The 72,089-nt window shown below is 36.4% G+C and overlaps 5 protein-coding genes across 5 annotated transcripts; 3 read left to right on the plus strand and 2 right to left on the minus strand.

The window, feature by feature from the left end:
- The first annotated feature begins 24,506 nt into the window (after positions 1–24,506).
- On the plus strand, positions 24,507–25,980 carry LOC141696723 (vascular-related unknown protein 4-like). The gene is made up of 2 exons (XM_074500846.1): positions 24,507–25,131; positions 25,581–25,980. Exons 1-2 carry the CDS (start codon positions 24,790–24,792, stop codon positions 25,734–25,736), a joined length of 498 nt encoding a protein of 165 aa, XP_074356947.1. The 5' UTR covers positions 24,507–24,789; the 3' UTR covers positions 25,737–25,980.
- A 411-nt stretch (positions 25,981–26,391) lies between these two features.
- On the minus strand, positions 26,392–28,082 carry LOC141698333 (uncharacterized). The gene has a single exon (XM_074503018.1). The coding sequence runs from the start codon at positions 27,459–27,461 to the stop codon at positions 26,550–26,552; it is 912 nt and encodes a 303-aa protein (XP_074359119.1). The 5' UTR covers positions 27,462–28,082; the 3' UTR covers positions 26,392–26,549.
- A 7,566-nt stretch (positions 28,083–35,648) lies between these two features.
- On the plus strand, positions 35,649–47,245 carry LOC141695328 (uncharacterized). Its single transcript, XM_074499585.1, has 2 exons — positions 35,649–35,828; positions 46,892–47,245. Exons 1-2 carry the CDS (start codon positions 35,649–35,651, stop codon positions 47,243–47,245), a joined length of 534 nt encoding a protein of 177 aa, XP_074355686.1.
- Positions 47,246–48,348: 1,103 nt separating this feature from the next.
- LOC141695329 (uncharacterized) lies at positions 48,349–48,735 on the plus strand. The gene has a single exon (XM_074499586.1). The coding sequence runs from the start codon at positions 48,349–48,351 to the stop codon at positions 48,733–48,735; it is 387 nt and encodes a 128-aa protein (XP_074355687.1).
- Positions 48,736–57,612: 8,877 nt separating this feature from the next.
- LOC141698554 (isocitrate lyase-like) lies at positions 57,613–59,877 on the minus strand. The gene is made up of 3 exons (XM_074503254.1): positions 59,741–59,877; positions 57,997–59,599; positions 57,613–57,909 (listed from the first exon to the last, which is right to left on the minus strand). Exons 1-3 carry the CDS (start codon positions 59,750–59,752, stop codon positions 57,815–57,817), a joined length of 1,710 nt encoding a protein of 569 aa, XP_074359355.1. The 5' UTR covers positions 59,753–59,877; the 3' UTR covers positions 57,613–57,814.
- Between the last annotated feature and the right edge of the window lie 12,212 nt (positions 59,878–72,089).

Below are 72,089 nucleotides of genomic sequence, written 5' to 3' on the forward strand. Positions count from 1 at the left end.
AAATAAAACTAAAAACAAACTAATCATCATCTCGATCTGGTTGTGTTAGTCCCAAAGTATCATAAAAGGGGGTTGAATAGGATACCTACAAATTGTTTTCCATTCGTTTCAAGTTCTTCGTTTAAAGTATAGAATCAAAATAGGCACAAAATAATTTGAGAAATATTTTCTTTTATTAATATAAATCTTGAGGTTGCTACACTCTAATCAATAACGATTAGCTACAACAAATTTGACATCATAACAGTATGTTTACAAGCTTAATAAATATGACCTTCAATGGACCTCTCGTAAAATAAAGTTGGTTGCTGAGGAAGATGAATGCAGAATTGAAGCCACTTCTGTTTCTTTTTGTGTAGACTTCAAATTCTGTTGGACACATGGCACACTGTGAGCCAAGAATTCTAAATTTGCTTCTATTTGTTTTACAAATCCATGATACAATTGTCTAGACAAACTTGACCATTACTAATCGACAGAATAAGGTTAGTAATCCTATGTCTTACTTCTAGCAATCAACAGTGTGATTTCTAGAAATCGACAAAGTCTTTTTCTAGAGATCGACAATAATTTCTTAGAAACTTTACTATTAATTCCTAGAAATCGACAAAGTAAATTCGATTAGTAGACATGCAAATTAAAACTTCGAGTGGTTGATTAGTAGATTTTCTATTTAACCTTGTCGATTACTAGTTCTGGACTTAGCAGATTTGGGCCTTGGGCTGAAATATCTTTGGGCTTTAGTAATTACTTCTATAAATAATTGCATTAGAAGAATTTCAACCCATGAACCATTTCTTTTTTCCTGCGGCCCTTTCGAAACAAGTCATGATGTCAACTGAATTCTTTTGACTTCGGATTAAAGATCCCTTTCTTGATATGCTGGCGTTTAGTGCACTAGTATGATTTACAAAAGACTAGCATTGAGATGAATCTTTTTTGTATATGTTTAATATTTAGTTGATGTCGGTCTTCTGTAGCATTTTGATTTTAGTCCACAGAAATCCTGAGATCTTTAACACTTTTAATGAATGCATTTCATTGTCACTCCAAGTCCTTTGATCTTTAATTCTTCATGGAGGCTTGAACATATTAATAAACTTTTTTTCATGACCTGATTACGGACTTAGAGTATTAATTCCATATTTTGATTCTTTGTATTCGTCCAATCTTCATTTTCTGGATTCATGTGCATTATTGTTAATATTATTTACCTGTTTCTTTTTAATATTGAGTTATATTCCCTTGATTACATAGTATGTTATAATATGCTTTACAATCTCCCCCTTTTGATTGTTAGAGTTCGACAAGCAAATCCCTAAATGATAACTCAATTGATAATAAAGAAAAAGTAAATAATGAAAGCAAAAAATATTATTAAATGCATTCTGGATCACATATACAATTCTAGATTTCTTAAAGTACAAGTACAAGAAAAATAAATGTTCCTCTAGACTGAAAAAATAAACTGATAGGTCCCATGTAAGGATTTAATAAGCTAGAAGGGTGGTTGAATAGCTTATGACCTTTTTAAATTTAGAGCTTGACTATTTCATATTTTCTTTTCTCCTATTTATGTTTAACTTTTTATATTCAAGTAAGTTAAATGCGCAAATTAAAGATATGAAAAAAAGATAGTAAATGCAGTCGATTTTATCCTAGTTCGCGGTGGCTAACTTAGCAATCAGAGTCCACTCACCCCTAGTCCAGTCCCCGAGCTCCTCCCCGGACTCGAGGTTTTCTCCAATATAAAGATACTCCTTTATAGCAGGTCGAGAAGCCTTTACAACTAACTGCTATCTATTTATCTTAGAGCATTACACACACGTAATCTTCTCAAAATAAAATAGCTAAACTATATTACTAGAACTATCTCATAGCGAAATAACCTAGTCACCTCCTCAAGTGCTTGTAATGTCATTTGTAGTCTTAGTACTTCTACTTTTTTATTGGTCTTGGGTCTTAGATCTTAAATCTTGGGTCTTTTCTTTTCCTTACGGTGTAAAGGCAACTAACTCTCGTTAGTACGTCTAAGACTTGGGTATTAGAACAAGGATTACATCACATCACTTCACTATCACCTCACAAAAAAAAAATACAAGATACTACCTAAACCTGTTTAAGATTAAAAACAAATGCACGCTATCACGCGTTTAGCTAGTGCGTAAAACATATAAATTACCGGAATGTGCCACACGATAGAAAAATCATGCAAACAATATGCAAGACAAGTGGATCAACTTTTATGCACTAGGATGTGTTTTATTCGGCCTTGTAGTTGAAGGAATGACTAAATGAAACAAGCAACTTAAATTAAAAGATCGAGTCACCTAATATTGCTCCTTTGAGTCCCTTTAACGAATAAGTTCAAAGGTATATAAGGGCTCAAATATACAAGACTATAACTAGCTAAATGAGCTTGGTGAATGGATTTCTTCGAGTTGGAGCAACCAAGTTAAGAAGCGTTTATGTTCGACCAAATTATAAATCCGAGTACGTATAATCTACTTTAGTGGTTAAATACGTTTGAAAAATATATTCAAAATCAATTCAAGGACCGAGTAACACAAGATTACGGTAAGCTAAGTGCACTTGTAAAACTATAGAAACAAGTGAAGGAAAATGATGCACTTAAGCTTATATGATCGGCCTAATGTGTTCAATTTGGTCGAGTGTAGTCTTTCCTCTTCTATTCCTTTTGTAACTTAGGTTGAACCACAAGTTAGGACAATGATATACAAGACTAAAAATTTACAACACGCACCTGGTAAATGGATTAGGCTTCAAGAAAAATCCAATCGAGTTCAATCTCAATTTGGCTGAATAGAAAAGTGGAAAATGCTGAATGATGTTTGCTTGTTTGTACAATATTCAAGTGGCCTAGCTTTGTTAAGTTCTTGTTCAAAATATATTATTTTTAACAAGTAACAAACTAACAAAGTATATCCAAGTATAAATTATAGTTTGATTCTTTAAAATCAAGTTTTAAACCACTTTAAGAAAAAACAAGATTGAAGATACGTTAGTTGATAATCAATGATAGTTTTGATTTTATTAACACTTCAAGCCTTCAAACTTGAATTTAAGGCCCTCAAGAATGATAATCCAAGTCTCTATTCTCAATAAAGTTTCTATAATGGTTCCGAAAATACACTACACAAATAAACTTCAAGAACAAATGTGTTTTTATACCAAAGCGAATGAAACTTGTAAAAAAATCGTATAATATGATAGATATAGTAAATATAAGCTCATATATACAAGGTAAGAGTAAAAAACCAAGTTATGACTCTTGACCTTAAAAAGGCTCAAGTCCCTCAAATAATTGAATGGACTACAAGAGATACGAGTTAGGATCAACGCCGAAAAACACACACAAAATGAACACCGGAAAAGTCAGCGGAATGAGGCTGAAAAAGGGGTTTATAAACTGAATGTTAAAGGATCAAATAGACAAAAAGAGGCAACAAAAGAATGGTCTTGGGGTTGCTTAAAAAAAGATCTGAATGGGTGTGTGTTTGAGTGATAAAAGGTGATGAAAACAAGCCAAAATAATGATCACAAGATGAAGCAAAGTTGGCTTAAACTCAAGAAACGTTTTTTGAAATTTAAGCGAAGTTGAGAGAGTGTTTCTAGAAAGGTTTTCTCAGCATTTAGTTGGCTCACCAAGGGCTTAGGAAATGATTGAGTTTAGACGTGTTTTTATAACCAAAAATTAAGTTAAGTTGGCTTAAAAATTAAGCACAACAATTCAAAAGGCAAGTGCAATTACAAGGGTTGAGTTTATAGAATAAATCAGGTGTGAGGAATTTAAATTTCCTGTTGTGAGGCCCAGGGAACATTTTTATCATTTTTGAAATGAATAAAAACTGAACAGTGCACTAATTGACGACCGAAAATGCGTATTCAACAAAAAATGAAAATCATTGAAAATTATGAAATTTTGGTGAACTTCTATAAATGGTTTCAGAAGAACAAGAAAAAAAATTCACCTTAAAATTTATTTCCCTTCTATGACTTTTAAGCGATCGATAAATCAATTACATATCGATTCCACGGGTCCCGGAAAACAGTGATCCAAAATTTAAGAAATTATTTTACATGGTATAAGGCAAGAGATGAATAATAAATCCCAAGTTTCAAGTTTAAAATATATTTCAAGAATATTTAAGATTTTTCGAATGTTAAAGCGGTCATCAGGAGTGACTAAAATGCACATTTGTCTTTACCGATGAGTCAGACCAAAGTTTTGACTAGACAAATATTCAAACATAATATTTTGTTAGGTAATGAATACAACACAGAGGGGGGAGAATGTGTTTTGGATTATTTTTAAGCTTCTTAAAATGTTTTGAATGGTGAACAAAGTAATCTAACTTGAAGAAATAATATGTTTTAACAGGTATAATAAAACATGCACATGAACACACTATCTTTCAAAACTTACTTAATTTTATATTAAAATCAAGTATGTCTTGATACAAATTTCTGGGTTCTTTGTTGATAAAGAACTTAGTTTCTCTCTTGAGAGTTACAAGATTTTCTAGATCTATTTCTTACAACTAAAACAAACGATCCAGTGTTTACTTTATATGATAGTAAACACAGGTTTTACAGAACATGCAAAAGCATGTACTAAACCCTGCTTTAAGTTAACTAAAACTTTCTTTTTATGGCTTAGTGTATCTTTGCAAATCGTGCATGTCTGTGACTTTACTTTGACAGTTAATCTTGGCCTTTGATCTTGTACATTTCAAGCTACTTTTTGTAGACTTTTCAAATCAGTGATTGATTTGTTTGTTGATTTATAGTCTTGGATATTTAACTGGTCTGCATTCTATACTTGAGTTTTACATCAAGATCTCCAGTTTGTTATATAGAGAACTCGACATCTCGATAAGTATAATGGCTTATCGAGATCTCTTATTACTCTAAAGTTGTTGTAACTTATCAAAGTCTATGCGTTCTCGAATGTGAAATTGACTTGTTGAGATCTCTGAGTTCTCGAGTATGATCTTGACTTATCAAGATCTCTGAGTTCTCGAATGAACTTGGTTTATCGAGGTCTCCATGTCTTTGCATGTAGAATTAACTTGTCGATATCTCTAATCTTCTTTTCTTCAATCTGGCTTATCGATATCTCTGAGTTCTCTAGTGCATAAATGACTTGTCGATATCTTCAATCTTCATATCTTCATTTTGGTTTGTCGATATCTCTGAGACTTCTCTACAAATTGTTTCTTGACTTCTCGATAAGTCATTCTGGAGTTCTCGAATGACTTCTCTATAGGACTTAATCCGTGACTTATAGATTTCTTGACTTAGAATGTTTTTTCCAAAACAGATTTATTCAAATTCAACCTTCTTCACACTTTCTATGAGGCATGATCTTCATGATCTTCTTCCAGAGTTTATTCTTAGGCTTGAGACTGTTTACAGAAAAATACTGCAGTCTAATCTATTTATATTTTTACAGACTTAAGTGATACAATACAAAATGCAAATTTAGATTATCATACAACTTACTTAGGGTTGTCAATTTGACTTAGTCTTCTTATAGCACAGGCATGTCTTGTACAACATATTTTCTATAAAATAATTTTATCCGGATAAATAAGGATATACGGGTATTTCGGAATAAAATTTGTTTTTATCTATGGGCATGACTTTTGGCACTATAAATTGAATATATATTCAATAAATATATTCAAAATATATGAGAGTAAAATATTTAGGTTCGACACGCTTTCTAATAAATGGATCAAGTTTGGCCTGTAAAAGCGATGTTTGAAAATTCTTGAGAATGATGCCTTAGCCGTTAGACTTGGTATAGTACTTGACAAAACCAACCTAGTTTAGAATATATCATTAATTGATATTTCTATCCCAAGTCATGACTAATAACAAATTTCTGAGAAAATATTTTTGAATGATTTATCCAAAATATCTCAGTTCCACTCGATTATGGAAAGTGTCTCCAATTGATGGAATTACAGTACCAAAGAGTCAAGGAGTACTGTGAATTTGTGTGGGAAGATGACTTCTATGTTGTAAATATACACTTTAGCCACTGACGTGTCTAGTGGATAAAAAAGGTACGATAACTAAAAAAAGGCATATCGGTCCTCCTAACATGAAAAAGTGGGTATTCAGGTATTTTTTTTCAACTATGACTCCATTAATTAGTAAATAAAAAATGGTAGGCATAATCGGAGGCTTATTAACAAGTAGTCGAGAAAAAGGGATGAGAATATAACATTATTAACAAACTCGGGTTCCAATTATTATCAAATAATAAATTATCTAATTATGTTATAATAGATCATGTGTATCGCGCCATTTTAATAAAATAAAAGTAGTAATTTAATATTAAATAAAATAATAATTGTAGATAATAACAGAGAACTTATATCTTAGGAGTTTTTAACAAAAATTTACAAGAAAATTTTTAGAAAATAATACTCTTCCGCCTCTTTTAATTGTTACATATGAAGAAAACACAAATATTAAGAAAAAAATAAATTATATAAGTTGTTTGCATGTGGGTGGAAAATGCGGAGCTGTCCGTCCCAAATATACCTACCGAATACGTGTGACAAACATGTGAATTTAATTTTTTTTATTATTTTCGTAAAGAATACGCAACTTGAGTTGTGTATTCAATGTCTATCATGCATATTTGAGTCACTATAAATAGTGTAAATAGGGAATCCGCATGTTAGAGATGCATATTCTTAACAAAATTTTAAAAAATTAAAAGACGTACATCTGCATAAAGTGTTTTGGCCAGTTGGTCATAAAAATTAAGCTATTTTGAACATTATTTCTTTATATGTATGCTCCTAATTTATACATTAGATGATGAGTTATGGGTCTGTATATTCGTAGTAAAGTTAAATATTAAAATTAGCAATACGGGGGCAAGGATCAAAAATATATAGAAACAAGTGTGAGATAATAATCCAGGGATAATATTTTTTTACAAAAGTTACAATTAGAAATGGATGAAGGGAGTTTTATTTAAAAAAGTCAAATTAATTTATTAATTTATTTCATATAATAATATTAGTGGTAAATAATAATAGTGAAATTATATATTAAGAGTGTATTAATTAAAAGCATATCCTCAAACCCTAAAAAAAGCTCTCTCAACCTCTCTTTTTTCTAGCCGTTGTTCGGGGCTTCCGTCGGTTTTCATCGGTGGAAAGCCCCATCTATTTTCCTTACTTTGTTCGTATTTTTCAATAATACTCCTCCCCGGATAAGGATTTTTATAGTTCAAGATTGTATTTTTGTTTGATAAAATCTTTGTTGGGTGAGATTTGTTCCCAATTTATTTGGGTTTTGTTTATTCTCTCATTATGAGAGCTTGGTGTATTTTTTGGTGTGTTTTGGTGTGATTCGATGTCCAGGACGTTAGATCTGCCAAATTTTCAGAGGTTTGATTCAGTGATAAAGATTTATATGGGATTGCAATTACGATCGATAGCTCAAACTGGTTTTGGTGAAGGCGATACATGTGTATATATCAATTTCAACAAATCGCTTAATTGTGTATTCATAAAGACTAGATTAATTAGTGATATAATCTATTTTATGTTTGTTCGACTCGATTTATGCTGTATGGCTTTTCATTATTGAATTAATTCTGATTTTTTTTCAAAAAAAAGAGTGTATTAATTAAAAAATTATTAAATATTAGGATCGAATAATGTGACTAATAATTTAATTAGTTAAATATTTTATGTCGGTCTGTGTCGCACACAGGTTATACAATATAATTTTAATTACTTAGATAGCTATCATTCATTTAGAAGTTCCACAAAGTCATTACTTTAATATATTATGAGTAATGTTAGAGGACTAGAAAAAGGTATAAATTTGTTATTAAACGCCGTGGCAGTGTTGTGTGGTGGTATAAAATAATGAAATAATTTAGTTGGTGTTATTGATGTGAATGCATGTTTACATTTTCATTTAGCAAATAGAAATAAACTAGGTATAGTATTTTCCATATATTATATGTATAGAGTTCAACATACACGTGAACAACTTAAATACTTTTTGTTTCGGATTTGTAATATATATTTTGCTTATAATTTATAAAATATATAGGAAAAATAAATTGATAAGTCTCTAAACTATTTCGGTTTTATTTGATAGGTCTTTAAATAAAAGATTTCGAAAACCAGGACCTTAAACGTCTCAAATTGTTTGAATTGAGTTCTTCCGTTAAGTAGATTCTGACAGATATTAGAATCTGTCAAAATCGAGCTGATGTGGCGGAACCTTTTTGACATGTCATCAGTTGATTTGTACACAAGGAGAGAGGGTTAAAAAATGAAAATAAAAAGAAAATAAAATGTGCGGAACTTTTTTGACATGTCATCAGTTGATTTGTACACAAGGAGAGAGGGTTAAAAAATTAAAATAAAAAGAAAATAAAATGTGTATTGATCGGAAACGAGCCATTAAAATATTTGAAACACATATACACACACAGCTATCTCTATATATTGGATTAGGGTTCATAATATAAATTTGGGGGAAAAAATTTAACAGGACGATTAAGATAAAATCAAGCGGAATTAGTAGTATAATGAACTCGAGAATGGCTCTGAAAGCATCATGCATTTGCAGATGCGGATTTGAATGTCCACTTTAGACCTCTCAAAAACTAAATAGTTGAGGGTAGAGGTTTTTCGGGTGTCCACTTTACAAGGATAAAGACAGGTTGTTATGAATATGTTGTGTACTTGATGATTTCATTAACAAAACACCTTAGTAGATTTTACTTAGTGAAAAATGTAGCACTCGACGGATAAGGTATATAGTCCCGACGGATGACTCAATATAGTCCCGACGGATGATGATCAATTATCCATCGAGTGAGTAGCTTATGTAATAATGAGTCTGTAGCACATTTCTGCATACACCTTGTTTAGTTTCTATAGTAGCACTCAAGTCATGTTGACTTTAATTAGATATGCAGAATAAGTTGATTAATTGTACATAGATGATGTCTTATAATTCTGCATAAATGAACTGAAGTCAAGTGCCTGATAGCTACCCGACGGATAAACAATAATGCCACTCGACGGATGATCAACAAGGCAACCCGACGGATGATCATGTACTCGACGGATAATCAATTCAAACATCAGTTGACAGTGACAACACAGTCACATGCGTCGAGTGTATGCAAAAGGAATGTGGAAGCCTATTCAACTGGGTTTTAGAAAACAAAGAAGCATTGTTATTTTCATGCTATATGAAGATATTCAAAGATGCTGGAATAGAGTAATGAAGCAGCATAGTATTAGACTTGATAGGTTTTATTTTATTATCTTGTCTCATTACTTTGTAATCTTGGTCATATATAAACCAAGAAGTAGCAAATAGAACAACAAGAACACTAAGCAAGAAATTCTGTGAGAAACATTTGTCAGCTGTATTTTTAGCATTTCTCTGCAAACTTAGTTGTTCATATTTGTAAGCAGCTGTGAGCAAAGCTTGTTACACAGAGTTCTCTTGATATAATATATATCTCTGGTGGATACATTCAAATCCACCAAAAAGTTTTTAAAGACTTGTATTTTTAATTACTTGTGTTTTGATTCATTCCAAGTTATTATTCCACACTTTGCAAATCAATTCACACAGATTTATATTTTAAGTTAGAACACTTTTAAACCAAGAAAAAGGTTCAAGAATTCCATTCAACCCCACTTCTGTAATTCTTGCTGCATTGTTAGGGACTAATAATTGGTATCAGAGCAAGCGCTTGCTAAACAAAGAGTTTAAAGATCACAAAAAAATAGCAAGATGAACAAAAAGGATGTTGGAGTCAAGATTCTTTTTCTGTATAACGATAATTACCATCATTGGAAGGTAAAAATGCATCTCCATTTACTTTCTCAAGATGAGGCCTATGTAGATTGCATAGAGAGAGGCCCTCATGTACCAATGAGAGCTGCAACTGGAAATGAGCCATCAGTCCCCAAGCCAAGGCATGAATGGTCTGATCCTGATATTGAACAAGTCAGGAATGATAAGAAGGCCATGAATATCCTATTCAATGGAGTTGATGGTGACATGTTTGACAACATCATCAATTGCAAAACTGCCAAGGAAGTTTTGGATACTATACAGATTATCTGTGATGGCACTGAGCAAGTAAGGGAAAATAAGATGCAGCTACTCATTCAGCAATATGAGCATTTTCATAGTGAAGAAAGTGAGTCTCTCACTGACATCTTTAGTAGGTTTCAAAAACTACTAAATGCTCTGAAGTTGCATGGAAGGGTCTATCAGACAAAAGACTCCAATCTTAAATTCCTTAGATCTCTTCCAAAGGAATAGAAACCTATGACAGTCTCATTGAGAAACTCTCAAGATTACAAGGAGTTTACCTTGGAGAGACTGTATGGCATTCTGAAAACTTATGAGCTTGAAATAGAGCAAGATGAGAGGATGGAGAGAGGAAAGAAGAAAGGAGGATCAATTGCACAAGTTGGTGAGTTAGAGAAAGAGAAGGAGATGAAGATGGAAGCTATTGAATCAACTTCAAAGGTCTGTGAAAACAAGGGCAAAGGGCTGGTAGCATAAAATGAAGATTCTTTGAGCCAAGATGACATGAAAGATATTGATGAACATCTAGCATTTCTTTCCAGAAGATTTTCCAAGCTCAAGTCCAAATAGAAACATGGTGGATAAATCAAAATTCAAATGTTTCAAATGTGGCTTGGCAGGGCACTTTGCCAGTGAGTGTAGAAAGTCAGATTCCAGCAAGAAAAAGTTTGAGCCTGTGGATTATAAATAGAAATATTTGAATTGGTCAAATAAAAGGAAAGGGCTTTCATTACATAAGAAAATGACTGGGTAGCAGATGGTCTGGATGAGGATGAGGATATCAGTTATGTAAATCTAGCCCTAATTTCCAAGTCTGATGAAACAGAGACAAGTTCTTCAAGTAATCAGGTAATCACCACTAACCTTGCACATTTATCTAAAGTTGAGTTTAATGATGCCATAAATGACATGTCTACAGAATTATATCATTTGCGTGTTACACTTAAGTCTCTTACTAAAGAAAATGCTAAAATCAAAGAAAACAATTTGTTTTTAAGTGAGAGGAATAATGTGCTAGAGTCTCAGTTCATTGAATTTGAAAAATTAAGAATTGAGTGTAAAATTGCTAAGGATGAATTAACTGAGTCCTTGAAGAAAGAAGAGATCTTGAAGAAGCAGCTTGAATGAGAACAGGAGGTGATTAAGGCATGGAAAATATCTAGAGATGGTTGAAGGATTGCTAACAGATGTAGACTCGACGGATGATGAGGGTCATCCGTTGGATAACAAAAAGGGTTATCCGTCGAGTGATATAAATCCTCATCCGTCGACTGTGAGCAAGCCTGTGAGTAAAGCCAAACTTGTCAAATTAAATGAGAAATATGGATCAGTTTCCAAGAATTTTGTTCCAGGAGAATCCAGTCAAGTAAAGAAGGAGAAAAAGGCTAATGTTGGTCATATGACTGTCCAGCAATTGAGTGACAGACTTGAAAAGATTGAGGTTAAAATAGAGGCTAAAAGGAAAATAATAGAAATGGTAAAGTAGGAATTAACAAGCATAACAACTACACACCTGATAAATATGCTCCAAGAAAAATCTGTGTCAAGTGTGGTAGTGTAAATTATTTGTCTGTTAATTGCAAAACTGTCATGCCTACTTCTATATCTGTGCCACCTCATTTTTCCAACATGAATGACATGCCTTGTATGCCTATGAATGCTATGTCTACACAGAATATGAATGCTCAGTTTGCTAATATGCCATTTGCACCTAATCCGTATTATGCTGCATTTAGTATGCCACAAATGCTATTTAGCATGCCTTACTGGAATAACATGTTTACTAATAGCATGACATTCTATGTTAATAAAAATATGCATGATAATTTTGTTGTAATGAATGGTTTCAAAGGTTCAACTCAAATGACTAAGGATGAATCTGATATCCCCAAGTCAAATGAGATAAAGCCTAAGAAACAGAATAAGAAAGCTAACAAGGCAGGACCCAAGGAAACTTGGGTACCAAAATCAACTTGATTTGATTTTGATGTGTGCAGGGAAACAGAAAGAATCTATGGTACTTGGGTAGTGGTTGTTCAAGACACATGACTGGTGATTCTACCCTGCTCACAGAGTTCAAGGAGAGAGCTGGCCCAAGTACTACTTTTGGAGATGACAGCAAGGGTTATACTGTGGGATATGGCTTGATTTCAAAAGACAATATCATCATTGAGGAGGTTGCCTTAGTGGATGGTCTCAAGCATAATTTGTTGAGTATCAGCCAGCTTTGTAATAAAGGCAATTCAGTAACCTTCAGCTCAGAAGCCTGTGTTGTGATAAACAAAAGAAGCAACAAAGTGGTTCTCACTGGTGTGAGAAAAGGAAATGTGTACCTAACCGACTTCAACTCATCAAATGCAGAATATGTTACTTGTCTTCTCAGCAAAGCAAGTCAGGATGAAAGTTGGTTATGGCACAAGAAGCTATCACATCTAAACTTCAAGACCATGAATGAACTTGTAAAGAAAGAACTGGTTAGAGGCATTCCTCAAGTGGAGTTTTCTAAGGATGGACTGTGTGATGCTTGCCAGAAGGGAAAGCAAATTAAAGTATCATTCCAAAAGAAGCTTGATTCAACAATTAAAGAACCTTTGCAACTGCTACACATGGATTTGTTTGGACCAGTCAATGTGTTGTCCATCTTAAGGAAAAGATTTTGCCTAGTAATTGTAGATGATTTCTCAAAGTTCTCTTGGACAAATATCCTAAAGTCTAAAGATGAGGCTAGTGAAATCATCATCAATCACATAAGGCAAGTCAATAATCATCCTGATTTCAAAGTTAGAAGAATCAGGAGTGACAATGGAACTGAGTTCAAGAATTCTGTCATGAGAGCATTTTGTGAAGAAAATGGGATTTTGCATGAGTTTTCAGCAGCAAGAACTCCACAACAAAATGGAGTAGTAGAAAGGAAGAATAGATCACTTATTGAAGCTGCAAGGACAATGCTTGAAGAGTCTAAGTTACCAACATATTTTTGGGCTGAAGCTGTAAATACTGCATGCTACACTCAGAATATTTCTCTAGTTAATTAAGCAAAATGCATGACTCCCTATCAATTGTTCAAGAACAAGAAGCCAATTCTAAATTTTATTCATGTCTTTGGCTGTAAATATAATATATTTAGAAATCAAACTGATCAGAATGGGAAGTTTGATGCTAAAGCAGATGAAGGAATTTTTGTTGGATATATTGTTGGTAAAGCATATAGAGTCTACAATCTAAGAACCAACATTGTTGTGGAATCAATACATGTTGTGTTTGATGATAAAAAGATTGAAGGACTGCAAGATGGAGATTACCATGAGAGCCTCAAATTTGACAATGTGGAGATGGTTAGTGATGACAGTGATGATGAAAGTGATCAAGATACGGTATCAAAGGATAATGCAGAAAAATCCACTACCAATGAAGCACAAAATTCAACATCTGTCGAGTTACAAAATGCTTCATCCGTCGGGAGACAATCTGCTTTATCCGTCGGGAGACAACCAGCCTCATCTGTCGGTACTCAAAATTCACCATCTGTCGGGTCATCAAAAGAAGCTGGGAGTCAGAATAGATCACTTATAGAAAGCTCCCCTTTCTCAAATCAAAGATCCATTAACTCAGGGGGAGTTTCCAATAATCAAAACTCAATCACACATCAAGACAACAATGAGGCCTCTTCATCTAGAGCTAATCTACCTCAACAAAGGAAATGGACAAAAGATCACCCCTTTGAGCTCATCATTGGTGATATATCTTCTAGAGTTCAAACTAGAAGAGCAACTCAAGAAGAATGTCTATACAACAGCTTTCTTTCTAAGGAAGAACCAAAGAAGGTAGAAGAAACTTTTTTGGATCCTGATTGGATTTTAGCTATGCAGGAGGAGCTAAACCAATTTGAGAGGAATAAGGTATGGAAGCTGGTGCCCAAGCCTAAAGGAAAGAATCCAATAGACACCAAATGGGTATTCAGAAATAAGATGGATGAAAATGGCATAGTAGTCAGGAACAAAGCTAGATTGGTTGCTAAGGGCTATTGTCAATAAGAAGGAATAGATTTTGATGAAACATTTGCTCCTGTTGTAAGACTTGAAGCCATCAGAATCTTCTTAGCCTGTGCAGCCCATGCCAATTTCAAAGTCTATCAAATGGATGTCAAAAGTGCCTTTCTGAATGAAGATTTGGAGGAGGAAGTCTATGTCAGTCAGCCTCCTAGTTTTGAAGATCCAAATTTTCCAGAATATGTTTACTATCTTTTGAAAGCACTTTATGGACTGAAGCAAACACCTAGAGCCTGGTATGACACTTTGTCAAAGTTTTTTTTAGAGAATCACTTCACCAAAGGTACTGTAGATAAAACTCTTTTCTTTAGAAATGTTAATGGCTCTAGTATAGTTGTTCAAATTTATGTAGATGACATTATTTTTGGCTCTACAGATGAAAAACTTTGCAAAAAATTTGCCAGATTGATGAAAGTAAGTATGAAATGAGTATGATGGGAGAACTAACTTACTTTCTTGGTCTACTAGTTAAGCAAGTTAGTGATGGAATATTCATTAGTCAAACTAAATACATTTATGATCTTTTAAAGAAGTTTGATCTAATGGATTGCACATTTGCAAAAACTCCCATGGCCACTGCAACTAAGCTTGAATTAAATACTACTGAAAAGTCTGTGGATATTTCAAGTTATAGGGGCATGGTTGGCTCACTTCTGTACTTAACAGCTAGTAGGCCATATATAATGTTTGCTACATGTTTGTGTGGTAGATTTCAGGCTAATCCTAGAGAACCTCACTTAGTAGCTATTAAGAGAATTTTCAGATATCTCAAGGGAACACCAAAACTTGGCATTTGGTACCCTAGAGATTCTGGTTTTGATATAACTGGTTATTCAGATGTAGATTATACAGGTTGTAGAATAGATAGAAAAAGTACAACAGGAATCTGTCAATTTCTGGGAAATAAGCTTGTGTCCTGGTTCAGTAAAAAGCAAAATCCAGTTTCTACCTCAGCAACTGAAGCTGAATATATTGTTGCTGGCCGTTGCTGTGCACAGTTTTTGTGGATGAAAAACCAATTGTTGGACTATGGTCTGCAAGTTGAAATAATTCCTATTTTCTGTGATAACACAAGTGCAATTGCCATCATTGAAAATCCAGTGCAACATTCAAGAACAAAGCACATAGACATCAAGTACCACTTCATAAGGGAACATGTAATGAATGGTACTATAGAACTACACTTTGTTCCAAGTGAAAAGCAGCTTGCAGATATATTTACCAAGCCACTGGATGAATCCACCTTTTCATGGTTGGTACGTGAGTTAGGTATGCTAAATTTCTCTTGAATCCTTATAGATTGTTTGCAAGTTGTAATGTAGCCAGAAATTTAATTGATTTTTCATTCAAAGATGAAATTGTGGCTAAGTCAAAATTTACATCTCGACGGATGATCACTATCCATCGAGTTTGATCATCCTTCGGTATACATTTTATTAATAAAATCAATTATTTTTCTGAAATATTTTATGACTCGATGAATAACTGATTTATTCTCATCCGTCGAATTGTCTGAATCTTAGCCGTTAATTCCCTGAACTTTATTCATCGAGTATACTTACAGTTTATAAGTATAACATGACGGATAATTAAAGGAATTTTTACAGTTTATTTTTAAACGGCTATTTTGGGCAATTCTTATTGGTTACTTTATTTTACTTTATTATTTTTGACAGTTATTTTTGAGATAGTATAAAAGCTTAACTCATTTCCATTACTTTCTTTTATCATTCTCAAATCATCTGCTCTAAATTCTCTCTTTCTCAAAAGCAATTATCATCTCTATCTCTGCAATTTCCACTCTCTAATAATGGCACCAGTAGTCAAGATCATGTCACAAACTGGATTCATCTATGAGAAGAACAACTTCACGACTCTAGTGAACAAGGGGATTCAACAGTCTGGTGACTACCACAAAATGCTGGATTTTGTGAAGAACTGTAAAATCAACTATGCCATGCAAGAATCACCCACCATCTTCTGTGAGGTTGTTGAGGAAATGTGGTCAACTGTTGTGTACAACTCAACTGATAAGACCATCACACTCACTATTAAAGGTAAAGAATTATGTATTAACAGTGATGTTATTAAAGCATGTTTCAAAATTCCTGATAATACTGTAACTTTACCACACACGGACACTGACATTGTTAATATGTTTAACTCCATGAACTATGCACTCTCTACTTCTAAGTTAAATGAAATTAGGAGGTTGGGTCTTAGGAAAGAATGGAGTTATCTATGTGATGTAGTTACTAAGGTATTCTCTGGTAAAATCAGTAATTTTGATTCTGTCAATATCTCCATGCTTAACATGTTTTACATGCTAGTTACTGATAAGTACTTTAACTTTAGTGATCTTGTTCTGTTTGAGTTGGGATTTAAGTTAGGAGAGTTAAATAAGAGGGGTAAAAATGTTTACTATGCTAGATTTTTCATGATGTTAGCTAACCACCTCTCTGAGGGAATTGTGCTTGAGAACCCAACCAACAAACTAGATTGTTGGGTTCAAGAGAGAAGAATTATTGCAGATTTGAACACGGAAAACCATCACAAAGAGGTGCCACTCTTCTATTTTCCTGTAATGGAAGCACCTCAGGTAAGTGAGGAAAGTTCATCTGTCTCTACTATTCCAACCTCACAAATTTCTTTGCAATCTAGTGTAGTTATGGAAACTGTGTCAATGACCCAACAGTTGCGTACCCAAGCTACCAAATCCAAAATTTCTAAATCCAAGTCAAAGAAAGCCCCTTCTGGTATCTCTCAAAAGATGCCAGTTGCAAAATCAACCAAATCTAAAGAGGGGAGTGTGAAGGTGGGTAAGGTAGGTGAGGGACAGGGTGAACATCAAAGAAACCCTAAGGATAAGGTTGGAGAGGTGAGTGTTTCCCAGCCTAGCCACACTGCAGTTTTCCAACAGACTGCAGTGCTTAATAAGGAAATTAGCTCATTGTTAGTTGCATCCTCCCAAAAGGATGTGACTATTGAACAAAACTCTCAGCCAAGAGCACAGGCTAAAAGGGTAAGGGACACAAGCTCACCCCAATCCTATAGAAGAAAGAAGAAACCAAAAACCCTTGGGGATGCACAGGGTTCACACACTGTGCAAACTGGTGCTAAAGACACAGTCACTGTACCTTTTCAAAGTCAATTTGATGTGGCTCCAATAAATTTGGAGTCACAGCCAAAATCTTTAGTTATAGAAGCACCCCAAACACCAAATTCTCCCACAAACTCTCTGGATGTGGATATGATCAACACATCAATTCGTGATTCCCCTTCTTTAACTCTGTTGGGGAAGCCAAAATCTAGTGCAAGTGAGCATCATCTTTTGGATGATTTGTTGGCTCACTTGCCAATTCCTTCAGGAACTGTTGAGACATCTATGCCAAAATTTTCATCAATCAGCACAGAGTCCACAATAGTTTCCACTCCTAACTCATTTATTCCTACTCTCTCGATGGATATTGTTCATCCGTCGAATAGTGATTGTATCCTGACGGATAAGCTTAACAGCAGTTATCCATCGGATAGTCAAACTGTTAGCCCGATGGATATCCCTTATCCGTCGAGTATCTCTGCACAGCTTCAAATTTCATCAATTATTTCAAGTGCAGAAAACTTAGTGGTAGTACAATCACTCCTAGGATTGAGGGAAGAGAGTGTTATGAGTGAGAGTCTGGGTTGCTCCCAGGAAAAAGGAGAGGAAAAGAGTGAAAATATGCAATTCAGTTCTTCAGGATTGGCAAAAGAGAGTGTGTGGAGTCCCACCTTAGATGGTGAAGGTGAGGGTGTGAGGGTGGGGAGCCAAGGTGAGACCTTGATGCAACAAAAGAGAGATTATGAGAGAAATGCAGGTACAGGAGCTATAAGGGTGGATGTCATTGCAAGTGAGTTAATGAATGTCCAGGATGCAGACAGGGAGGGACTATCTCAACAACCTCAAGCTGTTATAGATTCTACCTCCCTTGATGCTGAGACATTTACTCACCCTGTTCCAGCATATCAACTTCTAGCTGAACAGCGCAATGACAATGCAGAAAGGATGCTCAACTTGGTGCACACCACACAGTCAATGCTAAGAGCTAAGGATGCCATCACAGCTTTGCCCTCTACAGCTGGTGATGTTGATTATGAGACTGGTGCTTCAGAAGAATTCTTTGGAGGTGAAGGTGGAGATAGTGAAGAAGAGCCATTGGACATAGGGGGAGAAGTAGGCTCCAGTTCAAGATCAGGCATGCCATCTTGGGCATTTATAAAGCACTGTGATGAACACTACTTCAAGACAACCCTGATTCAACTAATAAATCAGACAAATTCTGCTCTTCAAACCACCACAAATGCCAACACCAAAAAGCTCATTCAAGCACATCTTGCTTCTCTGCAACTGCAACAAATCCAAGGTTTTCAACATGCTCGAGATGTCAACACTATTAAAGGTGATATTGATGAGATGAAAAAGACCATTTCTGATAAGATGAACTCTAAACTTCCAGAAGCTACAATGCTTGACATCAAGAGACAGCTCAGGAAAAATTCTGATCTTGCCACAAAGATAGATGCCTTAGATACAAGAATGACAGCAATGGAAGCATCTCTTACAGCAATTCATCTTCACCAAACTCAACAGACAGACTTGCTTCAGAAACTGGTGGCTGCACAGACCTCCTCTACTTAACTTGCTGATAACAAAAAGGGGGGAAAAGAGAATTCTAGGAGTGAGGGGGAGCAAAAAGTGCTCAACATTGAAGTTAGCAAAGTAATTGTGCCTTCAATTACTTTCACCAAGCCACCAGCCAAAGATAACATTAATCTGATAAATGAAGCAGCAGCCAATTTAAGAGCAGCTGAAAAGGAGCAGTTGAAGCCAATCAACTGGGAGAAGATTGATGAGGATATTCAGAAGAAGTTTGGGCTAGAAAAGAAGCCAGAAAAGTCAGCCATTCATCACTCTTAAGTTAGGCAAATCTCTGTGAATGAAATGAGCATGAACTATCTGGAAAGATGACAGCCATCCTGCATCAAATCTCCAAAGGCTGAAGTACTTTCGAAGCTAAGGGTGAATTATCCAAGAACCTCTCTAAAGAACCCTTTAGACTCAGTGTATGAGACACCAAAGCCTGATGAGAAGAAACTGTTGTCAAGATCCACTGCCTTCTACAAGGATCCAACTGATTCAGCTTTAAAAAGGAGAATTGCTCAATTTTTCAGGAATGGTAAAAAGATTTGTGTGGTGGCTGGACATCCTCAATTTGCTGAAGCAAAGAGAGAAGAAAAGGCAAGATTGAAGCAAGAAAAGAAGCAAGCTGCTCTAGATGCTAAAAAGGCTAAACAAAAGAAAGAGCAAGCTGCTATCTTGGCCAAGCTATAAGTTATGAAACCAACACAACAAATTCCTACTCAGCCATTTGGAATCACTGAATCTCAAGATCCAAAGAAGCAAGTTGAACCACAACAGAAGAAATCTCAAAGATACAAGGAATTGGCCAAAAGAACCAAAAGGAAATTGAACTTTGTTGGTAAGGAATTGGAGGATCAGTTTCCTAAGGAATCCATTCCAACTACAACTCAAGCATCAAAACCCTTAGTGGTATTTGAAGAAATTAAGGTGGTGGACCCTTACAGGAACATTCATGGTGAACCTATTGTGCCTAAGAATGAACCAATAGACTGGAAAAGTCTACCAATTCCTGACTTCAATTTGCCAATCCTTAACAAGCCAAAAAGAACAAAGTCAAGAGCAGTCAAGAAAGTGAAGCTGTCATCTCTCAAATCCAAATCTCTAGCCAAAGCTCAATCCAAAATCAACAAGGGAAATTACTTGTACTTATGTGACAACAAGGATTTCTCTGACCTAAACCTCTATCTAGATGAACTGGAAGAAGTTAGAGGGATTGATGCCTACAGGAATCTACCTGAAAGGTTAGTTTTCAAGTACAAGGGAGGAAAGGAGATTCAATGGCCACTTCACAGGATCCTTCAAGAAAGCCAATATGTGCTGATAAAGGTTTATTCATCATTCAAGAAGAACTTTGGATTCAATGTAACTGCAAGAAGACTGGTTCTAAAGAAGATTGAAGAACTGAGGAGTATTAGAGCTAAAGATGCACTCCCAAAGACTCTAACTATTTCTTACACAGGAAGAAGAGTGTATCTAAGGCCCTACAGGCTGATGGAGTTCATGGATGACAAAGGGGGTAGAAGATTTTTCAGATTAGAAGACCAATTGAGCATCTCTAGCAATGAGACTCTTTTGGGGATGCAAGAAAAGCTAAATCTCTCAGAATCTGATGAACTGGAATTCCACAGACAGCTCCAAAATCAGATAAAAGAAAACAACAGAAAGCTTGGAAAGAGATCCAGACCTTCAAGGAACTAGATAAATCTGCTCAGGCTAGAGGAGCATCTTGAAAAAGATTGTGAGCTAATATTTGTACATTTTGTTATTTGAAGCACTTTACAGTTTTATCTACTTACTTTTAAAGTTGTATTTTTAGGGTGTTTTGTTATCATCAAGTTTCTCTTAATTTATGACTACAATTCCAGTAGACATAAATTGGGGGAGATTGTTGTGAATATGTTGTGTACTTGATGATTTTATTAACAAAACACCTTAGTAGATTTTACTTAGTGAAAATGTAGCACTCGATGGATAAGGAATATAGTCCCGACGGATGACTTAATGTAGTCCCGACGGATGATGATCAATTATCCATCGAGTGAGTAGCTTATGTAATAATGAGTCTGTAGCACATTTCTGTATACACCTTGTTTAGTTTCTGTAGTAGCACTCAAGTCATATTGACTTTAATTAGATATGCAGAATAGGTTGATTAATTGTACATAGATGATGTCTTGTAATTATGCATAAATGAAATGAAGTCAAGTGCCAGATAGCTACCCGACGGATAAACAACAATGCCACTCGACGGATGATCAACAAGGCAACCCGACGGATGATCATGTACCCGACGGATAATCAATTCAAACATCAGTTGACAGTGACAACACAGTCACATGCGTCAGGTGTATGCAAAAGGGATGTGGAAGCCTATTCAACTGGGTTTTAGAGAACAAAGAAGCATTACCATTTCCATGCTATTATGAAGATATTCAAAGATGCTGGAATAGAGTAATGAAGCAGAATATTATTAGACTTGATAGGTTTTATTTTATTATCTTGTCTTATTACTTTGTAATCTTGGTCATATATAAACCAAGAAATAGCAAATAGAACAACAAGAACACTAAGCAAGAAAATCTGTGAGAAACATTTGTAAGCTGTATTTTTAGCATTTCTCTGCAAACTTAGTTGTTCATATTTGTAAGTAGTTGTGAGCAAAGCTTGCTACATAGAGTTCTCTTGATATAATATATATCTCTGATGGATACATTCAAATCCACCAGAAAGTTTTTAAAGACTTGTGTTTTTAATTACTTGTGTTTTGATTCATTCCAAGTTATTATTCCGCACTTTGCAAATCAATTCATACAAATGTATATATTTTAAGTTAGAACACTTTTAAACCAAGAAAAAGGTTCAAGAATTCCATTCAACCCCTTTTCTGTAATTCTTGTTGCATTGTTAGGGGCTAACACAGGTATTGTGATTTTTTCTAGCGGTATGATGAAGATAATTTTGTGAAAACCTCCAAATCTGGTGATCATTCAGTTCTAGAAGCACAAAGTGAAACTTTTTAAATATGAAGGTAGCCATGTTGGAAGCTAGAATTGGAGAAATTGAAGTTGTCAAGAAAATGGAGGTAGGAGAAGTGAAAGTCCAGTGAAAATGAAGAACTAACACATTGAAAAGCTTGAGTTTTAGTTGGCATTGATGAAAATTTTCATTTTTTGGATCCTACGTGGATTTGTAATTAGTCTAACCAAAGAAGTTTATAATAAGATGTTTAATTGAAATTTTGAGTTTATACTTATGAATGGAATTTTGTTGCAACCTTCTTATGCCTATATACACCAAATTGAATCAAAACTAAGAATGAAAGAATTGAAATAGAAATGAACATGAAAGTGCCATTTGCATTACTTGTCCAAAACAGATCATTCATATATTCAAAATGTGTTCCTCACGCCTTAAGTGCAGCACTTAGATTACACAAAAATAATTGCAAGCAGTCCAAAAGTTGTGTGCAAACAAGACTAAAAACTTAAATTAGATGTCATTCACTCTGTCAACACCTATTTTAACAGTAGTACCAGGATTTGATGTTATAAGCTCAGCACCATAGTCATATAACCTCATGTATTGCTAAGCAATCTCTCCCTCTACCTCAAACAATGCCTTTTTCTTGGCTTTCCAACATAAGTTTTTGCTAGTTACTAGACCATGCATCTCATGCACATGTTGCTGAATTTCCCTAAGTTTTCGCTTTGAATTTCCTCTAACCTTATTGTCAATTATTCAGACTAACCAGTCCGCTCTCACCAGTTTATGCTTATACACAAGTATGTAGCTATGATTTTTATTGTAAGATTTAACTTGAAATGCACAAGTTTCATCAACTTTACTTGCAAACAAAGATCATGGATAATTTTTTCTGCACTTTGCTTGTAACCTTTGCAAGTCATTCCTTTTAAACCAGATTTCCCTCTTCTATTCAACCATGTAATCAAGTACTGCATTCCTTAAAGTCTTGACATCTGTAAACATCAATTCAAATTCAAAATATATATTCTTCAAATGGGTTTTGGGTTCTGGCATTAAATGAAGGGTACACTTTCTTACAAATCTGGACCTTTTTCTTTTTGACAACTGATTCAGCCTCATTGTCACTAGAGTCACTACTTTCTTCCCCCCAAACTTGTACAAGTCAGACTCATACTGACTCTCTCATCCTTTGCTATCTTCTGTCATTACTTCCTTCTACTTATCTTTTACATTTGCTTGATTTGTAAGAATGCTTAAAGGCATTGTTAGATCATTAACAATACTTTGAGTAGGATTGATTCTATGAGCATACATTTTCTTCTTTCTCTGCATTACCTCATCTCATTCATCTTCACAGTCACTAAGATTCACATTATAATCCTCATCTTCACTATCTTCCTCTGCATCACTCTCTTCACTCCCACCATCACTCCCACTTTCTTCAATCCCCTCATCTTATTTACTCTCCTCTACTTCCTTATTATCACAGACATGTTCAACATAAACATCTACTCTACCAGACTTAAGAACATAAGCTTTCAATTCTTTTATACTAGTATCATTTTATAGCAGTTTGCAGTTAACATCATTAAACAAAGAACCCGTTTTGTGCCAGTAAATACCAAACCCTTTAAAACCAAGATCAATTCGAACATACTTTTGAAACATGAAAATAGATAACTCATCCAACTTTTGATTAAACACATACTCAACATTACCTCCTTTGTACTACTCGAGACCACTCTTCTGAATGAATTCTCCTCCATGATGAATATATAGTGTAACTTCAGTCTCCGTATCGGTGAATGTAAAGATTAATGAATGTTAGTTTGAACGATAGTTGTAAATAGAATATACTCAATATATTTCACTACTTATAAAACCTAATTATCTTTGATAGAACCCCAACCCCCTTTGTAAATTGAAAGTAATTAAAATATCGATCAAGTAGAGGAGATATGTACGTATTAAAAGTCATGTGCAGGGCATGCGATTTATTTTTTAACTTTAATTTCAGTTTAATTTCATGTTTCTTTTAATTTCCGCATAAATGAGCTGGTGACATGTTAGAAGTGAATGGCACATCAGCTCGATAGGTCAGAATCTACTTAACGGAAGGACTCAATTTAAACAATTAGAGACGTTAGAATCTGGTTTGCGAAATTTTTTGTTCAGCGACCTATGGAATAAAATGAAATAGTTCAGGTACTTATTAATTTATTTTTTGCAATATATATCTTCAATTGGCAGTTAGTAGTCCATTAAACATTTAGCTATAATTGTTTACCACAAGTGATTACCAGGTTCTGCACATATTAGAATTCTGGAAAACTCAAAGGGACAAAGAAAAACAAATTGACGCATATATGCACTTTTTAACCCCGGAATCAATTTTTGATTTCGGAGTTTGATTGATTCATACCAACGTGTTATTTGATTGGAACCTGAAAGGTACCTGGCAGCAAATAAAATGGTGCCAAGAGTCTGAAAAATCCATTTCAACAAACAAAGGTCAAACATATCCACAACCAGTACTATTTAATTTCCATTGAATTTATAGTTTATCATTTGTGCACGTTCACTCCTTTATATCGTTTCTATTTTAATTGTTTCTGTTGGAATGCATCTGCCGTTTTTAACTTCTTTAGCACCTCCTGTCCCCCACCATGATTCATTCGAAACTCCTTGACACCAAGCCCTTACTATAGGTTCTATATATTCGTTTCTACAAAAGCTTGTGATCCTTCCAGCTCCACAATCAAAAATACTAAGCCATTTGTTTTCTGAAAGCTTGTGATCCTTCCAGCTTCGCAATCAAAGCCATTTGTTTTCTGAAAGCTTGTGATCCTTTTAGCTCCGCAGTCAAAAATACTAAGCCACTGATTTTCTAAACTTATTTTTACCTAAACCAAAACTTCTTGTCAGATTTGAGTAGTCAGCCTGATGGATACATTTTTTGCTTCCAAAGAAACTATATGCGACGATCAAGATTCTGAAGAGAGTGGATGGACTTCTTATTTTGATGATTTTTTCTCTAACCAAAAACAGGAGCAGTATTCGGGTGATTCGAATGATAATAACATTTTGGTTTCGGATGCAGCTTCTTTTGTGGTTGATCATGTAAAATTTCATCAAACAGGTCAGCAAATCCCATCTACGTCTATCATGCCAAAGTTCTCTAAGAAACTTGACCTGAAGAGACCATCAACAAACGAAAAGTTCTTGCACGATGGTTCTCTGGATGACACGGCTAGTTCTCCTGTCAATAGCCCCAGGATCGTGCAGGTAATTAGGCTAGTACGTTATTTTACAGGAACCATAAGATTAAGACCCGTCTCAGGCTTAAGTCCCCCCAGCTAAAAATCAGCAAATTTTAATTTCAACAGCGAAAAATCTTGAAAAATCAGTGATAATATTATTAAAGTATGTCAGCTCTAGGTATACTGGAGTTCTAATTCTGCCATTAAATGTGTGTCTGTGTTGTATAACATGATCTTGAGCTCTTGCCTCCTCTAGAGGAGGTCAAGGCTTCAACACTTGGGTTTGCGTGAGTTTACTTTAGCAGAAAAAAAAAAGGTTTTCGGAATGTTAAGTATGTCAAACTTATAACAAATTATGTTAAAAAAATCATAACTGTTACACCCATGGAAGTGTTGTGTGCTCCCTATCTCCTGTGGGCCTTTGGCCTGAATTCAAGTCCTATAATATATTCTAATTACACATTTTTTATTTAGGAAGAGGAAGCTATCCCTGATCTTCCTCTAGACCAGGGATCGGATGAAAGAACCTGTGAAATTGTTATGGAAGGAGAGAAAAATGATTGTACAAACATGAGGAAGCGTGGACTGTCCTTGTTCTCCATGCCGAAGATACTTAACGTTTTTTGTTAGTGTGGATAATTCGGTTACATACGTACGTGGTTGATGAAACAGACTGTTTTAGTAGTTGTCTGATTGTGCATACCCTGCTGACTTGTAAATTATGTGTCCTACATATTTTGTATACCAGTTTAGCTACATGTCTGTTGTGATATCATACCACGTTTCTTCATCTCTCCTGGCTTAGATGGTGTATTATTCAGCTTGTATAAATTTCAGTTTTTTTGTGACAACGTCTTTGATTATCAGTAGTACGTAAAAAGGCTGATTATCTTTGTGTAGATGGTTCTCCAAACTGGTTTGTAATAGGCCTAGGGTTGTTTCCTGGAGTAGTTGGGCTGTTCTGCCCACTTGTGGTTACATTACAACATTACACTCTCCATTTGTCTTTATATATTATCAGTTTGGCAAAAAAAAAATTGATTAACCTATTCCTTCTGACTTGCTTGAGATTTGAGATTCATGCATTGCTGACGGATATTGATGATTTGGATGTATCACTCACTTATATGATCGGTTGTATTGATTTGGCGACCCAAGTATTGAGCTGAATGCTCACTTGTATGATCGATTGTATTGATTTGGCGACCCGAATATTGAAAGTTGTACATCAACTATCATAGTATCCATTAAATGTAAATGTGGAACACAATTACATAATGTCGTGAACTCGTGCATAGTGTTCTGATAATTTTTAGAATATGTTGGACTCACAATGTACAATGCTTGAGGTTCCGATTGGCCATGTTCTTTAAACAGATTGGATAACTAATGAAAACATTTTTGCCATTCTAAAGATCAAAATTCGGCTGGAAGCAATGGGTCTCACTCAATTTTCCACGCATAAAGAAGAAGGCAATATTGTGGGGCTCTGGAGTAGCCGAGGGTGGAGTAATACTTGCTGTCGCCACTGCAGTCACTGCCATCATCGTGGAAACCACTGTGAGCACTACTTTTATCATCCCTGTCACATTCCGGATCCAGGCCCCCAGGCTTGAAAATGAACAATCCATAATTAGATCCAGGGTCGGAAAATAACCAGGCGTATACATCCCAGTAGACTTGTACTGGCTGCTGATTAATCAATATCGTCTCGTTCCCCCTGAATTTCCATTGCAAATTCTTAATGTTGATAAGAATAATCCCATCTATGCTAATCCACATTTCAGGGTCTCTAGGTCCAGAAGTTGAACTCTCTACAATAATATCATGCTCCCTGTTCTTATTGTCCAATTTTGCGCGAGTAACAAAGCTTTTCTTCCCATATACATGTTCCTTCTTGTAAACCAGAATTGCATCAATCAAGGCAGGTCTGGCTTTAATTCTCTTGTAAGCTTTTTTACTGTAGTCCCCCAGCAGTAAAATCACCTCTTCTTCAGATACAAGAGCGACATAATAATCTGTACATGGCTCAGGACTTCCTGTAAATTTGGCAGACCGAAGATCCCAATATGCCTCTATATAAATTCCATCGACTTCAAAGCCTTTGTAGCCTCTTTTGGCCCAAAAATGCCAAGGCTTTATGTCAATTTTGCACGTTTGGTGACGATTACTTTCAGCATCATCCACAGAAATAGTCAGCGAATTGCTCATCAGGTTCTTGTTCCATAGAATGGTAACGTTTCTCCAATAGCCCCCGATCGGTGCTTGATACCCACATGTAACGCTACTCTGACCATTTTTGTTTGGTGCAGATTGTCTTTGTGAAGGTTGCCTTCTTGGACTATAATAGGCCATTTGAAAGATTATTTTCTCTTGGCAAAATGCATGAGGAAGATTGAAACCAGAATATTTAAACAAAATTGACGATAAAAATGTTGCAACGAGTTGCGTCTGGTAATTTTCTCAGCATCATACATTGTCACGGAGCATCATCTGGAAACTAATATTTGACATGACATTGAGGAATACATGAACAAGAAGTTACACAACCATTCCCTTAAAGCAAAACCCGAAATTTATATCATACACATATATCAAAAGTCTCCGATAATTACAGATTAACAAAATTATACAGCACGGTGTGGCATGAAATGAAAATTTGGTTAAAGAGCTGTTGTAGGATTATTGGGTCAAGGACCTGGAAGTGGGATACCAGATTTTGTTTTCGGATAATAATTCTAAGGCCTGAGGCTCTAGGTAGGATGATCTCTAAATATGAGGGTCTAAAATTAGAACATATTTAAAAGGTTACTATTTGTAAGAGGAGAGTCTGATATATTGTACTGTTAAAGCCTTTCCTTTGCAAACTCTAACACCAAATTCTGTTGCATATGAAGGATGAAGTTTGGAAGAAATTTATTACTCATTTCCATAACCATAAGCCTTGTATAAACTTGGATATTCGAGATTGTGTGTTTCATATCTAGACAGGATTCAACATGATTGATGATGACCCATATTGGATGATATGATAATATATAGAACCAGTGGCGGAGCCTGAAAGTGAGCAGGGGCCAAATTTATTTTAAAAAAAGTTCTACAATTTTTGAAAAAAAATTAAAAGTTGACTGATGATGACTCATATTTGTGTATGGTATTTGCTGTACAGATAGTTTTTTGGGTTTTTGTATTTTATAGCACATGTGAGATGCGACCATTTTCAAAACTCATATATTAATGAAATGTATAGATGTTATATAATTGAAAAATATTGTATAATGTAAGATGCATTTTTTTAAATTTTGTATTTTCGTAAGAGGTGTATTTGAAAATGTTTAAAATTTTTAAATTTCATAATTGTTACCATATAACATGAAAATTCATTATTTGACAAAATCATATTAATCGATTACAAAAAAATTGATTTCATTTGTGTTAGTCACCTTAATTTCTTATATCTTATATGTATATATGTTTATATGTATGTATGTATGTATTTGAATGTTATTATGTTATTTGTGTGAAAATGAGTTATATGATAATTAATTTGACAAAGGAGTATATGTGTGTTGTGAACCTATAATTCAAGTATTATACGTATCTAAATAAGAATACGATATTTGTTTATTCCGTTCGAAATAGAGTTTCTTGTACTGTAATTGAAATAATTAAAATATTACACACGATATATTAAATGTGACAATAATAAATATATAATAATATTAGAATTTTAGTCTATACTTTTAAAAATACATATGTAATTATAAGTATAAGTTTTTAATATACTATAATGGAGTAGTAATAAATATATAATTATTAGTAATTAATGAGCTAAATGTAATTAATATATATGTTATTAAATTTGATATTTATTAATATATATTCATGAGGGGTACTTAAGTAATTTCAAAATTTTAAATTGTCTCAATGAATGGCGTAGTTGCTATATTATATATATATATATAATAGATCGATAGATTGAGTTCATTTGTATTAGTTACCTTAAATTCCTATATCTTGTATGTTTGTTTGTATGTGTATATGCATGCATGTTTGTTTGTATGTATGTATGTACGTATGCATGCATGTATGTATTTGAATGTTAAATGTGTGAAAATAACTTATACGATAATTAATTTGACAAGAGTACATTTGTATTGTGAACTTATAATACAAGTTTTATACATACCTAAATAAGAATACGATATTTGTTTTTTGTTCGAATTTAAGTTTCTTCTGTTGTAAATGAAATAATTAAAATGTGATATACGACATTAAATGCGATAATATAGATATATAAAAATATAATAATATTAGAATTTTAGCCTATACTAATAAAATACATATGTAATTATAAGTATAAGTATAAGTCTATTATACAATAATTGAGTAGTAATAAATATATATTTGTTAGTAATTAATGAGTTAGATGTAATTAATATATGTTTGTTATGCCCAAAAATTGGTATAAACAATATTCAGATTGAAATTGATAAAATAGGCAAAATCGAAAGAGAAACGCCTAAAATCTAGGAAAAGATAAGATTGACTTTCCATAAAAAAAGGCGCGCCCTAAGAACGCGCCCCATTGATTGAGTAACTAGGGGGCTCATTGAGAAAATTTATGCATTGAAAATTACTTAATTATCTCTCATAAATATGTCCTGATAAATATCAAATTTAATAACATTGTTGACGGAGGAATTTGGGAGCAACAAAACTTGAGGTTCGTAGCCGGAAACAAGATCTGTGATGGTGGTTCTTCGTCGGAAACGTGAACAGTAACCGGTGGATTCGATGAATAGTATTCGTCGGAAAAGATGAACAGTGTTTGGTGGTGATAATTATTGGGGGCTGAGATTGCTTAGGATTAGTGGTGGTTCCTTTGCGCTCTCGCTTCTCACCCCTCACAATGTGCCTACGGGGGGATCAAGCCCACGTAGTTCTTGGGGAACAAGAACTCTCTGAAATATGAATGCAACTTTGACATGCTACTTGGATGAACTCTCTGGAAGATTTAAGGAAGATGGAGAATGTTATTATTAACCTATTTGATGCAGGTACTCTATTGAAGAACTCCTTCCTGTAGCACGTCTACAGGAAAGGCGGTGTCCGTGGTCAGAGACCTCTAGGGGTATGCCTGGACTGAAGGCCTCCTCCTGTAGTCAATGGGTGTCCTCATTGGGGATGTGGGGTGAAATCTGGTGTGTGCTTTGGGAGCTCTGTCTCTGTAGTCAACGGGTGTCCTCGTTGGGAGACTTCAGAGTATCCTGCACTTTGCATCCAAAAGCTTGGGATCACTTGTCCTGCAATCTGGTAGGGGCTCCTTATCGGGGGACAAGGATGCGTCCCACATTTGGGGTGAACCACGGCTATACCTGCGTCCGCGGAGGAGAGAAACAGCTGGTAGCGGAGGGTTATCCTTGGCCAGGGAGATGCCTTATCCGTGAAGTCTCGAAGCCGTGAACGAGCCTTGGGCCTTTGTGGTTGGGCCTCATCGGCGGACATTCCTAAAGCTAGTAGAAGACAGTTTCCAGTGGGTTTCCTACTGGGCCTCAGGATAAGAAATCTAAGCCCGTTAGGTTTCTTGTTCCCCAAGAACTACGTGGGCTTGATCCCCCCGTAGGCATATTATGAGGGGTGAGAAGCGAGAGCGCAAAGGAGCCACCACTAACCCTAAGCAATCTCAGCCCCCAATAATTATCACCACCAAACACTGTTCATCTTTTCCGACGAATACTGTTCATCGAATCCACCGGTTACTGTTCACGTTTCCGACGAAGAACCGCCATCACGGATCTTGTTTCCGGCTACGAACCTCAAGTTTTGTTGCTCCCAAATTCCTCCGTTAACAAATTGGCGCTAGAAGGAGGGGCTAATCAAGATCTGCATCTGGGAGGAAGGATGTCTCAATATCATGATGAAAGTTTTTATGATGGAAGTTCTGAAGAAGATTCTGATCATGGCTATGAATATGAACCCTACGTTCCGCCAATGACTGATCGTCCCATGCCGGACGTTGGGGGACAGCCACCTGTGCTCATCAGCAACGCCGACTTGTTGGAACAACTGTATCGCATGGGCGATGCTTTGAATGGTTTCTATTCAAGGTTGAGCACTGTGGAACGGCGCAAGGCCAGGAGGGGTCTTCGCCGCAACTGAGCGACTCATGCACCTGGAAAAGCACCCATGACTGATAGGGATGCCTCAGCCGGCCATGGCCGCACTGAATGAGAGCGTGTGCCGATAACCCCGCGGCGCCTGGACTATTTTAATGACACGTCCCCAATCATCGAGCTAGTGGAAGAAGATGATGATGGACGGGAAAATCTGCGGACAGACACCCGGGGAGCCACCCATCCGCACCGGTCTGGACGTAGTCTCGAGGAACGCCGACAGGCGGAGTTATGCCGGAGAATCAGCAACGGGGCTTCGCAGCTTTGAAAGATCGCTTAGGGATCCACTTGGGCGATGATAATTTAAGAATGGTGTTACTTAAATGGCAGAAAGAAGCTGATCGTGGAGATGTGACGTCCCATGATACAACGCGTGTGCCCTTGAATTCTCAGGAAAATCAGGAGCGGCACCACGATCCAACGCGTGTGCCCCTGAATTCCCAGGAAAATCGGGAGCGGCACCGCGATCCAGCGCGTGTGCCCTTGAATTCCCAGGAAAATCGGGAGCGGCACCGCGATCATGAGAGAGCTCCTCCCCGCAGATCGCTGGATCGATATGGGCGTGGGTATGGAAACGATCGTTGGAGAAGGCCTTAATGGAGAGGAAGAGGTGGAGGCCGAGGTAGATATTTAGAGGGATACCGTCGCGACAATTACCGCGGTCACCTTGATTCCCGCTGGAATTACCAAGCAGATGGCTATGATTATGCGGAACATGATGATCACAGAAAGTAGAAAACTATGATCGCGGTACGGCTCGGGGCCGCGACCAAGATGGAGAATAGAATCAAGGGAGAAATCAAGGACGAAATCCTGAAGTAATTATGATACCCGAAGACGCCCAGAATACGAACCAGCAGCAAGCCCTTCCCGGAGGGAATCAAGTGGAGGTACCTCCATTACAGCCCCAAGGTCCGCAGTCTCAAATATAGACCATTTCAAGCGTGGGAACTTTCAATGTGGGAGATTTAAAAAGGCTACTTAACCACCTGGAAGGCAGGGTGACGGCCACAGCTGAAATCCCTTCCCCATTTTCGGTGGAAGTAAAAGAGGCACAGTTGTCGGCCGGGTATCGCAACACTACTAGCGATCTCCGTTTCCACGGAAACTCAGATCTGGTGGAATTTCTGGGTCATTTTAATATAGAGATGGACGTGTACCAAATCCCGGACTTGGCTCGATGCCGTCTCTTGGCGGCAACCTTTAGAGAAAGTGCCCAGCAGTGGTTTCAAAAGCTCGGGCCAGGAGTGATCACCTCATGGGATCAGATGAAGACTCTGTTCTTAACCAAGTTCCAAGCCGCGGTGAGATACGCGCCCTCTGTCACCACTCTTGCCAATGTTAGGCAAAGGAAAAATGAAAGCTTAACATCGTACTTCAAAAGGTTCAACGCTGAATCTACTAGCGTGAGGGGATCATCAGACGAAGCCCTGAAAAGCTTCTTGATCGCAGGATTAAGGGTTGACTCGGACTTTTGGAAGCACTTGCAAGGGAAAGACCCGTCTACTCTAGCAGATGTCTTCGCTTTAGCAGAATCTTTTAAAGCTATAGAACAATCTTTGGCAGAAGTGCAACCGACTTCACAGTCAAGTCAGAGAAGCAAAGGAAGGAAGAGGGATAGGTCTCCAAGCCCAAGGTACCGAAGAAGTAGTCGAAGCCTAGACCGGGTGAATACAGCAAGCACAAGGAGGGGATGGAGTCCTCCCTCAAACTATGACTACAGGACAAGCCGGTACACACCTTTGGTCACATCTATCGAGCATATCTACGAAGTAAACAAAAATAAAGGGCTATTTAGAAAACCTGAAGCTTTATCATCATGGCAAAGCAAAGACAAGAAAAAATATTGCGAATACCATGAATCATCTGGACATAACACGCATGAGTGCCGACATTTAAAAGATGAAATCGAAGCGCTTATCAAGGAAGGATACCTCGGAGAATGGGTAGTCAAGGAAGTAAGGAAGCACAAGGATGACAGAACAAGGGAAGAAGAAAGACGAGCCCCGCGCGGGTCGAACAATGATACCCTGGAGGAAAGTAAATTTTTCAGGGATGGCAGTATTCGAACAATCTACGGGGGAGATCCCGGGATGGAATGCAGCAACCGAGCCTTGGCAAGATACGCTAGGGATGCCCGGTTCAGGACTCTCACGGACATTCATAGGGTGGAAACTCGGCCGCCCAAAGTATTTAAGGGTGAGTCCATGGATATCACCTTCAGAGAAGCAGATGCCCGATGGGTACATCATCCCCAAAATGATGCGCTGGTTATTTCCATCCAAATCAGAACAAAAAATGTCCATAGAGCCTTCGTGGATAATGGAAGCTCGGCAAACATCCTCTATTACAACACCTTCAAAAAGATGGGACTACCTGATCGGGATATGTCGGGGGAAGACTCGTGGGTCTATGGTTTTTCAGGTGCAGAAGTTAGAGTCATGGGATCGATTCGGCTGCCATGTACTTTCAGGGAAAGCCCATTGTCGGTAACAAAGATGCTTGAATTTAAGGTCCTGAATTAGGAATCATCCCACAACGTGTTGTTGGGACGACCTTTTCTGCGGGAGATGAGAGCTATCACTTCAATCCACCACCTAACTATCAAATTTCCAACGCCAAATGGGGTGTGAAGTATCAGGGTTCCCAGTATGACTCTCAGGAGTGCTACAGGCAAGCTATGAAAGGCTTTAGAAAAGACTCACATGCCGAAGATACTCCGGACGTAGATCAAGAAAAAAGCATTGAGCAACCAATCGAGAAAATCCGAGTCCACTATTATGTTGAGCAAGAAGATGAGCATCCCTCCGGGTTGCCCCCAACAATGTTGTACTTGGAAGACGCGATCAGAATTGAAATGTTGGAAGAAGAGGAGGCGATGGATACCATAGTCCAAACAGATTTCCATGGGGAATGGTTAGAAGGGAGATTCGATGTCTTGCAAAGCCTCGAACAGGATGATGCCCTTCCCCCTGAAGGAGCACCCTTACCCGCAAAACATACTAAAGAAGTAGATGCCCCTGCTATGCAAGGCACGCCTTCTAAAGAAGTCGACGCTCCTCTACAAGATAATGAAATTCGTGATTCGCCCGACCTGGATCCCCGGATACTAATGCCGACGGAAAAGATGGGGTCAGCAGAAGATACGATCGAAATCCCTGTCGATGAAAAAGATCCGAGTAAGGTTTTGAGAATAGGATCCCAGTTGGCACCAAGGTTGAAGGAAGGTCTTTCAATATTTCTGTTGGCGAACCTTGATGTATTTGCATGGAGGCATTCTGATATGGTAGGAATTGATCCAGAGATAATGTGTCACCGATTGAATATCGACCCCGAGCATAAGGGGGTTCGATAAAAATAAAGGGCCGTAAGCGGAGAGAGAACTATAGCCCTAGCAGAGGAAGTAGATAGGCTCTTGGATGTCGGACTAATCCGGGAATCCTTCTACCCAGAATGGCTAGCAAACCCGGTGTTGGTAAAAAAGCCCAACGGCAAATGGTGAACATGCGTGGATTTCACCGATCTAAATAAGGCGTGCTCGAAAGATAGTTTTCCCTTACCAAGAATTGATCAGTTGGTCGACGCCACGGCAGGACATGCCTTGCTCAGCTTCATGGACGCATACTCCGGGTATAACCAAATCCTTATGTATGAGCCGGACCAGGAGCACACCTCTTTTATCACTGATAGAGGGCTCTACTGCTATATCGGAATGCCATTTGGTCTGATCAACGCCGACGTCACTTATCAAAGATTAGTAAACAAAATGTTCAAGAAGCAGATTGGGAAAACAATGGAAGTGTATGTGGATGACATGCTCGTAAAATCAAAAAAGGCGGAAGACCATATCGCCTACTTAGCTGAAATGTTCCATATTCTGAGAAAATATAAGATGAAACTAAACCCGCAGAAGTGTGTGTTCGGCGTGGAGTCGGGAAAATTCTCGGGATTCATGGTCAACCACCGGGGGATTGAGGCTAACCCGGCAAAAATCAAAGTTCTGCTAGATATGAAATCTCCCACCAGCGTCAAACAAGTACAGAGCCTGAGGGGAAGGATTGCGGCCCTGAATCGATTTGTCTCAAAGTCATCGGATAGGTGCAAAGAATTCTTCAAGGCAATCAAAGGAATGGGGAATGATTTCTTGTGGACTCCTGAGTATGAAGAAGCTTTTCTGAAAATCAAATAGCAGTTGGGAAATCCTCCGATATTGGCCAAACTAGAAGACGGAGAGACATTGATTCTTTATTTGGCGGTGTCGGAATATTCCGTCAGCGCGGTATTGGTAAATGAAGAAGCAAGCCACCAGTGGCCCATATACTATGTGAGCAAAAGGTTGTTGGATGCAGAAACCAGATATACCAACATGGAGAAACTAGTGTACGCACTTATTCTTGCAGCACGAAAGCTAAGACCATACTTTCAGGCTCACCGAATAGAATTTCGCACCGCTTATCCGCTTCGGCATATTCTACATAAACCCGAATCGTCAGGGAGAATTTTAAAATGGGCAGTGGAGCTGGGACAATTCGATTTGGAATATTGTGTTAGGTCACACTTTCACTGTAGAGGGGGTGAATACAGTGTTTATTACAATCAAATCAAACTTCAAGAACTTATGTAACAGAAAACAAACTTTATTGAAACAATAAACTCTGTTACAATCTGGAACTGTTATCTCTCAGTGATGAACAAAATATCACGAGAGCTGCTAGGGTTACAGTAAATAATATTCTCGATAATGATAACACTTATAGTGTAAACCCTATGTCTGTGTTTATATATTACACAGTTACAAGATAATCGCTAATTAATATGGAATATAATTCTGCTTCCTAATATATATCAATCAGATATCTTTTATTCCAAGTATTCCATTCTTCACGGAATTCCTTCTTCATGCATATCTCTTCTTATGTTTATCTTGATCTTCTTAACTTCAATCAGCTACTGTCCTTATCTGATCGTCCTTCAGCACTTAAGTTCTGATATCTATCTCCTGATAACATAAGTACTGATATCCCTTAAGTTCTGTCGTCCAGTATAAGTACTGATCAGTTAAGTACTGATTTGTTCTGTTCAAATAAGATCTGAAATCTAAACATAAAACATATTAGCCATGACATTATCAAATATATCTAACAATCTCCCCCAACTTGTAAATTAGCAAAATATACAAGTTTAACAGATATTTGATGATGTCAAAAACATTAAGTACAAATGCATGAGAAATAGACAAGATAACTACAACTTACAGTCCTTAAAGCTTTTACCAATTCAACTTCTGATAACAACTTTGGTCTGTATACACATCAGAATTTAAGTAGTTGTAGATCTTTGACTTGGCTTCATCATTTTCTGATCTCTCTAATGTCAGGAGTTGTTCTGAGATAATTCTTCAACAAACATTTCTCAGCATATCTGAGTTCATCAATCATTCTCCGTTTGACATCTTTAAGCTCTGCAGTATCTTCACCAGTTTGAAATATTGCAGCTCTGAGATCATTAATCTTTGCTCTTCTCAACTCCCGATCTAGTCTTATGACATAAGCTTTGTTAGACTCTAGATTGAATTCAAGCCCCTTAATACCAAGATATGTTCTGATCTGTGCAGTATTAGGCTTCATATCAACAATATCACCATTGTGATTTCTGTACTTTGGAACATATCTGCTGTCAGACTTAACAGAATAAAGTCTTTTCTGTCTCTGAATCTGTTCTTTTAAGTAGTTTGCAGCAGTCTCGGTTATTCTGTCATCCACTTGAAGTAAGAAAAGTACATGCTCCAATTCTTCAAAATACTTCAAAGGAATGGCATTTTGTCTTATATGATAAACCCTACCATCTGTCATGAAATACAACATGATGTATTCTTTCAAGTAGGTATGGTAAACCATCTGTACAGATTCTAGTTGATTCAATCTCTCAGGAGTTGCTCCAATACCTGGTTCACTCAAGGAAGTTAGATCATCGGTAGTGTTGTGTACTCTTCTTTCATCAGCACTTCCCAATCCAGTTTTATCTCTTGCTTCCTTTCCAGTAACTACTCTAGCTTCAAAACGACTTGCAGTAGTCTTCAAAGGTTGAGTTTGTTTTGCTTTAGTGAATCCTGGTAGGAGTGTATTTGATTTATTTTCTGATATCAAGTTAACTTGAGCACTGTCAGAGGTTACTTGCTTCTTCTGAATATCAGAACTTACAATTTCTTGACTCTGAACAACTTGAGCCATGTCAGAGGTTGTTTTAAGAACTTTTCTTGAAGTCAGAGCAAGATCATCTTTTCCATCAGTAATTTCTTCTTCCTCAGGAGGTACATAAGGCTTGATAGGTTCACCAACCTTTTCTTTACCCTTGGATCTTGGATCTATCTGTGGTTGTGATCTAGCCAAAGTTTCTTCAGTATGTATCCTTTCTTTGATCACAATGCCTTTAGGTTTTGGAAGTAACTTTTTACCAGAAGCTTCAGATTTAGATGTGACTTTCTCTGATTTAAGTCTGGCTTCTTCTTCCTTTAAACTTTCCAAGTCCATCCCTGGATTTTCTTGAAGAAATAACTGTCTTGACATTTCCTCATCAAGATCTAGAAGTTCATCAGAACTTATCCTTTTACCAGCAGCAGAACTTATTCTTTTCCCAGTATCAGAACTTGTTCTGTGACTAGCTTGTCTTGATGTAAACCTTCTACCTTGACTATGACCACTACCCATTCCAGAGTTTCCTTGGTCATCTTTTCCATCATCCTTTCCTTGCAGTGACTTGTTGGTTTTGCATTTGGACTTAATTACCTTCTCCCCCTTTTTGGCATCAGTAGGTAATAAAAGAGAGATAAGTAGTTCCACTGAGGTCTGGATTTCAGTAAGTTGCGATTGCTAAGAAGCTTGATTTGTCAGAATTTGATCAATCTGAGCTTGTTGCTTCTCTTGAGTTTTCTCAATATAAGCAACCCTGTCAATGGTAGGTTGGAAGAACTTTTTCTTATCAATTTTCCAAACTTGTTCCTGTTTGATAAAGTTCTCCTGAATCTTGTGTAGCTCTGCATGAGTGTTGGAATGAAGACCTTGTAGATGTTTAGTACTCAATGCAGTGACTCTAAGCTGGGTTTTAAAATCATCAGAATGTAACATTTCATCAGCTTTAGTCAAGTGCTCAGCAAGATGTAAAGCATTTGGAACACATGAAACTGAGTTCCATTCCTTAGTCCACTCCTGACCTGCAGGAGTTTCACTCCAAGGTACTGGTGCATCCCTGATAACAAACTCCTTTACCAGTTCAGACTTAGGAAGAGTCAGTAGAGGAGTATGTCCTGAAGGACCTGCTTCATCAGCATCTACAGTTGTAGCAGCCTCACCAGTATCTCCAACATTTGCAGCATCAGAACTTAGAGAATCAGTATCTTCTGATAAGACAACTGTGTGAGTAGCAATGGAGGCTTCAACATCCTCTAATTGCTGATCTGATACTAAGTTCTGATCAACAGCCATATCCTGATGCTCACCTAAAATCTGATCATCAGCATCTTGATGCAGAGAAGGTGTTAGTGATAACTCAGGAGTTTGAACAGCATCAGTAACAGGTGTTGTGGAAGGATTATTTGCTGTTGGAGCTTCTAAGAAAAATATTTCAGGCACAACCAGGTTCTGAATATCAATTTCAGCATTTGTGCCTGGATCAACAAGAGACATAGAAGGTGAATTAGCCTTGTCAGATACAGGTTCCTAAGATGGAGTTGATGGAGAAGAAGTGACTGGAGCAAATTCCTTGTCTTGTGAGATCAGAGATTCCTGATCCCCTTCCTTAGATGCTTCCTCCTCATCATCTGAAACTGGCCTTTGTGCCCTCTGTTTCTTGTACTTCCTTGTTGATTTGGATTCCTTGGGAGTTTCAGGAACCGTCATACGTCTAAGCCTCTTGAGAAGCCTAGAACCCCCAATTGCAGAATCCGTCTGAGAAGTCGCCTTCTCAGCTTCATTTACCACAGGTTCTGAAGAAGGAATATGATCCTCAGAATCTGATTCATCTCTCAAAGAAACAGTGGACTGTTCAAGTACAAAACCATTAATCCTAATCATAGTGACTATTAATCTTCCACTTCAACATATGCGAGTACAAACTGAGACTGTTATGAAATTTCATTCAAAGATAAGCCAAGTAAAGGATTAGACTGAGAAATCAGAACTTAGACCTATACCAGAACTTAACAGTCATCAGAACATAATTTCTTAACTCGAAAAAGGAATGCTCATCTTAGTAAATACTCATACAAGTTCTTAGTTATGAACGTCAGGACTTAATCATCAGACCATATAACTAGAACATGTCCTCAGAATTTGTGCAAAAATGACACAATGACTGTTTATCTAAAATAACATAGACCACCACAGAAATTTTCATCATTCAGATGGAGTGATTAGTGTGTGCATTAAGCTAAATAACAGACAAAGAGTAAAGTCTGATCTACTTCAGTACATCTTAGAAATAAGTCATAATTAAAATTTTGCTAAAGAGCTGTCATTATCCTGAAACCTACTGATAAATGAGTTCATGCATGAGTCCACCTCAACTGTTTTTGTGCTAATTTTATGCATCTTTAAAATTCTCTTTTACAGTGGCTTCTCAGTGTAAGTGAGTCACGACTGCTTATCAGAATTTATGCTATTATCAGAGTATTTCTCCAGTAATCATAGAGTGTGAAAAGTCACCAAGAAAATATTTTGCTTTTCTAATGCATATTTACTTAATACCAGCAATGCACTTGGGTCGTCCCTTTCACATTTTTACTCTAGATCTCAAAGGAGTACCTGATTTTATTCTTTGATTTTTTTTTTTTTAATAAGAGAGGTCTATCAGCACTTAGTACATTCAGCAGTTTTACTAGTATCAGAACTTAACAGATGAGTAGCATTATTCTAATTTGTGACTTAGTAATAAGATATACAAAGTAAACTTAACTAAGCTCAGTTATCAGAATTTGCTAGTGTCATAAGATTTCCACTGAAATAATTACTTCTTCCATGGAATCATTTGTTTATTGAAGATTACTAGATCAGTATCTAGCACAGTTATCCTCATAGGATTGAATAGTTACTGAAACAGACATATCACTTATCAGAGTTTAGAAACATATATCAGACAATAGTCAGTACTTAAAGACATTTATCAATTAATGCACAGAATATACAAAGAGATTAATTCTGTAAATACTGATCATAAAGTCTGATAACATAGAACAAGTTTAAGCAGATTTAGAGAAAGAACCTGAAATCATTCCAAGTTCATTTACCAATTTTGTAAAGGTAGCTTCACACAGTGGTTTTGTGAAGATATCTGCTACTTGTTGATCTGTGGGAACAAAATGCAATTCCACTGTACCTTCATCCACATGTTCCCTGATGAAATGGTACCTGATGCTGATGTGCTTTGTCATAGAGTGTTGAACTGGATTACCTGTCATAGCAATAGCACTTTGATTATCACAGTAAATAGGGATTTTGAAATATGTTAACCCATAATCCAGTAACTGATTCTTCATCCAGAGAATCTGTGCACAGCAGCTTCCTGCAGCAATATACTCTGCTTCTGCAGTTGATGTGGAAATTGACTTTTGTTTCTTGCTATACCAAGAAACCAACCTGCCTCCAAGAAACTGGCAGCTACCACTTGTGCTTTTCCTGTCAATTTTGCAACCTGCAAAATCTGCATCTGAGTAACCTATTAATTTAAAATCTGATTCTCTAGGATACCATAATCCTAGATCAGCTGTTCCTTTAAGATACTTAAAGATTCTTTTTACAGCTGTTAAGTGAGGTTCTCTTGGATCTGCTTGAAATCTTGCACAAAGACAGTAGCAAACATGATATCTGGTCTACTAGCAGTTAGATAGAGAAGTGAGCCAATCATACCTCTGTAATCAGTAATATCTACTGAATTACCAGTATCCTTATCCAGTTTTGTTGCAGTGGCCATGGGAGTGGATGCACTTGAATAGTCTTGCATTCCAAATTTCTTCAGCAAGTTTCTGGTGTACTTAGATTGACAAATAAAAGTTCCTTCTTCACTCTGTTTGACTTGAAGGCCCAGAAAATAACTGAGTTCTCCCATCATACTCATCTGATATCTTGACTGCATTAGTTTGGCAAACTTTTTTCAAAGTTTGTCATTTGGAGACCCAAAAATAATATCATCAACATAAATCTGGATCAAAAGTAAATCCTTGCCATGGTTGAGATAGAACAGTGTTTTGTCAATAATTCCTCTGTTGAATCCACTTTCCAGAAGAAACTGAGCTAAAGTCTCATACCATGCTCTAGGAGCTTGCTTAAGTCCATAAAGTGCTTTATCAAGCCTGTAGACATAATTTGGATGTTTGGAATCTACAAAGCCTGGAGGTTGTTCAACATATACTTCCTCTTCCAATTCTCCATTGAGAAAAGCACTTTTCAAATCCATTTGAAAGACAGTAAACTTTTTGTGAGCAGCATAAGCCATGAATATCCTTATGGCTTCTAACCTAGCAACTGGAGCAAATGTTTCATCATAGTCAATTCCCTCCTGTTGAGAATATCCTTTTGCAACCAGCCTTGCCTTGTTCCTTACAATTATGTCATCACTGTCAGTTTTGTTTCTGAATACCCACTCTGTACCAACAACCGATCTATTCTTAGGTCTTGGCACTAAGGTCCAGACTTTGTTTCTTTCAAATTCATTCAACTCTTCCTGCATTGCTTGCACCCAATCAGCATCTTGAAGAGCTTCTTCCACTTTCTTTGGCTCAGACTGAGAGAGAAAAGAATTGTAAAGACATTCATTCGAAGTACCTGTTCTAGTTCTGACACCTGCCTCAGGATTTCCAATTATCAAATCAGGTGTATGTGATTTTGTCCACTTCCTTGCAGATGGAAGATTTTCTCTAGAACTGGATGCTCCCCCATGATTCATGCTGTCTTCGGTTTCATTTTCTGATGCTCCCCCTGAAACTATGCTCTCTGAGTTGGATCCTTCAGTATTTAGCTTTTCAGTACTGTCAGTACTTGACTTATCAGAACTTGACGAATCAGAATTTGAAGAGCCAGATGTATGTTCTGATGCTTCTTGAGATGTGATAATATCTTGAGTATGCTCCCCCTGCATTGGTGCATCTTCCTTTGACGTAGTCACCACAGTTTCAATAACATCAGAGTTTAATCCATCAGAATTTACAGTATCAGGACTTAGACTGTCAGGACTTGAGGTATCAGAATATGAATCTTCATTTTCAAATCTCAGCTGATCATGATCAATGCAATCTTCAAGTCCAGTGATCTTCTTGTCATCAAAAGAGACATTGATAGATTCCATGACCACTTTTGTTCTCAAATTATAGACTCTGAAGGCTTTTGTAGAAAGTGGATATCCAACAAAGATTCCTTCATCAGCTTTTAGATCAAACTTGGATAGCTGTTCAGGATGAGTCTTGAGAACAAAACACTTACATCCAAATACATGAAAGTATTTGAGATTTGGTTTCTTGTTCTTCACCATCTCATATGGTGTTTTTCCATGCTTGTTAATAAGTGTTGCATTTTGAGTAAAACAAGCAGTCTGCACAGCTTCAGCCCAGAAATAGGTTGGAAGCTTTGCTTCTTCAAGCATTGTTCGTGCAGCTTCAATGAGAGTTCTATTCTTCCTTTCAACAACTCCATTTTGCTGTGGAGTTCCAGGAGCAGAAAATTCCTGCTTTATTCCATGATTTTTGCAGAACTCTTCCATTATCAGATTCTTGAATTCAGTGCCATTATCACTCCTCAAAATTTTCACAGAATTTTTGATCAATTTATCCAGATGTTTGACATGATCAATCAGGATAGATGCAGTTTCACTTTTTGTGTGCAAGAAATACACCCATGTGTATCTGGTGAACTCATCTACTATGACCAATGCATATTTCTTCTTTGCAATAGACATGACATTCACTGGACCAAATAGATCAACATGAAGTAGATAATAAGGCTCAAGAATTGATGATTCAGTCTTGCTCTTGAACGAAGATTTTCTTTGTTTAGCCTTCTGACATGAGTCACAAAGACCATCAGGAACAAACACTGATTTTGGCAGTCCTCTCACAAGATCTTTCTTGATCAGTTCATTTATCTTGTTGAAATTTAAATGAGAGAGTTTCTTGTGCCAATTCCAGCTTTCTTCAGTTGAGGCTCTACTCACTAAACAGATTGCAGAACCATCAGAACTTGTTGAAAGCTTAGCTTCATAAATGTTACCACGCCTGAATCCCTTCAGAACAATTTTTTCTTTAGATTTACTAACTATTTCACAATGTTCTGCAAAGAAATCAACATGATAACCTCTGTCACAGATTTGACTTATACTCAGTAAGTTGTGTTTAAGTCCTGAGACCAGAGCTACATCTTTAATGATGACATTCCCAAAATTGATATTGCCATATCCCAAAGTTTTTCCAATGTTGCCATCTCCATAAGAAACACTTGGGCCAGCTTTCTCCACAAAGTCTGATAGCAGGGCCTTATTTCCAGTCATATGTCCTGAACATCCACTGTCCAGAACTAAAATATTTTTCCTGTTGCCCTGCAATCAAAAAGACCACTAATTATTAGTTTTAAGGACCCAGACTTGCTTGGATCCTTTGGCCTTTTTAGGTTTGTTAACATTTGCAGCGGATTTAGCATCAGATTTTATGTTAACAGTTTTCTTATCAGAACTTATACTACCAGACTTTGAATCAGAACTTACACTAGAAGGAACAACAGAAACTTTCTTTAAAGAAGGTTTTATTTGATAATAATCATAGTACAAACTATGATATTCCTTACAAGTATAAATGGAATGCCATAAACTACCACAATGAAAACAAGGATCTTGTGGTTTGTATCTAACAGACTGACTCCTAACTCCTGATTTTGTAGATAAGGAGTTAATATTCTTATTCTTCCTGCAAAAAGAAGCCAGATGGTTAGAACTTCCACAGTTATGACACGCTTTCCTAGGAGCATCATGAACAGATTTATAGTTATTGCTTTTATTTACACCTTCCTTTCCATTCCTGTTTTTCCTAGGTGATTTTACCTTGTTTGCATTCTTAACATCTTTCAGCTTATGCTTAAGCTGCTTCTTTGTCATTAAGCCTATGTTAACTTCAGCTGTCTTTTCCTGTTTTAGTTTGTCAGAAGCTGATTCCTTTTTAACTTCTGATTTCTCATTTTTAGATTTTTCAGTTACAAACTTAACAGGTTTTAACTTTGGCTTTTGCTTATCAACAGGCTTAATTTCTACAGTTCCTTTTTCATTTTTATTTTCTCCATAACCTAAGCCCTCTTTCCAGTTTCCACTGCTTAGCAAATTTTGAGTTGTTTTGCCAGAGTTAGTCCAAGTTCTGATAATCTCTCTCTCCTTTTCTAACTCAGTTTTTAGAGATTCATTCATTTTTAGCACTTCATCCCTAACATAAAAAGCATCATCTCTATCCTTCTGAGTTTGATGGAACATGACTAACTCTTTTTCTAAGAAATCATTTCTTTTCCTAAAAGCAAGATTTTCAGAAGTTAATCTTTCACATGTTAAAGTTTGATCTCTATAACTAACAAACATGGTTTTAAGATATCTTCTCAACTCATTAATATCATCAGTATGAAAAGCATAAGTAGTCTGAGGTACCTTTGTTTCAGCAGCTTCAGAACTGCTCTCAGAACTTGATTTATCAGCATTTGCCATCAATGCATAGTTCTCCTCACTTTCAGAGTCTGAGGTGTCTGTCCAGCTTTTCTGCTTTGTGACAAGAGCTTTGCCTTTGTCACTCTTGGTCTTCTTGCAATCAGGAGATATGTGGCCTTTCTCACCACAATTATAACATTTAACATTAGCGTAATCTCCTCTGTCAGACTTTCCTCCTCTTCCTTCAGATCTTCTGAAATTCTTCTTATCAGAACTTATGCCTTTCCTGGAAAACTTCTTTCCCTTCCTGAACTTCCTGTATGCAATCTTTGTGATTCCTTTTACCATAAGAGCACACAGCTTCATCATCTCCTCATCAGCATCAGTTTCAGGCAAGCTTTCAGAATCTGAGTTATCATCACTCTCAGAACTTGATGACTCAGTATCAGACTTTATGATAAGAGCTTTACCCTTGTCTTTCTTTGAGGAAGGTGGTTTGGGGGATTCCTCTTCAGCCTTGAGAGCAACTATCCTTGACTTTCCTCCTTTCCTCTTGCTTCTTTGTTCCATCTCAAGTTCATGAGTCTTGAGCATTCCATAGATTTCATCAAGAGTTGTTTCATCAAGATTGTAGTTGTCTCTTATTGTTGTTGCCTTCAAATCCCAACATTCAGGAAGAGCTAACAGGAATTTAAGGTTTGTATCTTCAAGATCATACTCCTTATTAACCAATGACAAGTCATTCAAGAGTTTGACAAATCTATCATATACATCAGTCAATGACTCATTAGTCCTAGAGTCAAAGTGTTCATACTCTTGAGTGAGTATTGTCTTCCTGTTCTTCTTAACTATTTCAGTTCCTTGACACCTTGTCTCCAGTGCATCCCATATCTCCTTAGCAGTCTTGCAGTTGATTACCCTGTTTGACATTACATTATCAATGGCACTATGCAATAAGTGTCGTACCTTGGCATCCTTACCAATAGATGCTATATCTTCAGCAGTGTAATCACTCTTTTCCTTTGGTACGGTTTTTGCTGCTTCACCTGCAACTACAACAGCGAGCTTGGTAGGTTTGTGAGGCCCTTCCTTGATTCTATCAAGGTATTCTGGATCTGTTGCTTCCAGAAACATGGTCATCCTTACCTTCCATATGGGATATTCAGATGGTCTCAATATGGGAACTCTGATAGTCTCATATCGACTCTGAGTTGATGTCTTTGATGATTCCTCAGTTTTGGTAGGCTTAGTTGGAGTTTCTGTGTCAGACATGATTGTGTTTGGATCTTTAACTGTATGTGTGTTAACAGAAGGCTCTGATACCACTTGTTAGGTCACACTTTCACTGTAGAGGGGGTGAATACAGTGTTTATTACAATCAAATCAAACTTCAAGAACTTATGTAACAGAAAACAAACTTTATTGAAACAATAAACTCTGTTACAATCTGGAACTGTTATCTCTCAGTGATGAACAAAATATCACGAGAGCTGCTAGGGTTACAGTAAATAATATTCTCGATAATGATAACACTTATAGTGTAAACCCTATGTCTGTGTTTATATATTACACAGTTACAAGATAATCGCTAATTGATATGGAATATAATTCTGCTTCCTAATATATATCAATCAGATATCTTTTATTCCAAGTATTCCATTCTTCACGGAATTCCTTCTTCATGCATATCTCTTCTTATGTTTATCTTGATCTTCTTAACTTCAATCAGCTACTGTCCTTATCCGATCGTCCTTCAGCACTTAAGTTCTGATATCTATCTCCTGATAACATAAGTACTGATATCCCTTAAGTTCTGTCGTCCAGTATAAGTACTGATCAGTTAAGTACTGATTTGTTCTGTTCAAATAAGATCTGAAATCTAAACATAAAACATATTAGCCATGACATTATCAAATATATCTAATATATTGTCCTCGCACGACAATTAAGGGACAAGCGCTGGCTGATTTCATACTTGAGTTCGATGCAGAAGTCGATGATAAGGCCATAGTGCTGGCAAAACCAACCTCGCAAGGAAGTCACCGGGATGAAAAGAGGCAGGAACTCCCACATCCTTGGTGGATATTACATGTGGACGGGGCCGTGAACAACAATGGATCAGGTGCCGAAATTATCTTGATCACTCCGGAGGGACACCGTTTGATGAGTGCTATCCATTTGAAGTTCTATGCTACTAACAATGATGCTGAGTATGAACCCTTGATCAACAGTCTGAAATTACCTCTGAAGGTAGGGGCCGTGAATCTGATAGTTCAGAGCGATTCTGAATTAGTTGTGAACTAGGTCAACGGAGGTTTCCAAGCCCGGGGACCACGAATAGAGCTATATATGAGATGTGCGCAACGCCTACTGAAAAAATTTCAAATGCCAGGCTAGAAAGCGTTCCGCGAGAAGAAAATAGTAATGCGGATGCTTTGGCCAAGATGGGGTCACAGATGGACAGCGTTCAACTTGGACAAATCCCTTTGGGAATCCAAGAAATCCCAAGTATCACAGAGGTGGAGGTGTTTCAGATGCAAGAAATCCCACAAGAAAGTTGGATGACCCCCATTCATAACTATATTCAAACAGGAGCTGTACCAGAAGACAAACTACAGGCTCGACGCCTTCATTACCAGGCCGCAAAGTATGTCGAATATGACGGGGTACTATACAAGAGAGGATTTAACCAGCCACTGTTACGTTGTGTGGATATGGAAGAAGGAAATTATATTCTCAGAGAGGTGCACGAAGGGATTTGTGGCAATCACTCGGGGGGTGGTTCCTTGGCATTAAAAGTGCTCAGACAAGGATATTACTGGCCGACTATAAAAGAAGATGCTTTCAATTTTGTCCGGGCTTGTGATCGTTACCAGCGATTCGCCAACTATTCCAACGCCCCGACATCTACCATTACCTCGTTGGCGAGTCCCTGGCCTTTTGTCATGTGGGAAATTAATCTCATTGGAGAGTTGCCCAAAGCAAAGGGGGGTGTGAAATACGCCGTGGTGGCTGTGGACTACTTCACCAAATGGGCAGAGGCTATGTCACTAGCCACGATCACGGCAAAGAAGATAAGGGATTTTGTGTTTAATTCCATAGTATGCAGGTTCGGTATCCCCTACAAACTCATCTCAGACAATGGAAAGCAGTTTGATAGTAAAGAGTTAAGGAAGCTCTGTGAGGACTTAATGATTAAAAAGGACTTCGCCGCGGTTTATCATTCGCAGAGTAATGGTCAGACAGAAGCCATAAACAAAATCATAAAACACACCTTGAAGGCAAAATTAGAAGAGAAAAAATGAGATTGGCCGGAAGAGATGCCCATGGTCCTTTGGTCTTACAATACGACCCCTAGATCGACCATAGGAGAAACCCCCTTTCTGCTGACTTATGGGTATGAGGCCATGGTTCCCGTGGAGGTAGGAGCGGGATCCCTACGGAGAGACGTGTTTGTCGAGGAAGATGCAGAAGTTAACCAGAGGCTCCACTTGGATCTGTTAGACGAAGCCCGAACGAACGCTCAATTGAAGCTTGCTACATATCAGCAGAGGGTCATAAGGTATTTCAATAAAAGTGTAAAATCCGTACCGTTCAAGGTTGGAGATCTTGTGTTGCGAAAGGTTTTGCCTAACACTAAGATAGCTCAGCACAGGTTGCTTGGAGCTAATTGGGAAGGACCGTACAAAGTTAAAGCTATACTCTGGAAGGGAACCTATCGCTTAGAAGATCTAGATGGTAAACTTATTCCTCGAGCATGGAATGCAGAACATTTATGGAAGTATTATCAGTAGGGTGTGGCTGTGTCCCCCTTGTTTTCTTATTTTGATTCTTATGTAATAGGCTAGTAGTAAATAAATTCCTCCTAGCCTAGGGGGTAGTACATGTGACTGCGAACCTTGGAACTAGCAGAAGGAAGAAAAAAAATTCAAATAATTTCCCCATAGAGCATAGTAGCCATGGGACTGGTGTAACTTATACACTAGAGCGCATTATCAATAAAAGGGAAAAGTTACTTCAAATTGCTTTATTTGCTTGACATAAAATTTCTCATCTGAAAAACATCAGAGGCGCGCCCTATTTTAAGGCGCGCCCTGTCTAATAATTTCTGCTTCATAATCAAGATAAACATGTACATGGACAACAAAATTAGCTAAAGCAAAAGCTAATCGGATTAAGGCGTGCCCTTGAACTGATAAGTAAATAAAAAATCGCGAAGGCATTACTGATAAGAAAAAGTATGTGTTATTTGCACCATGGCGCGCCCTCAAATTTAAGTGCTACGATAAAAGGGACGATAACAACTTCGAGATCACATAAAACACCGACAAATGTGCTAAATAAATAAGCTCTGATATCAAAGGGCGTGTCTTGTAGCAACATCAGTCATAATGTACTGACAAGATTTGTGATGATATAAGGGCGCGCCATCGTGAAAATATGAGTCATGTTTTTATAAATGGCCAAGTGAAAAATCAAAATGCCTTAACAAATTTTTATGCATATAGGGAAGAATAAAATTAACGTCGAGCCATACATGCAAAAGTAAAAGGGTAGCAGAAAGATAAGTCATACAACTTTGCACAGCATCAAAAGAGGGTTGGCTCCTCAGAAGTATTTGAAGTTTAAATTAAAATGAATCAAGGCGCGCCCTGAGACTGGTCTGTTGGAGGAATAGATTGAAGAGGAACAGTGGGATCAGCTTCAGGCGCGCCCTTGGGGACTTCCTCTTGTGGTGCGCCCTCACCTTCTTCCTCCTCCAGCCCAAGTTCTATCCTCATTGCCTTGATTTCAGCAGCATGCTCCTTTTTAAATTCCACCATCTCAGCAACAGTCTCTTCCCCAAACTTCTCAAAGGTATAATCAGGGTCATTGGCTATATAACCAACCATGTAGAAGTGGAAGCCATTGGCAAATGCCTCATCAGTCATTTCCCTCTTCTCATCAGGCCATCCCAGTTTCTGCTGCTCCTCTAGATACTCAATCCTCAAGTTGGCTGCACCAAGCTCAGTATGGAGAGAGGTAGCCTTTTAGTTGGCAATCTCTAGCTGAGAAGTGAGATTGGCCACCTCATCCTTGAGGAAGGAAATCTCAGAATCCTTGGCCTTGATATCCTTAGCATGCAAAAAGTCTTTGTCCTTGAGGGTGTTTCTCATAATGTTGTTTTCACCCTGCAGCCTCTCTAGGCGCGCCCCCTCTTCAAGTAGCTTGTCCACCACTCGAGTGGAGTGGATGAACAATTGACAAGATGCCTTTATAGAAGCACGAGCAGCATCTCCCAAATCCATGGCTTGCCACTGTTCCACTTCTTCATCCGAAACATGAAGGGAACCCATGGGGCCAAGAGCGTTCAAGGCAGCGAAATAGCCAGAAGGCGTGCCCTCTGATCTATGCCTCTTAGGCGCACCCTATTTCTCTATAAGATCAATTATGGGCCTTTTTGGAACAGGTGTTGTTTGAGGAATGGGAACAGAAGTTGGAATGGAGGCCTATGCTGCAGGAGCGTCTTTCTTTGACTTGGGCCTAGGTTTGTCACCAGGGCGCGCCCCAAAAGATTTGAGGATTCTTGGAGGAGCCATTTCTGCATAAAACACAGAACATGTTAATTGAACGTGATATTTAAATGTGCTGAACAGAGTAATAAATAAAGGCAATTGATAAAGATAACATTGATAAACATGTATAAAGTGCTACGCCCAGAGTAGGAGGGTGCGCCCTAAAGGGCGGAAAGATCGACCACGTGAACAGGTATTTATATCTAGCAAGCTAATACAGAAGCTGACAGAAAGGAAGCTAAGACGCGCCAATTATAAGAAGGTGCGCCTTTAGGTTCTGCAATTAATGAACCTGAAGGATCTTGGCCTTGTAAGGAGCCATCCTCTGTCTCTTCTTCTTCCTCTTCAGCTTCTTCTTCACTGTCTAAGTCAGTGACACGAGAAACAGGAGCACCCTTCCTAAATTTTACATATTTACACTTCATTCCTACTTGGTCAGAAAGAATTCCTACTCGCATCAAGTTGGTCGGGTGACTAAGGTTTTTAAGTTCCACATGTCAACAGCCACTCTAAGGAGGGCTTCAGCTCATTTTTTGGGCTCGCCCTTAAGAGGTTTGGCCGCTGGTCTGTCTGAAAAAGTATAAGGATGAGAAAAGAAAGAAAAAATATAGAAATAACGCAAGAAAAAGAAAGAAAGGGTGCGCCCTTACTCGGTGACTTGTTAAATCTTATCCTTATTCTGGGAACGTTGTACAGGTAAAAGAAGTTTTCCTTCCAACCTTTCTCATGGCTAAGCTTGCCAGAGGAAAAACCCTTCTTGTTGTGCTGCTTGTCTACCACCAAATAGTTGTACCCATGGTCAGACTTTCTTAGATTGAAAAAATAAGCGACTTCAACCATTGACGGTTGGGGGAACCCAAGTCCGTATAAAGGATGAACAGAGCCAGGATAAACTTGTAGCTATTGGGAGAAAGTTAGAGTGGAGCCACGTCGTATAGTTCTATCACTTCCCTAAGATAGGGATGTAAGGGCGCGCCTATACCCAAAGATACCAGCTTGGGGCTGGTTATCATTCTAGGAATCTTAAAGTTTCTCCCATAATTGAAGATATGGGGCCGCATCATGCTTAAAGGGCGCGCCCATATGCCCTCCATATCATAAAATTCCATGAGCCATCCCAGTTGCTCATCTGAACAAGCTGAGGACAGGCCCACACAAAAAAGCTTCCCATGCTCCTTCCTGAAACGTTTCTTCACAGCTTCATTGCATGGTTCGAATTCCTCCCAATCAAACTCTAATTCACTGTCAGAAACTTCCCAGTGTTGGAAGGGGATTGGAGAAGGTTCAGGGGAGGTGGAAAATTGGAAGGAGTCCTCGTCAAAGAAATTTTCTTCATCACGTAGAGGTGACACACTTACTTCAGGCGCGCCCTCAGGGACAGGAGAAGTAGGCACGCCCTTTATTTGTTGAGGAGATGGGCTTGGGGATACAGCCCTGTAAGATACTTTTGAAGGCCATGCACCTACGTTGACACTCCTCTCAACACCCCTATACCTATCGGCATTCAAACTCTCGAACCAGTCATCGTCATCCAGTTCTGTCCTATCTGGGGCTGGTGATCTGTCCTTTTGGACCAGCTTCTGCTTCCCCTGTATACGAGACAGAGGAATGTTGTCCGTAGAAGAACTATTTGAGGAATTTTCCATTAAGGTACCCTTTTTGGAATCTTGAAGAAGGCGCGCCACCCGGTTCAGAAATTCAGGAGTATGGTGGGCGTTTGGGGGTTGAGGATCGAAGTAAGTAATTGGAGGCGAATAGATCCCCAAATTTGTGAGGAAATTCTTGAAAGGGTGAAAAAGAGAGGACGCGCCCTCGTTTTCCAGCTGTCAAGAAAACCAATAGAAATGTTGAGGGCGCGCCTAATTTGAAAGAGTGAGATACGAAAGTATGAAGGAAATAGTGAAAATAAGAGGAGGCTTAAGAAAATGATATTTTCTATTATCTATGACAATTAACTTTGAGACGGGTCGTACGCTAAGAAGGCGCGTCCTAACATTTAAAGGATCCATACAGACTGCTATGAACGATGAGCTATTGGATAATTAGATGACAACGGCGCGCCCAGTATAAATGTAAAGGCGCGCATTATCATGAGATATATGCTTTTGAATTTAGGGATAAACGATTAGGCTTCCTATAAACATGAAATTAGAAATTAGACCTAATAAATTTGGGTCTAAAACAGCAAGAAGTCAGAATTAAACATATACATACACAGATACATACATCATTTTATGCATATCATCAAGAACAGCTAAGGAAGTTGAAAAGACAAAGTAGCATGCAATGTGATTTATGCAATGAAATTCAGAAAAGAAAGAAGTTTTACATACCTTTCCGAATGGAGAAGAGAATGATTGGAAAAAACTGGAGAAATGGTGGCCGAGAGAGAGGATTCCGAGCAGAAGGATAGTGCCGCCGGTGGTGGTGCTCTGAAAAGGAAAAGGGGGTGAAGTAAGAGAGAGGGTAAAAGTAAAAGAAAAGAAAAAATGACTGATTGTGACTAGTATTTATAGTAAAAAAGAAGACAGCTGTCAAATCAGTCACATCAGTCACGAATCGCTAATAATAAGGGGGATTATTTTTAAAACCGTTTGAACTTCTAAGACGCGCCCTCTTGAAGGCGCGCCTTATTTATTATGGCATCATTGAAACTGTAGGGAAAAATTGGAAGGCACGCCCTGTTTAAGGCGCGCCCTGTAAAAAGTATTGGAAGATTTGTTTATACAGATTTTGATAAGGATGAGAAAAAAAATTCAATCCCATTTCCAATGACATATGGAATTTGGGGGGTAGTTGTTATGCCCAAAAATTGGTATAAACAATATTCAGATTGAGATTGATAAAATAGGCAAAATCGAAGGAGAAATGCCTAAAATCTAGGAAAAGATAAGATTGACTTTCCATAAAAAAAAGGCGCGCCCTAAGAACGCGCCCCATTGATTGAGTAGCTGATTAACAGTTGTGGTTATCATGTCTTAAAGGCGTGCCCTCAAACATGATGGAGGAGGCGCGCCCAATTATTGAAAAGGAGGAAAGGAATTACTTGATTGGAATCTGTCCTATAGTGAGCCTTAGGGCGCGCCCTAGGTAAGGAAGACTCCTTGGACGGATTACTCGGACATGATTACTTTGACAGACCCACACTTTGGCTTGGACAGAATTAGAGCAAGTCCTAACGATGAATAAATTAGGGTACGCCCTATGATGTAGAATGACATAGGAAGAGATCAAAGGCTGATGACACGGGGCGGCGCCAACATACAGGAATGTTTGGGCGCGCCCTTAACTTCTACTTGACATATGAATGCAACTTTGACATGCTACTTGGATGAACTCTCTGGAAGATTTAAGGAAGATGGAGAATGTTATTATTAACCTATTTGATGCAGGTACTCTATTGAAGAACTCCTTCCTGTAGCACGTCTACAGGAAAGGCGGTGTCCGTGGTCAGAGACCTCCAGGGATATGCCTGGACTGAAGGCCTCCTCCTGTAGTCAATGGGTGTCCTCACTGGGGATGTGGGGTGAAATCTGGTGTGTGCTTTGGGAGCTCTGTCTCTGTAGTCAACGGGTGTCCTCGTTGGGAGACTTCAGAGTATCCTGCACTTTGCATCCAAAAGCTTGAGATCACTTGTCCTGCAATCTGGTAGGGGCTCCTTATCGGGGGACAAGGATGCGTCCCACATTTGGGGTGAACCACGGCTATACCTGCGTCCGCGGACGAGAGAAATAACTGGTAGCGGAGGGTTATCCTTAGCCAGGGAGATGCCTTATCCGTGAAGTCTCGAAGCCGCGGACGAGACTTGGGCTTTTGTGGTTGGGCCTCATCGACGGACATTACTAAAGCTAGTAGAAGACAGTTTCCAGTGGGTTTCCTACTGGGCCTCGGGATAAGAAATCTAAGCCCGTTAGGTTTCTTGTTCCCCAAGAACTACGTGGGCTTGATCCCCCCGTAGGCACATTGTGAGGGGTGAGAAGCGAGAGCGCAAAGGAGCCACCACTAACCCTAAGCAATCTCAGCCCCCAATAATTATCACCACCAAACACTGCTCATCTTTTCCGACGAATACTGTTCATCGAATCCACCGGTTACTGTTCACGTTTCCGACGAAGAACCACCATCACAGATCTTGTTTCCGGCTACGAATCTCAAGTTTTGTTGCTCCCAAATTCCTCCGTCAACAATGTTATTAAATTTGATATTTATCAGGACATATTTATGAGGGATAATTAAGTAATTTTCAATGCATAAATTTTCTCAATGAGCCCCCTAGTTACTCTATTATATATATAAATAGCTCTATAACCCGTACGAGGCACGGGCACACTCTAGAATATTACATAAATTTTATTAATTTCGAAATTTTTTGGATATTTGAAATTCAAGTTATTGATAGATGTTGCGACATTAAAAAATAATTTTTGTGTTATATTCATAGAAAATTTCCAGCATGGCTATATCATTGTCCACTTACCCAAAAAGATTTAATAGTACATAACATGTTATTTGTCTTGTATTAATTCTTTGTACTCTGTTAATATGAATTTCTCTCAAGATGCGTGCATGCCGTAAATGTGATTATATTATTGTCAAATTTCCACTTAAAATTTGATACCACGTGATATGTTCTTTGTATTGTATTTTTGTGAATTTCCCGTAAAACAAGATATGACAATTATGTTGTGTATTTTGTAAGTAAATATTTGATATTTCATAATTGTCATAAAATTATATTACATATTATATAATTTTTAAAAATATTACTTAAAATTATTTTGTAAGTGTAATTTAATTAGGTAGTGACAATTTCTTTTCGTTAGTCACTTAAACCACAATTATTTTGATATGAAATTGTGTCATGCCATTTAAAAATTTGATATAATAAAATTATGTTATATTTATAATTATTTCAAAATCTCTAATCTCTAATTGTATTTTATTACTTTTTTAAATAATATATATATATCTTAAAATGGTATATGTAAAAATATATGTGTCAGTGTATGTTTATATATATGTATAAATATTTTAAAGTTTGATTATTAATGAGTATTAGATATGAAATAAATAGGATAGAAGTTTCATAAATAGGACAAGAGTTAAGTGTAATTATAGTGTTTGGAGGGTAAAATAGTCATTTTACCTTAATTAAATTGTCTCACTCACCTCCCACTTGCCCTATTATTTATATACTCCCTATATCCCATTAAATTCTATACATTACTTTTTGACATGTTTTTCAATACTCCTTTAAAACATAACTCCGTAATATTTTTTCAATTTTTTTTCTGAATAAAAGTTTTATGTTTAAACTTTTATTAAAAAAATTAAAAAAATATTATGAAATTATAATTTATAAAAATCTCGAAATACGTGCAAACAATATATAATATTGTCACACAACAAACAAAAATTAAAAAAAGTAATTGGATCATCATTGTAACCCTACTATCGGCCACAGCTTTGGACATGTTTTGACAATCAAAACCCATGGGCTTTCAACCATATTGTAATAATTATGAAAGTATGTTGGGTCTAAAGCTTTGAATAATAGAAACTTGGGCTGTGAATAGAATTAAGGTAATAAAATTGGCCCAATTTCAGGGAGGGCCAGACATATAGAACACGTTTCATAATAATCATTTTCAGGTGAGTGAAACTTTCTTGTTTTCTCTATTGTCCATAGGGATTTGTAATTACTTTTTGAATAAGATTTTGTGTGTGCTTTCTCTCTCTGCTTTTCTCTTTTATCTTCTCCCTATTGTCAAGGTGCATGGGTGAAAGACCCGTAAAGAGTAGTTTGACAAATAAGAATAAAAAGAGTAGACCTATACAAATACGTGAAGGATTGGCCAACAAATAAGGATGAAGAGAGGGATGAATATTTAAATTTATAACTTATGGTTGTAGGCGGTAATGGAGAAGTCAAAGGAGTTTAAGAAGCGGGTTGGGGCCCTATTGGCCAAATAATATTAACTTGTAGTCTGTAGATGATTGGTTTTGAAAGTCATCACGATACAGAACACTTATTGTAAATTTTTATTATAAATTTACTGAGTATTTAGCTCATGATCAATAAATATGGTTAATGGAAATCGAAATCGCAATAACATGTGTTAATGTTTGGATTAAAAATTTGATGATCGAGAATAGAAACTCTAGAGGCCTAAAATAAGGATGATCAAGATGTGAGACCGAGTTGTCTTCTTGAATAAGGCTAGCAATATGTTGGACAGTGATTGGGGTTTCTAAATTGGTGGTATGCTTTGGGCTTGGTCTATTTATGATATAACGGGCCTGTCTACCAAGAAAATAGAGACTCTTTTTTTAATTAAGAAGTAATGCAGTGTTTAAAGTGAAAATTTGAACATCATTTTATTTATCTAAACAACGTAATTATAAGGGGTTTGAACTTTAAAGGCCTAAAGTAAGGAGGATCTTCTTATACATGGTTTTTTTTGTGTAAGGTATGAAACTGGTCAAATATAGGAATCCATAATTTTGAATTTTAGCATCCATTAATTTTTATTATTTTTTATCTTAAAATTAGGATTCATAAAAACTATATTAATTAATTTTTTTTAAGTTCAGCGTAGAATAAATAACTTAAGTTAGTAATATTAGATTTTTTAATTGCTAATTATGTAAGATTAAACAACTTTTTATTTGAATGGAGGAGGCATTTTGATGAAAATATTATTTTATAGAAATTACTACAGTTATGTTATTGATGTACTTAGATACTTAAACTACATATTAATTACAAGCATTTTTTTCATATTGTTTCTGAGGTGGATTAAAAATAAGAAAACTTGAACATACCAATAAATATTTATTTGGGATCATATTAAAATACTACAAACATAATTTTTTAAATTTATATTTTTGAGAAAAAGATAAGTTCTGAAATTTTAGGTCTTATAATTTTTTGGATGTATTAAATTTTGTGTAAAATTAACTGTTGATTCTACTAGTATGTTAACTATAATTTAATTTGTACTTTAATGTTACTAATAAAATTATAATATAAATTACTACTTTTTTTAAGTTATACGGATTAATCACAAAAAGTAAGATATAAAAATGATACAATTAAGAATCCAAAATACAATGTTAACACAGAACAAATCATATTATTGAAACAAAAACACAAGGTACAATTTATTCGGGAGGCTCCCCCATTGAAATGAGGAACATCAAACACACAGGTTGAAACAAACACTGCAAACATCTAAAAACATACTATATTGCGTTTACATGCACATAAAGAAAGGCAATTCTTGAAGACCCGGTGCATTATAGTCAAACACTTGTTCTACATTCTTGGCTTGGCAATCAGCACACTGTCGTCACCCACATTGTTACTTCCTGCCCCTGCCCACGTCCCCTTAAACTGATCCTCAGTTACACCTGTCATTTCAATTTCATCTTTTATTTTTCATGTTGCATCAGTAAATTCACTATAATTTAAATATCAATGCAGCTATTACTATTTACCTTTGCCCATGGCAGCAGTAGAAGTGATGCCTCCTTGGACAGTCTTGAGCACCTTATCATAGTAATTAGCACCAGACCATTTCTGATGAGCCAGTGTGTCCACACCATGTTTCCGTTCTTCCCTCTGTATCTTTTCCACATAAGCCAACATTCCTCTTCTCGCGAAATCTTTGGCAAAGGTCTCCACAATCAGTGCATTGGCATGGAAACCAGCAAGTGTTATGAACTGCCAACAATAGCCCAACTTTGCAATTTTTGGAATGAAGTCCTTCATTTCTTCATCAGTCATCCCTGATGCATCCCAGTTGAATGATGGAGACAGGTTATAAGCCAACATAGTCTCGGGCCTCATGCTTTTCATCCCTTCTGCAAACTTGGTGCATTCATTTAGATTAGGGCTAGAGGTCTCCATCCAAATCAAATCTGCGTGAGGAGCAAAAGCCCAGCCACGCACAATTGCAGCCATCACAGAGCCCTGAAACCTATAAAACCCTTCTCTAGTTCTAGGCAAGTCCCAGTCCCAGAAAAGATTTGTAAGGCCCAATCTTTCAGCAATCTCCCGGGCTTGCCCGTTTGACAGACACTTCTCAAAACTTGAATAGTTCTTCCACTCATTCAACATCCTCATCTGCTCAGCTTCTCCAACATTTGACTTCTTGATTGCATCCACAACACAATCTGAAAAGGTCTTCAATTGTGCCATTGACAACCAGTTGTCCTCAATGGCTTGAAGCTCTGGTCCAGTTTTTCCAGCTGCCATAGCTTCTGCCAGGACAAAGGCCAAGCCTTTCCCGTTCAGAGTGGGATTAGTAACACCCAATATAAACTGGTGATCCCTGGCATCGATATTTGTCTGAATTAATGTGGCTGCAACAGCATCTGTCCTAGCCACCAAAACTGTCTCAGTTCCCATCACGTCAAACTCCAGCCTTGCAGCAACAAGCCTATTAATATGTTCACACATAGCAACAAGAACTTTTCCAGCCATATGACCACACTTCTTAGTCACGGATGACTGGTCCTCAATGTGAACACCAGCAGCGCCACGCTCCACAAAAAGCTTGCAAAGTTTAACAGTCGCAGTTGTACCGCCAAATCCAGTATCACCATCAGCTATAATGGGCTTCAAGTAATCAATAAAAGGCGTTTTAGCCCTTTCTTCACGAGACATGCTCATTCGAGCCTCCCTTTGCTTTCTATCATGATACTGTTGAGCAAAGAAAAGGTGTTCAACCTTATTGGGGACAGTATCATAAGGATAGTCAGCAAGATCCGGTCCAGGCTCATTGGTAGATGTGTGAGTTGAGGAGCATTGCCAGCCGGACACGTAAATGGTGTCCAAATGCTTAGCCATCATAGTGACCTGAACAGGGTCGAGTGCACCAAAGGTTCTGGAGGATGTGCCATTGGCTTGATGAGTCTTCAGAGTAGTCCAAAGCTTCTTGGCCAGCTCATTTGAGGCATATTCTTGCTTGAGGTTGCCACGCAACATAACAATGTCTCTAGCTGAATAGGGACGCTTTGTTAGCTTGAATCTCTCCGAGTTCCACCAAGCCTCCACCTCAGCTACTTCTGCTTGGAACATTCTCTCTTCCTCCACTATCTGTTCACAAAAACAATGCAAGAAACAAATATAAGTGATATCTAACTGTCCATAACCCATAAAATAGGTTTATAATCATAAAAAAAGATGCAACGAAAATGTGGATGAACTAAAAATGTTGTTGAGCAATAGAGATCATACCATTGAAGCCATTACTAGAATGATAGAAACTGTATATTAAAACTTCAAATGTGATTAAACTATGATCAGAAATGCCTGGAAAAGCCTGTATTTATACTAGTTTCTGAGATATGCATCCGGATAGAGATGATTTAAATGATAAAATTCCAAAACATTAGAAATTTCCATTGAACTTCTCAATTCTAATAAAGTTCAGATGTGATCAAATGAATGACGGAATGTACAGCGATATGATGGAATGTGCAGTTTCACCGAGCCTCAACACTTATCTCTACTTTTTTTTTTGTTTCTTAGACACTGAATTTGAGGGTTTCTTTGTTGTGACACTCAAAATTTGATGTTTATACAGAAATTTCAAAAAAATATGTTTAAACAATATTTTAAAATATCAATTTTTCTACTATACCACATTTAATTATAAGATTAGAAAATGTAATAAACAATATTATTATTAAAATCCTAGATCATTAAATTCTTAGTTAAATTTATATTTTGCTTAATTTTGTCAAATAAAAATAATTTTAGCACATTACAATAAGTCATTTGTAAAATTTTTTATATTTTAAAACCATTATAATACATTCTTGTAAAAAAACATTATATAACTTTTAAAATATCTTAAATTTAACTCCATCTAAAAATCACAATTCATATCATTGTCTATAATGGCAATTATATTTTTCAATCTACTCAATTATAATAAAAATACAAATCATATTTTCAAAATAAACAATTAAAAATATTATCCCATAATACAATAAAAAAGTTTATATCCGACCTAATATAAAAATAGTACATATTAATTTCTAAGTTATTAATTTGAACCAAGTTAATAAAAGAAAGAACATGCATCTAACCAAATTAATAGATTATGTCAAACCTAATTAAAAAAAATACCTCCAAATTTAAAGGTTATACTAATTTACATCCAACCTAATTAATAGGTTTCTAATGTGAACTTTTATAATGTATTGTATTAAAAACAATACATACTAATTAATATTTTAACAATTAACAAATATAAGATGTAGGAGTACATGTTTCAATTCATATCTAAAAATTATATGGGACATAACTAAAAATTAATTAATGAAAACTATCTAACCAACTAACCAACTTAAATCTCTAAAATAATATATACTTGGTGCATTCACATATTTTTATTCTATAATAAAAATTAAAATTATATGAAATTTATAAATTTCAATATGAGAGCTTATTAAACTATATATATAAGGATATAAAAAATTATCATTGCCATTATAGACAACATCATTAAGATAGCTTAGGGGATCAAATAATTTAAAAAATAATTTGAAGAGGGTCAAAATAAATTTTAAATTAAAATTTTTGTAAATTTTAACGGTTGACAATGACATAAACCTGAGTCATACTAAAATGCAAAGTTCACACGAAAGATTGTTATACTACATTTAATTAAATTTTCAATATATAGTTGTTCTAATTTAACACATGTAAGCAAACTATAAAATAATTATACTTTCAAAGAAATTAAAAATTGGTCAGAAAATAATATGTTAAATTACATAAAAATTCGTTATTAAGTTCAAACCATTATTAGTAATGAAAGGTATAAAAATATAACCAAAATCTAAACCAAACCAAAAAAATACACTCATACCCAAATATATCGCGAGAAGGGTGGAGAAGGCGTGCCCCTACCTTATAAGAGCGGGGAGACTATGTAATATCCCGAAATTTAAGATTAATAATAATAATTGAAATAAAATAAAAGGATTAAAATTTGACTAAGGTTAGGATTTAAAATTAAATTAGAGTAATGAGTCTAAAATTTGGATCAGACTTGTATTAATATAGATAACTTGTAGATTAAGAAATAATATTTTGTAAGATTATAAATACATCATATTCTCTTCCCTCGGTTTAATTATCAAAATTCGCAGCATTTTTCCACATAAAAATCAGCAGCCTTGCAAAATTCATAGAAAAAGCATCGTAAGTCCGAAAGGTTTTTCGTTCTCTCCAACTTTCATGTTTCGTATTTTTCAAGAAGACGTCGTTTAGAGATTCAAAAAGGGTAAATTGAGATCTGCTCAGTTTTTTAGGTAAGTTTCCAATTGGTATTGCTAGTATTTTCAAAATTGTGTGTTATGCGTGTATATTTGATTATCAAAATTTGGGCTAAGTGATGATATATTTGAAAGTAGTATGTGTTACTGAATATGTATCGATGCATATGTGTAATGTCTAGACGGTAATTTTGGATCTTTGATTTATGTAATAGTTTGTGAAAAATATCGAATAAGAACTTAGGACCGTTGCCACCGGATTGTAGTTATAGTTTTTTGAAAATTTAGGACCGTTATCACCGGGTTGTAGTGGTCTTGACATGAAATATGGATTTTGAATTATTGTTGTTTATGTGGTATTTGTATTGTGCGTATTCAATAAGAATAAGAATATGTATCGAAAATGTTTGTTTCGAATATCGTATTGTATAGATTACCGTTATTTGTTATATGTTTATGTGTTACTTGTCATACTAGTTTGATCGATTGGTTTCTTGCTAGCATGTATAGCTTATTACTTACAATTTCAGGTTTCGTATAAAATTCGAGTTGGATACCATTGGTGATCGAATATTTTAGGATTAGACTAAATTGGTTTTTGAACTTCCGTTAGTTGCGCTTTTGTAATAGTCAACTTTTATAATTGAATTTTGGCATACTAATTGTATTTTATTTTAGTTTTGATTTAGATTTAATAGTCCAAAAGTGTGGTCTGTTATAGTAGGGCTTTTACAGTTGGTATCAAGGCAGGTTGTTCTTCAGAGTGTATTAGGTATGCGACTGGTACATTCCCTAGGATGCGTTTTTGTGGATCATAGTTTAAGTTTGAAATATTGGAGATTAGCGGCGTAGACGTATCGGATTGTTGTGAATTTGTGAACCAAATTCTTTTTAAGAGGGTAGTATGTAATATCCCGTAATTTTAGAATAATAATAATAATAGAAAATTATTTAAAAGATTTAAAATTTGATTAAGGTTCGTATTTAAAATTAAATTAGACCAATGGGGCTAAAATTTGGATCAGACTCGAATACATATAACTTCTAGATTAAGAAATAGGGTTTTGTAAGATTATAAATACAACCGGATTCTCTTTCCTCGGTTTTATTATCAAAATTCGCAGGGCTTTTTCACATAAAAATCAGCAGTCTTGTAAAATTCATTGAAAATTCATCGTAAGTCAGAATTCGTTGATTCTGGACTTCTCAAAAAGCTCTTTTCGTTCTCTCCAACTTTCATGTTTTGTATTGTTCAAGGAGACGTCGTTTAAAGCGTGAAAAAGGTACATTCAGATACGATCAGGTTTTGACGTAAGTTTCCGATTGATCTTGCTAGTGTATTCAAAATTGTGTGTTTTGCGTGTATATTTGATTATAAAAACTTGGGCTAGGTGATAATATATTTGAAAGTAGTAAGTGTTATAGAATATGTATCAATGTATATGTGTGGTGTCTAGACGATAATTTTGGGTCTCTGATTTATGCATGGTTTGTGAAAATATCAAATAAGAATTTAGGACCGTAGTCACCAAATTTTAGTGACAGCTTTCTGAAAATTATGACCGTTATCACCGGGTTGTAGTGGTCTTAGCATGAATATACATTTTGAATTATTGTTGTTTATGTGATATGTGTATTGTGTGTATCGAATAAGAATAAGAAATGTATCGAAAGTGTTTGTTTCGAATATCGTATCGTATATATTATCATTATTTGTTATATGTGTATGTGTTACTTTCCGTACTAGTTGGATCGATTGCTTTCTAGTTGGGTTGTATAGCTTTTACTTACAATTTCAGGTTTCGAATAAGATTCGAGTTGGATAGCATTGGTGTCCGGGGATCTTAGGATTGGACTAGATTGACTTTTGGACTTTCGTTAGTTGCGCTTTTGTAATAGTCAATTTTTATAATTGAATTTTGGTTTATTAATTGTATTTTATTTTAGATTTGATTTAGATTTAATATCCGGGAGTGTAGGCTTTTACAGTAGGGTTTTTACAGTTGGTATCAGAGTAGGATGTTCTTCAGAGTGTATTAGGTATGGGACTGGTATATGGTATGTTTATGTGGTTAATAGTTTAAGTTTGACTTATAGGAGATTAGCGGCGTAGACGTATCGGATTGTTGTGAATTTGGGGACCAAATTCTTTTAAAAAGGGTAGTATGTAATATCCCGAAATTTTATATTAATGATTACAATCGAAAATAGAATAAAAGAATTAAAATTTGATTAAGGTTAGTATTTAAAATTAAATTAGACTAATGTGTCTAAAATTTGGATTAGACTTGAATATATATAACTTCTAAATTAAGAAATAGGGTTTTGTAAGATTATAAATACATATGATTCTCTTTTCGCGGTTTTATTATCAAAATTCGTAGGCTTTTTCACATAAAAAACAGAAGTCTTGTAAAATTCGTAGAAAATTCATCGTAAATCAGAATTAGTTGATTCTGGATTTTTCGTAAACCTCTTTTCGTTCTCTCCAACTTTTATGTTTTGTGTTTTTTAAGAAGACGCCGTTTAGAGGGTCAAAGAGGGTAAATTCGGATTTGATCAAGTTTTGAGATAAGTTTTCGATTGATCTTGCTAGTGTTTTCAAAATTGTGTGTTATGCGTGTATATTTGATTATCAAAACTTGGGCTAAGTGATGATATATTTGAAAGTATTATTTATTATAGAATATGTGTCGATGTATATGTGTGGTGTCTAGATGGTAATTCTGGATTTCTGATTTATGCAATGGTTTGTGAAAATATCGAATAAGAACTTAGGACCGTAGTCACTATATTGTAGTGACAGTTTTCTGAAAATTGAGGACCGTTATCACCGGGTGGTCTTTGCATGAATTATGAATTTTGAATTATTATTTTTTATGTGGTATGTATATTGTGTGTATAGAATAAGAATAAGAATATGTATCGAAAGTGTTTGTTTCGAATATCGTATCGTTTAGATTATCATTATTTGTTATATGTGTATGTGTTACTTGCCCTACTAGTTGGATCGATCGATTTCTTGCTGGGTTGTATAACTCATTACTTACAATTTCAGGTTTCATATAAGATTCAAGTTGGATAGCATTGGTTCTCGAGGATCTTAAGATTGGACTAGATTGGCTTTTATAGAACCGTTAGTTGCGCTTTTGTAATAGTCAACCTTTGTAATTGAATTTTGGATTAGTAATTGTATTTTATTTTTATTTTTATTTATATTTAATAGTCTGGAAGTGCGGGCTGTTACAGTTGTTATCCGAGCAGGCTGTTCTTTAAAGTGTATTAGGTATGGGACCGGTACATTCCCTATGATGCATTTCTGTGGATCATATTTTAAGTTTGACTTATAGAAGATTAGCGGCGTAGACGTATAAGATTGTTGTAATTTGGGGACCAAATTCTTTTATAGAGTGTAGTATGTAATATCCCGTAATTTTAGATTAATAATAATAATAATAATAATAATAATAATAATAATAAAAGAAAATAAAATAAAAACATTAAAATTTGATTACGATTAGGATTTAAAATTAAATTAGACTAATGAGTCTAAAATTTGGATCAGACTTGAATACAGATAACTTGTAGATTAAGAAATAGAGTTTTGTTATATTATTAATATATCCTATTCTCTTTCCTCAGTTTTATTATCAATATTCGTAGGGCTTTTTCACATAAAAATTAGCAGTCTTGTAAAATTCGTAGAAAATTCATCATATGTCAGAATTCGTTCATTCTGGACTTTCGGAAAGGTCTTTTGGTTCTCTCTACCTATCATGTTTCGTGTTTTTCAAGAAGAAGTCGTTTAGAGGGTAAAAAGAGGTAAATTCAGATATGATCAGGTTTTGAGGTAAGTTTATGATTGATCTTACTAGTATTTTCAAAATTATGTGCTCTGCGTGTATACTTGATTATCAAAACTTGGGCTAAGTGATGATATATTTGAAAGTAGAATGTGTTATAGAATATGTATCGATGTATATGTGTGGTGTCTAGATGGTAATTTTGGATCTCTGATTTATGCCATGGTTTGTGAAAATATCAAATAAGAACTTAGGACCATAGTCACCAGATTGTAGTGACAGTTTTCTAAAAATTTAGTACCGTTATCACCGGGTTGTAGTGTTCTTGGCATGAATTTGTGCATTTTGAATTATTGTTGTTTATGTGGTATGTGTATTGTGTGTATCGAATAAGAATAAGAATATGTATCGAAAGTGTTTGTTTCTAATATCGTATCGTATAGATTATCGTTATTTGTTATACGTGTATGTGTTACTTGCCCTACTAGTTAGATCGATTGGTTTTCATGCTGGGTTGTATAGCTCATTACTTATAATTTCAGGTTTTGTATAAGATTTGAGTTGGATAACATTGGTGTTCGAGGATTTTAGAATTAGACTAGATTGGATTTTGGAATTCCGTTAGTTGCGCTTTTGTAATTAGTCAGCCTTTTTAATTGAATTTTTGGATTAGTAATTATATTTTATTTTAGTTTGATTTAATTTTAATAGTCCGAAATTGCGGACTGTTACAGTAGGGTTGTTATAGACTTAGACCATCTTCTTAGTGCACAAGAATATACTGTGTAAAAAATATTAACATACGAAAAAACATATATAATTAATAAACCGGAAATTTAAGAATTTGAGAACGCGTACCTTATTCAAAAATTAAAGAATACGTGCCTTTTACTAGATGAAAATCTAGTATAGGTGAACCAAAATATACCGATTTTTGGTTGGAATCTTGGTGCAGTAACTTATGTGACCATCTCAAATCTTGACCACATGATAGATTTGAAGGGTTTCGAGCACATAAACGCAACGGAAACGATATTAAATTAAATTAAAATCAGAATAAAATTGAAACCCAACGTAGGATCCATGCGAAAATAGATAATTTAATTCGTAGTAAGAATCTTTACCTTAAAGAAACTTTAAGAGTTCATTAATGGAGGATTAGTGGAGTTCCAAATCTTGTTGAATCACCATATTTCCCGCTCTCGCGATCTACGCTCTACGGTATCCACACGAACGCTTTTCTTGAAGGATTGATGTGTACTAGCTTCCAAAAACTCCATCTCTACCTCTCTTCCTCTTCTCCTTTGAACGGCTAGGGTTTTGTAAACCATGTATTCTTATATATAAGTCGGTCCTCAAAGAGTTTATACAGAGAGAAGAATGAGTTTTCTAATTATAATCGAATTATAATTAATACTAATCTGAAAACCCAATTTAATATTTAAATAAGTCACACTTAATTAATTAATAACTTATTTTAGAATTAGTTTAAGTAGTTTCCCTATTTTATTTATTTCATTAATTAAGTCATACTTAATTAATATCATAAATAAAACAAAGTACTTATATAATTTAAATTCATAATTTAAATTATTTTTCATTCAAGCGTTCTTTGTGTGTGACATTGTAGGTTATTATTACGTTGGCAATCATTTTAATATCTCATATTAAAATTATAAATAATGAGCAGCATCTAGTAATACATCATTATTACCCAAGTAATAATAATTAAATCGGTAATTTGATTACACCTTTCGTGATAATGTACAATGTAATATAATCCCTTTAACTAAATATTACAGATTAAACTAGAGGCATGTAATGTGTCATCCTCATCATAATTTAATCCAAGTTTCCATGATCAATGAATAGACTATCTTATCAAATCAACATTTAAGCATGACTACGCATTTCATAGTCTAGCTCACACAAGAGGCCAATAATATCACTGCCAAAATAGGAGGGTTAAATTACATCTAGATCATTCATATTTCTCATACGATTCATAATATACCCAATGTCTACTTTTATCATTACCCGGTCAAGGATAACTTTTAATGGAATCAAAGTATATTAATTCTCGTCTAGAAATATAATGACTTCAGGTCTAAGGACCATTACATCATTATCACTGTGAGAATAACTTATGACACTATAAACATGTAGTATCTCACAACGAGTCAATCCAGCACCATGTATCTAATATATGTGCCTATGTTTTGACTTTAGTATCACCATACCTATGATCAATGATATGTGATTGTTAGTCCCTAACAATGCAGCAAGAATTACAAAAGGGGGATTGAATGTAATTCTAGTAAACTTTCTCTTGAACTATACAATGTTCTAATTCAAACTATATATATATATATATAAGTGTTTTGATTTGCAAGGTGCGGAATCACAAGTTAAATAAATCAAAAACACAAAGTAATAAAAACATAAGTCTTTAAAACTTTCTGGTGGATTTGAAAGTATCCACCAGATATATATCGAATTAAGAACTCTGTGAAGAACAAATTATCTCAGCGCTGCTTTACAAGTGAACAAACAAACTAAAGAGAAATTCTTAACAGTTACAGCTTTTTCTATTTCTCTTCTAAAAGTGTTTGCTTCGTTGTTTGTTCTACTAGCTACACTTGGTTTATATATCACCAAGTTTACATGGTAACAAGACAGGATAATAAGACAAAACTATCAAGTCAAACTCCATGATGCTTCACTACTCTATTCCAGCATCTTTGAAAATCTTCTTAATCTTGCATGAAAATGGTAATGCTCCTTTGTTCTTCATTTCCTGTTAAACAGGCTGCCATATTCCTTTTACAAACACCCAACGCATGTGACTGTGTTGTCACTGTCAACAGATGTTTGAATTGATCATCCGTCGGGTACATGCTTGTCATCTGTCGGGTTGTCTTGTTGATCATCCGTCGGGTAGCTTTGTTGATCATCCGTCGGGTAGCTATTTAACACTTGACTTTATTTCACTTATGCAGAATTACAAGACATCTTATATTTACAATTAATCAACTTATTCTGCATATCTAATTAAAGTCAACATGACTTATATGCTGCTACAGAATCTATACAAAGATGTTTGCAGAAATGTGCTACATGACTTATTGTTACATAAGCTACTCACTTGATGGATATCAATTAGTCATCCGTCGGGACTATATTGAATCATCCGTGGGGACTATAATTGATCATCTGTCGGGTGCTACATTTTTCACTAAGTTAAATCTACTAAGGTGTTTTGTTAATGTAATCATAAAATACACAACATATTCCCAACAATCTCCCCCAATTTATGCCTATTTTTGTAGTCATAAATTAAGAGAAACTTGATGATAACAAAACACCCTAAAAATACAAATTTAAAAGGTAGTAGATAAAACTAAAAGGTGCTGCTAAATTCACTGAAGAATTTACAAGACAAAGTGTATAAAGATTTGCTCACAATCATTTTCAAGGTGCTCCTCTAGCCTGAGCAGATTGATCTATTTCCTTGATGGTCTGGATTTCTTTCCAAGCTTCCTGTTATTTTCTTCTATCTGATTTTGGAGCTGTCCATGGAACTCAAGTTCATCAGGTTTTGATAGATCTAGCATTTCATGTATTTCCAGTAGAGTCTCATTGCTAGAGATGCTCAGCTGGTCCTCTAGTCTGAAGAATCTTCTAACTCCCTTAATATCAAAGAATTCCATCAGCCAGTAGGGCCTTAGATGTACTCTACTTCATGTGTAAGGAATAGTTAAAGTCTTTGGGAGTCCATCTTTGGCTCTAATACTCCTAAGTTCTTCAATCTTTTTTAGAACTAGTCTTCTAGCTATCACATTGAATCCAAAGTTCTTCTTAAAAGAAGAATAGACTTTTATCAGTATAGATTGGCTCTCTTGAAGAATCCTGTGAAGTGGCCATGTTATCTCTTTTTCAGCCTTGTACTTGAATACTAGCCTTTCAGGTAGATTCTTGTAAGCATCAATCCCTCTAACTTCTTCCAGTTCATCTAGATAGAGGTTTAGATCAGAGAATTCCTTGATGTCACAGATGTACATGATATCTCCCTTGTTGACTTTGGTTTGAGCTTTGGTTAGGGACTTGGATCTGAGAGTTGAGGGCTTCACTTTCTTGACTGCTCTGGTTTTTATTTTCTTTGGCTTCATGAAATGAGGTAGATTGAGTTCAGGAATTGGTAGACTATCCCAGTCTAGTGGCTCATCCTTTGGAATGATAGGTTCACCATGGAAATACTTGGATGGATCTATCTTGAATTCTTCATGTGCCACAGAGGGCATGGATGTTTGAGTTGTTGTAGAAGTAGACTCTTTGGGAAAGTATTCTTCCACCTCCTCAACACTAAAATCCAATTTTCTCTTGATTATTTGCTTGTACCTTGGTTTCTTTGTCTGTGGAGGTTCATCTTGCACTACTTGATCTTGAGATTCAGCAATTACAGATGGTTGTGCAGAAATTTGTTATGTGGGTTTCACAGCTTGCAACTTGGCCAAGATAGCAGATTGCTCCTTCTTTTGTTTGAGCCTTTTAGCATCTAGAGCAGCTTGCTTCTTTTCTTGCTTTAATCTTGCCTTTTCTTCCCTTTTTGCTTCAACAAATTGAGGGTGTCCAGCCACCACACAAATTTCCTTACCATTTCTTAAAATCTTGGCAATTCTCCTTTTTAGAACTGAATCTGCAGGATCTTTGTAGAATGCTATAGACCTGGCCAACATCTTCTTCTCATCAAGCTTTGGTGTCTCATATAATGTGTCCAAAGGCTTCTTGAGTGAAGACTTTGGGAAGTTCACCTTTGGCTTCATGAATAGATCTGCCTTTGGGGATTTGATGCAGGATGTCTGGCCTCTTTCCAGATAGTTCATGCTCATATCATTCATAGAAATTTGCCTGACTTGAGAGTGATGAATGACTGATTTTTTTGGCTTCTTTGCTAGACCAAATTTCTTTTGAATATCCTCATCAATTTCCTCCCAGTTGATTGGACTAAACTGCTTCTTCTCAGCTGCTCTCAAAGTGGCTGCTGCTTCATTTATCAGATTAATGTTATCTTTAGCTGATGGCTTTGTGAAAGCAATTGTTGGCACAATTGCTTTACTCACTTGAATGTTAAGCACTTTTTGCTCCCCCTCACTCCTAGAACTCTCTTTCTCCCCCTTTTTGTTATAAGCAAGTTGAGTAGAGGAGGAGGCCTGTGCAGCCACCAGTTTTTGAAGCAAGTCTGTTTGTTGAGCTTGGTGTAGATGGATTACTGTAAGAGAAGCTTCCATAGCAACCATTCTTTTGTCAAAGGAATCCACATTGGTTGCAAGATCAGAGTTTTTCTTGAGCTGTATTTTGATGTCAAGCATTGTGGCTTCTGGAAGTTTAGCTTCCAACTTGTCAGAGATGTCTTTCTTAAGTTGATCAACTTCATTTTTGATGAGGGAGACATTTTGACTTTGTTGGTAGCCTGAGATTTGTTGTAGTTGGAGAGAAGCAAGATGTGCTTGCAGAAGCTTCTTGGTGCTAGTATTTGTGGTTGATTGAAGTGCAGATTGTGTTTGGCTGATAAGTTGGATGAGTGTGGTCTTGAAATGGTGATCATCACATTGCTTGGAGAAGGCCCATGATGGCATGCTTGATCTGGAACTAGGGCCTACTTCTCGCCCTATGTCCAATGGCCCTTCTTCACTATCTCCACCCTTACCTCCAAAGAATTCTTCTGAACCACCAGTCTCATAATCAATATCACCAGCTGTTATGGGCAAAGCTGTGATGGCATCCTTAGCTCTTTGCATGGACTGTGTGGTGTGCACCAAATTGAGCATTCTTTCTGCATTATCATTGCCCTGCCAACTAGAAGTTGATATACTGGGACAGGGTGAGTAAATGTCTCAGCATCTAAGCAGCTAGAATCTATAACAGCTTGAGTTTGTTGAGATAGTTCCTCCCTGTTAGCATCCTGGACATTCATTAACTTACTTGCAATGACACTCACCCTTATATCTCATGTACCTGCATTTCTCTCATTATCTCTCTTTTCTTGCATCAAGGTCTCACCTTGGCTCCCCACCCTCACCTTCACCATCTAAGGTGGGACTCCTCAAACTCACTTTTGCCAGTCCTGAAGAAATGGACTGCACTGGATCACTATTTTTCTCTCCTTTTTCCTGGGAGCAACCCAGACTCTCACTCAAGTCACTACTTTCCCTCAATCCTAATAGTGATTTCACAATTACTAAGTCATCTGTACTTGTAACTATAGTTGAACTTTGGGGTTGTGCAGAGACACCCGACGGATGAGAAATATCCATCGGGTTAGTAATTTGACTATCCGATGGATGACTGCTTTTCGGCCCATCCGTCGGGATACAATCACTACTCGACGGATGAACAATATCCATCGAGTGAGTAGAAATGAATGAGTTTGGAGTGGAGATTATTGTAGACTCTGTGCAGATTGATGAAAATTTTGGCACAGATGTCTCAACAGTC

The sequence above is a fragment of the Apium graveolens genome, chromosome 11 (assembly GCF_009905375.1).
Source record: "Apium graveolens cultivar Ventura chromosome 11, ASM990537v1, whole genome shotgun sequence".
NCBI lineage: Eukaryota > Viridiplantae > Streptophyta > Magnoliopsida > Apiales > Apiaceae > Apium > Apium graveolens.

Excerpts from the sequence above, each read along its gene's own strand:
- LOC141696723 (XM_074500846.1), top strand. The coding sequence starts at position 24,790 with ATGGATACATTTTTTGCTTCCAAAGAAACTATATGCGACGATCAAGAT. Across the intron at positions 25,132-25,580 it reads ATAGCCCCAGGATCGTGCAG|GAAGAGGAAGCTATCCCTGA; the intron begins GTAATTAGGCTA and ends TTTTTTATTTAG.
- LOC141695329 (XM_074499586.1), top strand. The coding sequence starts at position 48,349 with ATGGTTCCCGTGGAGGTAGGAGCGGGATCCCTACGGAGAGACGTGTTT.
- LOC141698333 (XM_074503018.1), bottom strand. The coding sequence starts at position 27,461 with ATGGCCTATTATAGTCCAAGAAGGCAACCTTCACAAAGACAATCTGCA.
- LOC141698554 (XM_074503254.1), bottom strand. Across the intron at positions 57,910-57,996 it reads TACTGCTGCCATGGGCAAAG|GTGTAACTGAGGATCAGTTT; the intron begins GTAAATAGTAAT and ends TTGAAATGACAG.
- LOC141695328 (XM_074499585.1), top strand. The coding sequence starts at position 35,649 with ATGGAGAAACTAGTGTACGCACTTATTCTTGCAGCACGAAAGCTAAGA. Across the intron at positions 35,829-46,891 it reads AATTCGATTTGGAATATTGT|GGACAAGCGCTGGCTGATTT; the intron begins GTTAGGTCACAC and ends ACGACAATTAAG.